This window comes from Chrysemys picta, chromosome 11, assembly GCF_011386835.1.
Source record: "Chrysemys picta bellii isolate R12L10 chromosome 11, ASM1138683v2, whole genome shotgun sequence".
Taxonomy (NCBI): domain Eukaryota; kingdom Metazoa; phylum Chordata; order Testudines; family Emydidae; genus Chrysemys; species Chrysemys picta.
This window is the reverse complement of record NC_088801.1, coordinates 39,295,254-39,357,837: the sequence shown is the minus strand read 5'-3', so window position 1 is coordinate 39,357,837 and position 62,584 is coordinate 39,295,254. Positions and strand designations below refer to the sequence as shown.

Sequence of the window (62,584 nt, the reverse complement as noted above, 5' to 3'; positions counted from 1 at the left end):
TGAACCCCTGAGGTCAGTATCACTGCAGTAGAGCAAAGACCTGCATTAGTTAGCTCAAGAGTCAGGGGTCCAGATCCTCAGGTGGTGTAAATTGGCATAGCCCATTAGATAACAATGGAGTTGTGCTAATTTACATCTGCTGAAAAAATGCTCCAGTGTTTCCCGGTTGGCTTGCTTTTGTTCTCAGAATATGTAGTCTCAAGCCTGCATTCAGGCCTCTTCAGGCTGTGATTTTGTTATATCATAAACTAGAGGTGCCCAAGAAGTGGGGTGTGACCCCCCTTTGGGGTGGGCAGAGGAACATTTGGGGGGCACGGTGGGGCCCAGGTCAGCCCCCCCATGGGACGGAGGGAGCGCCACCCAGCCCCACTCTGCACCCAGCTATGGCCCCAGCTCCTGATCCTGCACCCAGCCCCTGACCGTGGCCTAGCCGGGGCTCTGCTCCTGGTCCTGGCCCTGGTCCTGCGCCCCAGCTGCCGCCTGAGCCTTGGCCCCCTTACCCTGTCCACCCCCCTACCCCCCCGGAACCATGGCCCCAGCCCCGGCTCTGGGGAGCCATGGATAGGGTAAGGGGGGGCGTGCAACCCTGAAAAGTTTGGGGATCACGGTCATAAACTAAGCAGGTTAGTACATGACAGATATGTCTCCAAGGAAAACTCAGATTGCTGCAAGAAGCAGTGTTGATTATTCAATAGCTTGTCTGTTCTGTGAGTCAGTACTGAACCATTGACCTAGAATACGTTTAGGGGGAATTAGAAAAGGTGTCTTGTGTCCTGGCTGCTACTAATTGTTAAAGAGGTATTATTTATAAGAGTAAGGGTGATACCATTCAAGGGAGAATATAAATGCTTCTCAGTGAAACTGGCAGAGGAGATTTCATGATATGCAAGAAAAGGGGCTGCACCTGCCTTTCAGTGATGAGAATGTGAAGGCGACAATAATGAACTTCCACAAACTGTCTGTGTTTGAATTTCATTGCTAAGGGCAATATGTCTTCTGAAAACTGTGTGTGCCTGAAAACAGGAATGTACTAGATTTTAATTTTATTTCTTTAATGTTATATATTTTGATATTTTCTGCTTCTTTTTTCTCTGTATTTTGATATTAGTTAAGTCATTTTAAAATGTTTTGTAAGATTTTGAAATATTTGCAAATTCTTTCAAAAGACAGGTTACAGGAATCAAATAAATTCATATATAAGATTCTATGCAGAGAAAAACATATTAATCCTTAGCAATGAGAATCCAAAGAAGAGATTGTCATATGGACAGGTTAAAAAAATCATGATGAATTTGGCTCATTGATTTTTATTAATGAATCCTTAAATTCTTTAACACTGGGTCATATTTCTTAGTATAGAGGATAGTTATTGTACTTAATGAAGCCCAGTTTTTAAAATTAGTTTTACATTTAAAAATAGTATATATAATATTTATTAGCATTAAAATCCCTATCTTTCTTCTTTCTCCACAACCACTTCTGCTGATTAGTTTTTAAAATAATTTTATTTGGGGCAAATTGGCAATGGTGTACAAACATGTACAGAATGTTAATTCAGATACAGTGCAGATCCAGCACCAGCATAAATCCATCATTTCCTTACCTCATCCCACTATTCCCAAAGTAAAGCTGCTTAACAGGGCATCTGAGAATTCCTTTTGAATAGGGCAAATGCTGGCTGGCATTGAGCCAGCATAGCTATCTCTAAGCTTCTTCTGTTGTTGTAGCATCTTGTACTACAGGGATCCCCAGCTGTGTAATAGCCTCTGTCTCCAAGCCTGTGTATATTAGATTGAAGCTGCTCTAATTTATGATGGGAATACAGTTGGCCCTGTCTACTCCCGGGACTGGGGAAATATAGAGGTGCCTTTTAGCTTCCTTTGTCCAACCCACACCTCACCTCCTATGCCTAGCACAGCTGGGCCAGACCTGGGGATCTGGGCTGATGACTCTACAGCTGTTTGGGAATATTCTTTATCTATAGTCACCTTGCAGGAATATTTTTTTAGTCAAGCTTTTATTGTATTTTCAGGAATAATAAATCCTGTTGTCTCTTTTCTTTGAGCCATTGTAAACCTGGTTCAGATTTTGCTAATTAAAGTAAGCATTTTAATTGTCTCGTTCTCCTTGCATTTCAGGAAAACTTCTCAAATACAGGTTGGGAACTCTGTGACGTGCATGAACTGACAGGCAAGTCTTTTCTCATAATGTGATAGTATTACTTTTCTGTTATCTTTATTATTGTTCTAGCCTGTGTTTTTTCCCTTTGGAAGATTTCCTACACCATTAACACAGGGTTTTCCCCCTGTTATTTCCCCTGCTTGATACACATATTTTTCTCTTAGTATCAAAATAAGGTGATGGTGAATTATGAGTCCCCTGAGAGATGAGTACACTTTTGCAATCTGATAACCTTTGGCACAAAACACATATACTGGTGAATGGGCCAGCACTTAAGAGTGATTCACAACTGAGCATTATAGAAAATAGAGGTTCAAAAATTCAAGGTAAGTTCCTTTTCCTCAGTGTGGTCTATGTACTATGCTCTCATTTTTTCCTATTATGTGGTTAAGAAGAGGGGAGATAATGAAGGCTTCTTAAAGGTCCCTATAATGGACCCAAACCTGGGCTAGTTATAATGGTTTAAAAAGATAGAATGAAAACACAGCCAAAAGATCAGCACACAAAGAACCATTTCCAGATATACTACAGGCTGTAATAGAGTCTGTTCTCAATTTGTGCATCTAACTCCCATTAACCCTTACAGGGATTATGTGTATGCACCAAGGGCAGAGTATGCCTGAATGTTTGTTAGAAGATGCTATAGGAGTTCCTTATAAATTTATTATATACATTTTGTTAATTAAAATAATTAATAGGATAAGTTTGGAGAGATGAAGCATCGCATTTTTCAGTCACGTATTTAATTTTTTACATTTGTTTTTAACTTGTAGGATAAAATATGCTCTTTGCTGAGATTTTGTGAAGATTAATAATAGTTTGTTCAGTCCTTTGCAATTATAAGTACTTAGTGTTATTAGCAGTATTATTTACCATAATGTAGCAATTGCCAGTTACTAACATGCAAAATGTTTTATGACTTCAGAAAAAAACAAAGATTACATAAAAGAAAATAATCTTAAAGCTACAAACCAGGGAACTATATATAGGTTTCTAATCCTAGGTAGATTTAAAGCCTTTCTGGTTATAGAAAAAGTTGAGTATGCTGATGACAAGTAATAAACATGACAAAGAGCAATAAAATATAAGGATATAATAATAATTCTTTGCATTTATACATTGCCTTTCATCTGAGAATCTCAGAATCATAGAAGTGCAGGGCTGGAGGCAGGGCCGGAGCAACCCATTAGGCAACCTAGGCTGTTGCCTAGGGCGCTAACATTTGGGGGGTTGTGACCGCGGCGGCCGGATCTTCGGCCGCCCCAGTCGTCGATGGTATTTTGGGGGCGGGACCTTCCGCCGCCTCTGTCGGGGGCGGTATTTCGGGGGCGCTCCTGGCTGGAGGCACCTTGAGCAATCATTGCGTCCAGTCCCCTGTGCTAAGGCAGGACTGAGTAAATCTAGGCCATCACTGACAGGTGTTTGTCCAACCTGTTCGTAAAAACCTCTAATGATGGGGATCCCACAACCTCCCTTGGAAGTATACTCCAAAGTTTAACAAACCTTATAGTTAGAAAGTTTTTCCTAATATCTAACCTAAATCTCCCTTGCTACAAATTAAGGTCATTACTTCTTGTCATACCTTCAGTGGACATGGAGGACAATTGATCACAGTCCTCTTTATAAGAGCTGTTAATGTATTTGAAGACTGTTACCAAGTCCCCTGTCAGTTCTCTTTTCTCAAAACATGCCCAGGTTTTTTAACTTTTCCCCATGGGTCAGTTTTTTGTTGTTCTCCTCTGGAGCCTCTCCAATTTGTCCAAATCTTTCCTAAAGTGGTGCCCAGAATTAGACACAGTACTCCATCTGAGGCCTCACCAGTGACAAGTAGAGTGGGACAGTTACCCCCTGTGTCTTTTAAAAAAATTCATGTTAATACAACTCACAATAATATTGCCCTTTTTCACAACTGCAGCACATTGTTGACTTGTATTCAATTTGTGACCCTCTATAATCCCCAGATCCTTTTCAGCAGTACTACCACCTAGCCAGTTATTCCCCATCTTGTTGTGCATTTGATTTTTGACTTCCTAAGTGAAGTACTTCACACTTATCTTTATTGAATTTCATCTTTTCGAATTCAGACCAATTCTCCAATTTGTCAAGGTTGTGTTGAATTCTAATCCTGTCCTCCAAAGTACTTGCAATCCCTCCCAGTTTGGCAGAATCTGCAGATTTTATAAGCATAATCTCCAATCTATTATTCAAGTCATTTATGAAAATATCAACTAGAACTGGAGCTAATAGTGTAAATGAAAATATAATCTGGCCCTTTATTGAGGATTCTGAAAGAGCCTTGCCAATGTGATGGACAAAGTCCTGAAATATGATGTGCAGTTAAACTACAGAGAAAATGTGTAAACAACAATATTGCATTCAATCATACATTTTTCTTACTTGCCTTAAAACTGAAACAAATCCCTCATTTAAAATAAGTAGCAAGGCTATAAGTAGTTGAAAAATGCAGTTCTGCCATTGTCAGAAAAACCTACACTCCTGGCTCTTGCCTACAGAAGGTAGGGTGACCAGATAGCAAATGTGAAAAATCGGGACAGGGCGTGGGGGATAATAGGATCCTATATAAGAAAAAGACCCCAAAATCGGGACTGTCCCTATAAAATCGGGACATCTGGTTACCCTAACAGAAGATCTGTCCAGAGTGGGAAGACAGAAGTAAAAGCTGGCTATTTACTACAACAAAACAGGCCCTAAAGCTCACAGAAACAGGTCCAAAAGTGGGTGGAGATATCTGCACAGGGCAGAGACATGACATCAGGGAGATGCACTAATTCACAGTATCTCCCAGGCAACCTCTGCTGTCAGAGTTCTTATGTCCCCTTAGCCAGAACTTCAAACTGTCCTTTTCTGGTTGGATAGTTGTGTGAGAATGGTATCAATATGGTGAACTCCCCAACAGCGCTGTTGGCACAGTTGCCTCCATGGGTACAAAGAGGGATGTAATCAAGCTCTTTATCTTTTTGGGATGTATAACAAACAGTTGTAGATGCCATTCATCAACTCAACTCATTGTGCAAAAATTGGGTGACTGTCAATGAAGGATGTTGTAAGTTAACCATATTTTGATTTGTTTCTGAATCAGCTGTTTTTTTGTAGCATTTCTCCGAATTTGACGTCAACCTTTGAAAGTTAAATGTAAAACCAATATGTCTTCATAGGATTTTAGTCCTTTATCTGGAAATATTTTCCTAACTTTTTATAATATAAAGGGAAGAATAATACATGTTATAGACAGGAAATATGTATTTGAACAGGTAGTCAATCTCCCTGCTAGTTACTGCTGGTGCTAGCTGAAGTGGGACCTAAGCAGCAATAATTTTGACCACCCCAACACATATTAATAATTACTTGGGGGCCCCCTTGAGCTGCTCGGGGCCCTAAGCAATTGCTTAATCTGCTTATGCCTAGCACTGGCTCTGCTATTTGTGCAGAACAGTTGTTCACTCTAGTTTTAGAAGTCCTAAACCATAGGGCTATCACCACTTCCCCTGCGAGACTTTACACAGACTATGTCTGTGAACCACTCTGAATTACTCTTATCTAATCAAATCTGTTCGATAAATGTTTTGGTATATCTTTTCTCATAAAGTACTCTGGTCTTTAAAAGTGGTTTGGTTTAGGAATAAAATTATTTTAGAGCAAAAGTCTCACATTTTTATGTCCTAACAATCTGGTTTGAGTCATAGGGTGTTTCATTTTATAGTCTTGATTGTTTTAGTCTGTATTGGGATGCAAAAAAGCAATAAATAAAATGTTAAAAAATTGAAAAAGGCCTTCTTTTATGCTTCTAATACAATGGAATACATGTGTTAAATTGTGTGGAATTAAATGAGTTTATATCCATCCTTTAACATGGGATTTTAAGACTCAAGAAAATCATAAGACAATGAAAAGCACACATCACATGATGTTAGAAATTTAAACAAATACTTCTTTTAGTTTTTAAAAAGCTGAGAGAAGTATGCAATTTCCTGCAAGGAAGGTATATTTTGCTGCTATGTATGTGTAGAAGTTGATACTCTACTGCTGGCAAATTTTTATCCAATAAATGCTTTTAACCATAAGGGTAATCTCCACAGGTCTCAATGGTTCTTAGTGTTCAATTTCCTGTGGAGTCAAATCTGTCCTTTCTGTCAGTCATAAGTTATGTCAGTTATAAGATGTGTAGCCTGTTTGTCTTATGGAATCGCAGTTTGTGTTTGTGTTTTCTTGTTTGAGTTATTACTGGAGCAGAAGTACTAGTATAAAAGAAATGTTAAAGATATGCCTTCAAAGATGTTCCTTTCTCACAGGGGACTGCCCACTAGCCTGTCACTAGAGAGGAATGTACTATTACTTCAACATGTGTGATGTAGTACATCTAGAGTTAGCACAGCAGATCATGTAAATCTGAAGGGATTGATGGTGATAGTGGGCCTAATTCTCATTCTTGAAACTACAAACCTAAAATTAGACACACATAAAAATATTTCTATCAGGTAGTGGGCTGAATCTCATTCTTAAAACTACAGCTTCACCCTTTACACCCACTTCAAGGTCCCTTTACTCTACTGGAGAGATGTAGAGCAGTCGTAATGTAAATGAGAATCAGGCCTACTGTACGCCACTAGCACCTGGACCCACAAGAGGGCTCTTCAAGGCTGAGAAGAGGTGGAACATTGCTGCAGAGGTGGCTGAGCCCATATCTACATTGAATGGTGGAGATCAGCACTCAGAGGTCCCTTTCATGTGTGAATCTGGGAGAGTACAATGTGGAGCAGTATTTTGAGGTTATGTTTTGTGATTCACATTGGCACAGGAAGAAAAGGAGAGAAGAAATGATAAAGAAATTACTCTGGTGTTTAAGGAGACTTCAGCATAGCTCATTATTAAATTGTCTGTCCAGGGTATGAATCATTCCCAGAAAGTAAATAATTTAGGATGCTTTGAGTTTTAGTGCAGCCATCTGAATTGAGAATTTGACTATATTCCCATTGCAGTCATATCAATTCTCAGTTTTCTCAGAACAGAAAGCCATCATTAGAGATGGACAAACTTAAGAAACCTTGCTTTACTGAGCTATCGCATAAAATCCCTACAATTAGCAAAATCAGAATCATGTTGAACAGCCTTGAGGTAGCAGCCCAGTGTTACTACCACTCAACTTGAATATGTACCTTGATGCTAGGTATCAGAATACTGATGGATTGCTATGTAGGTCTTCAAGGAGAGCTCCCATAATAATAGCCTGAGTACAAGGCTTTGGTTGCAAATGTATTTTGCCCCATGGAAAACAAGGCACCAAATTCTGTCCTGGCATAAATGGAGTCAACTCCTGCTGGCTTCAATGGAAATTATGCCTGCTCACACCTAGGCTGAATTTGCCCCAAGGTTTAAGAAAATGGAAGAAGTGCAAACAAATATTCTAAGTTAATCAGAAATGAAATACATTTGTTCTGTAACGATATACATGACCTGTAATGATATGGTTCACCTTTAGTCCAAATTAACTGTTTTTACAGTAAATTATGGTAAAATTGAGGTTAAAAGTGACCTAAGTATAGGTGAAGAGCTGCCCTACATCCATTATGTTGTTTATATTGCTCTTTTCATTCCAGGGACGTCATCTGTTTGACCTTTAGTGTTTTTAATTATATATTTTATGAGTGCATTTGCAGAAAGGGGGAGGTGGTCTTTATACATTATTTTATTCACGATGAAGACTTCATGTTTTAGGGTATCTCTACAATACCAGTCTTACCGGGCACAGCTGTGATGCTGCAGCTATACTTGCTAGAGCGATGAAAGGGGCTTTTCCACCACAGTGGTAAATCCATCCCTCCAAGAGGTGGTAGCTGAGTCGATGGAAGAATTCTTCCATTCAACTAGTGGTGTCTACTCCGGGGCTTATAAGGGCATCACATCTTAACTGTGCCTCTCACACCCACGAGTAATGTAGCTAGGTCATCCTAAATTTAGATATAGACTGGCCTTAGTGAACTTTCAGCACAGCTTTTGTCCTTTGGGTGTAATCTAAGCATACAGCATGATAAAAATTGATAGGTTTTACATAAGAGACTGTAGCAAGGCGGTCTGGTTCCCTGCCACCCTGGAGAGAGACGAGCCCCTCCGGACGCCAAAGTGGGCAGACCCAGTGGAGCTTGTGCCTGCCACCCAGAGGTCAGGGTGCAGGACAGGAAGTACAAAAGCCCAACCCCAGAGCTCACTAGTGGCCCGGCTGCCGGAGAAGCCAGATGCCTGTGGCCTAGCTCCCGGTTGGGAGACTCCTGCAGTTTGCGGCCGACCCGAGGATGGGCCAGACACTGACCAGACCCCGGAGAAGCTGTTAAGCCTGCCTGTGGCAAGTTACCCAGAGGAGCTGCCAAGCCTACCGCTCGCCGGGTACCCAGAGGAGCCCCTGGTGCTTGATTCCTTGGAAGACTCTGTCCAGAAGCAGGTACCTCTAGAGGGGGAGGTAGGAAGTAGCCCAGGGGCAGCCAACCCTAGTCTGGCTGCAGCACACCCAGAGCCGATGTCAGTGTGTTGCGGTCAGGATGTTGCGGTCTGCTGCTGCTAGGGCCCCGGGCTGGGACACAGTGGAGTGGGTGGGCCTGCGTCCCCCCTGCCACCCAACGTGCAGGTGGCAGTCTGCCCCTCTCCCAGGTTCTTCGGAGCCAGGACCTAGGCCTCCTGAACTTATTTGTCTACTCAGCCCCTGCCTGAACTTATTTGTCTGCTCAGCCCCTGCTTTTCCACCACAGTGGTAAATCCATCCCTCCAAGAGGTGGTAGCTGAGTCGATGGAAGAATTCTTCCATTCAACTAGTGGTGTCTACTCCGGGGCTTATAAGGGCATCACATCTGATGGCCTGCCTGAGGGCCTGAGCCACAGACTCTCTACTGCCTGCCCTGACCCAGGGCCTGGGCTTGCATATTGAACTGTTTGCTCAACCCCTGCCTGAGGGCCTGAGCTGGTGACTGTTTGCCGCACAGTCAGGCTAATTCCCCGACTCACCTGACCTAAGTAGTGAGGTGATCTGGTTCCCTGCCGCCCCGGATGGGGGATGAACCCTGGCCGAACCCCCTACACGTGGTGGAGAATGCGGGCACCATGATCCCCCGATCCTTGTAAGACGGGATCCCTGGAGCAGTTCGTCCATATACTCCCATCGCCAGGGAGGGCTTGGGTCCTCCGCCATCAGCCTACGACGTTAACTGCTGCCATCACACTGATGGAGGATTTCCTCGCAGCTGAAGCACCGGTGGGACCGATCATTCAAGCTGCCCCACCAGGACCGGAGCGCCCTAACCCAGAGAAAAAGCGGTCCACCCGGATTGAGCCACGAAATCCGTCATGGGGCCTGGAGCCCCGACCTTCCGAGGTCCCAGTTCGACAGGCCCCGGCACCTCGACCCAATCCCCGAGGGACTAACCGAAGCCTTCCTAGGGGCCAGGCGGGAACACTGTCCTGGCCTGGGCGCTCGGACCTTGGCCCCTGTTTATCCTGTGGGAAATATGGCCATTTACAGTGGGACTGCACCGAGATAGATTGCAGCTTTGGCTAGGTCTGCACGGGAGAAGCCCGCGCCCGACACCCACAGGCTGCCAAGATTACGGTGCCGGTGGTTGTCGGGGATTGCCCAATCTTGGCCCTAATTGACTCAGGCTGTGGCCAGACCTTGGTTTGTCAAAGCCCAGGCCTCCAGGCTGACCCACGCCTGGGACGATCCACCTCCAGTGCATTCACGGCAACATACGACCCTACCCCAATGCCCAAGTCTGGCTGACCATGGATGGGGTCACGCGATCGATGGTGGTCGGCCTGGCTCCTCGGCTCGTCTACCCGGTGATCCTGGGGTGGGACTGGCCAGACTTCCCGGAAGTCCTCCGCTCAAAGGCCGATGAGTGTCCCGCAGTTACCCCAGTACTGGAATGGGGCCTCCCTGATACCCACGCAGAGCGGGGGGGGGAGGGGGGGAGGCACCAGACCCCAACTGACCGGAAGAAGAACCCATGAACCCCCCTCCAGAAGCTGCTGCTGAGCCCCTGCTTCACACTGACTTTTGTCGTGACCAAAGGGCAGATCCCACCCTCAGTCACGCTTACGAGCGACGAGCCACGGTCGATGGGGCCGTAATTGACCCGCACCGGGCGAAGCAGTGGCCACATTTTGAACTGCGGCAGGATCGGCTCTATCGGGTAGAACGGGACCTGCGCACTGGAGAACCCCAGAGCCAACTACTCGTGCCTCGATGTCACCGGCGGGCAGCAATGACGCCCATGACATCCCGGCTGCCGGGCACTTGGGCCACGAAAAGACTCTAGCCCGGATACTGACACGCTTCTTCTGGCCCGGCGTGCATCAGGAAGTAAGGGACTATTGTAACTCCTGTCCAGAGTGCCAGCTAGCCGCACCCCCGCGGCACTTAAGGCCCCGTTGGTCCCCATGCTCATTGTCGAAATGCCCTTCGAGCGTGTGGCCATGGACCTGGTGGGGCCCCTCCCAAAAAGCACCACTGGATTTCAGTATGTATTGGTCCTAGTAGATTATGCTACCCATTTCCTGGAGGCAGTACCACTGCGGAGCATCACCACCCAAACCATTGCGGGCGAGCTCATGAAGCTCTTTGCTTGTGTAGCCTGCCCCGGGAGATCCTTGCTGACCAAGGCACCAACTTTACCTCCCAACTGCTGCGGCAGGTGTGTGGGCTCCTGGGGCTCAAGCAGTTGCACACCTCTATCTACCATCCACAAACCGACGGTTTGGTTGAACGGTTTAACCGTACTCTAAAAGACATGTTGCGCAAATTCCCCCCAGAAGAAGTACGCCAATGGGACCAGCTACTCCCGCCTTTGCTTCTGGTGATCCGGGAGGTGTCCCAGTTCTCGACGAAGTTTTCCCCCTTTGAGTTGTTGTATGGCCACCGCCCACAGGGGCTCCTGGACCTGATGCTTGAAGCCTGGGAACAAGCTCCATCACCAACCCAGGGCCTCTTGAAGTACGTCCTCCAGCTCCAGGAACGCCTCACTCAGGCCGGTGTGCTCACCCGGGAAAACTTAAGGGCCGCCCAGGAGGCTCAAGCACAAACTTATAACCGAGACATGCAGAGCCGTGATTTTAAACCTGGGGACTGGGTCCTGCTTCTCCTGCCCTCGAGCGAGTCAAAGCTACTGGCCCGCTGGCAGGGCCCCTACGAGGTAGTCTGGAAGGTGGTACCCGTCACCTATGAGGTCAGCCAACCGGACCGATGTAAGAAAACCCAGCGATACCATGTCAACCTCCTGAAGCCCTGGCAGGAGCGCAAGGGCTTGTTAATTACCCCCTACCCGCTGGAGCCAGAACAGGGCCCCCATGCTGCCCTGACCCAGGACACCAAAGGGCCCCAGCTCGCGGAGACCCTCACAGATGAACAATGCAAACAAATCTGGTGCCTCCTGCAGGCATTCCCACGGACCTTCACCGGCCTGCCGGGCTACACAACCCTGGTCTATCATACCATTCAGACAGAACCTGGGGTAGTTATCCGAGAAGTGACAGGTCCTTGCCGCACTGAATGCGGCAGAGCGTCGAGGAAGAGGTACAAGCCATGCTAGAGCTGGGCATAATTGAACCCTCACAGAGTGAGTGGCATAGCCCAATAGTGCTAGTACCCAAGCCCGATGGGACGCGGCGCTTCTGCATCGACTTCAGACATGTCAGCGCTATTTCTAAATTTGACGCGTATCCGATGCCTCACGTAGATGAGCTGCTTGGCCTGTTAGGGGAGGCTTGCTTCCTCACCACATTTGACCTCAGCAAGGGCTACTGACAGATCCCCCTTGACCCCGCTTCAAGGGAGAAGACCGCATTCGCCACCCCAACAGGTCTGTACCAATTCACCCGGATGCCCTTTGGCCTCCATGGGGCCCTAGCCACATTTCAGCGGCTGATGGATAGTGTCTTCCAACCCCATTGAGACTATGCGGCCGCCTACTTGGATGATGTGGTCATCTACAGCCGCCACTGGGAAGATCACTTGGTACGGGTAGCTGCACTCCTGAGATCCCTGTGGCCCACTGGGTTGACAGTCCACCCCAAAAAATGCCGCATTGGGTGGCAAGAGACTACTTATCTGGGCTAAACCATAGGGAATGGACAAGTGAAGCTCCTCATGGGAAAGGTCCAGGCTCTGGTGGCCTGCCCGCCTCCCACCACAAAGCATCAGGTGCGACAGTTCTTGGGGCTCGCTGGCTATTATTGGAGTTTCATTCCCCATTTTGAATCTGTCGCCGCCCCTTTGACCGGCCTTTTAAGCAAGGACAGCCCTCGACGTGTAGTTTGGACCCAGGAATGCGAAGACGCCTTTAACGAACTCAAAACGAGTCGCTGCCGTGAACCGGTCCTCTACAGCCCAAATTTCAACCGAGACTTCATCCTCCAGACAGATGCCTCGGAGGTAGGACTGGGCGCTGTCCTGTCCCAAGAAATAGATGGGGAAGACCATCCGGTCTTATATATCAGCCCGAAATTGTTTCCACGGGAGAAGAACTACACGGTGGTAGAGAAGGAGGCCCTTGCAGTGAAATGGGCTTGTGACGCCCTACGTTACTCCTTCTTGGAGCCCAGTTCACCTTAGTCACTGACCACACCCCGCTTCAGTGGCTGAACAAAATGAAAGATAATAATATGAGAATACAGCGTTGGTACCTGGCGCTACAGCCCTATGCCTTTACGGTTTGCCATAGGGCAGGCAAGGACCACGCTAATGCTGATGCAGCAGCAGATTGTCTGCCACTGCTAGGGCCCCAGGCTGTGACACAATGGAGTGGGTGGGCCTGCGTCCCCCTGCCACCCAACGTGCGGGTGGCAGTCTCCCCCATCCCAGGTCCTTCGGAGCCAGGGCCTAGGCCTCCTGAACTTATTTGTCTACTCAGCCCTGCCTGAGGGCCTGAGCTACAGACTCTCTACTGCCCCGCCCTGACCCAGGGCCTGGGCCTGTTCTAAAACTGTTTGCTCAGCCCCTGTCTGAGGGCCTGAGCTACTGACTGTTTGCCGCACAGCCAGGCTAATTCCCCAACTCACCTGACCTAAGTAGCGAGGCGGTCTGGTTCCCCACCGCCCTGGAGGGGGGACGAGCGCCGGCCGAACCCCCTACAGAGACATTATTTATAATTTTTTTAAAGTAATTTTCATTGTGTTTTTTGAGTGAATGGTGTAGTTAAGGAGCCCTCTTCTGGTAAAAAACAAATTAACAGTTGTCTGTTTCAATTGCCTGAAATCTAACAAGTATGGGGGAGCTTTGTTTGAGTTTTAGTTAATAGTATATCTGGGACAACAGATATTAATGGATGAGGAAAATCCATGAATTCCAAGGAAGTAGAATCTCTTAAAAGAATTCCCTAGAATCAAACAGTGTTTTTTTTTTTAATGCTTGCTTGCCTATCTGTAGGGGTTTGTGTGAATTTTTAGTATGTAGAACCCATGTAGAACAGGGGCCATGGATATTAAATCAAAACTGTTATAACCATGTAGTCAGAAGTTGAGAGAATTTTTCTTTTTGTTAGCTCTGCATGCTGGTACTAGCAAAATCTAGCACAAAGTTTAAGATGTATATGTAGGATCAAAATCTAGCTAAAGCTGTGGGTTTTCCGGCTACTGAGGTGTGCAATATTTAAATAGCTCTTCCCTCTAATTTTAGGAGAAATTTTCCTCCATTTCCACTCCAAATGAAACAATTGCATACTGTAGCTGTTCTTCACCCTAGTGATGAGGAAAGAATTGCCACATATGTAAACCTACAGACCATAGATACAAGGGCAGATTTTGGTCAGTTATTGTGATGTATTTGTAATCATTAATGTTTTAATCCAAGGTAAGGGTGTAACAAAAATGGAGTTATACAATTAAGTAATTATTATTATTATTTTATTATTATATTCTGTTCTTTGGTAAATTGAATGTTTTTTTAAAACTCACTTTCATGGGAGGGAAATTGGTTTTGTGGTTAGTACACAGAACAGAAAATCAGAAGAACTGGATTATTTCCCCATATCTAGCACATATATCCTGTTTCCTTTTTTGGGGCAAGTGAGTTAGGACCCGATCCGCCTCACATTGATGTCAAAGGGAGTTTCTGTGGGAGCAGAATCAGGGTCCTTATTCTCTCTAGGTCTCAGTTTTCCTTAAAATGGGGATGATAATACTATTTTACAAGTGAGGCTAAATTCATTAATATGGTAAAACATGTTGAGCTCTTTGAATGGAAGGCACTATATACAGTAAGTGTAAAACATTATTGTTGTTAAAATTGGATCCATTCTGTGTACAGTATAAGAGCTTTTCTTAACAGAGAAATCAGTATATTAATAATACTTTATATGTACATAACTTTCTATTCAAGGATCCCAGCCCACAGCATTTTTAGTAAACTAATGGAGTAAGCTTTATAACACCCCTGTGAGGTAAGTATGACAAGTATTAGCCCCAGTATTATAGATGGGACAGCTTAGGCACAGAGGTCTTAGACAATTTGACCAAGGTCAAAGCACCACTCAAGAGATAGAGCCAGAAGTAGAATCCAACACACAGGTTCCATGGTCTAACCACAAGGCCACATTATCTCTCATAATTAAAAATAATACTTAGAAGTAAACCTTTTAAATGACTGAAATTTGTCATGTCTTCTATGGCTAAAAGGTTACCTCTTTCAAGATGGAAATGTTCAGTGGACCTTTAGTTTAAACTCATAAAATCTGCTAAAGCAAATTTCAAACATTTCCATTAAGAAGGCAAATTACTTCTCTTAGGAAAGGATCAAATGCATCAGATAGAGTGGGTATGCTATGTTAATGATAGGAGGTGGGGCAGTGAGGGTAGAAGAATTGATGGGACACTTACAGTTCAAGGAATTCAGTGCTTTTCATTTATGCTAGAAAAAATGTAAATGATGTCACCTTCTCCTCCCGGTGCAAAGTTATCAGGCAGACATCACTAAATGCATCATATATCTGACATTAAAATGACTAGAAGGTTATTTCCTTCTATTTCTTTCCTCTTGGAAATCTTTCAAGATTTTATTATAGATAAAAAAAAAACCTGCATAATGCTGCAGGAAACAAAGCTTTGGCTAGAGTCTTACTACTGGATTATTGCCATTCTATCTCAATGCTGATTGAAATCCAGGATATTTGTATCAAAGCCATAATGAGATACTGGCAAATATCTTTCTGCCCCACTGGAAATGTAATCTTTCTGTTGAACGTTTTGTCTTGGTGAATTTCATCTGCAACAGGAATAGGCATTTTGCATTTGAATCAAGTAGGTCACTGCTTTGGATCAGATGATGTGGTATATACTCTACTCACCTTTAGATTAAATTGATCCTTTACTGTGTTGAGTATAAGACAGTGAATTTTTAGAAGAAATTATCTTATTGTTTCATCTAAATGAATTTCGAGTAATAGTGCTATTACCCCTATTTGAATTGTGCATATAACTATAAAATGACTGCCAATTGCAGTGCAGCTATTCCCTCTATAACCAATTACTCCTTGATATTAGTACATTTTAAATACTCAGTTGACTTCTTTAATAGAAAAAATATAATCAGATACTTTCCATGTAATTGTATAGTTCATAAAATTTTCCTCAGTTCTGCACCAGTAAATGTATGGTCCAATAAATAATTATTCAGAATATTGAACCTTTTAAAAACAATGTGTACAATTCATGCACAGCATCCTGCTCATCTTACTCTCAGAAATAGTCTCATTGACTTAAATAAGAGAAGCACCATGTAAGCCCACAATATAGAAAGTTACCCCTTGTGATCTGAGTGGGTAGGCAAAAATGTGGGGCCTAGTAGGTTATTCCACTTGGGAGGAGAAATTGGTGACAGTCGGGTTTTTTTTTTGGATGCAGTTTTGTTTATTTACAAAGAATGTATAAAGTCTGTGTCTCTGAATGCAGAAAGAATCAAATAACATGAAACAGCTTTTATTGCTTGTAGCACCAAGAACACTTTTCAGCCTGACCCTGACCCAAAAAACTCTCCCCAGGTTTCTTCCAGGGTCAGCCACTGTGTTTGTAGCAGCTCCTTCAGGTGCACACATGCGTTCTCTCTCTCTTTCACTCTCGGTCTTTCCTTGTTTTTATTTTTTTATTTTTTTTGGTCTGTTCAGCCTTCACACATACATACTCCACGTCACACGCCCTTCCTGCCACCCAAAGCAAAACACAGGAAAAGCTCCTTTTATCTTAGGTAAGTTCATGTACTCCTTTTGCCTAGGGTTACTGCATTGCAATTTCCCAAGCAGAGGACACTGGCAAGGGGAGAGGTAGGGAGAGTTGGAGGGGAAGTGTACAGTTGGGGGGTGCTGGAGGGCAGTGTGTGTATTTGGAAGGGGTAGTGGGGGTTGCGGAGGGGTGTGTGTGTGTACTGGGAGGAAGTATTTGGGGTGCTTGAAGGGGTATTGGGGGGGCTGGAGGTGGTACCTATGGCCTCACACTTGAGGTGGTGGGGGCGGTATTGTGCTCTCTGTTACGATAGCACAGGCTGGCACAGACCCAGGACGCAGCACTAGCCTGTCAGTCAGAACCTCCCTGTGGGCCTCTCCCCCTCCCAAGGGCGGGGAGCCTGGGCCTTGCCCTGGCCCTGTCACCTCTCCCAACCCTGTCACCCCTCCTGGCCGGGCTCTGAGGCCCCGTGGCGGCAGGCAGACCAGCCAAGAGACTCTTGGCAGCTTTGCTTACCTGGTGGGCTGGGCCAGGGCGGGTGGGATCCAGCAGCTGCCAATGCAGTGGAAGGTCAATCAGTGTATGGAAATGGGGGTTCTTTCTGAGCTGCAATGTCTGCTCCTCAAGGAAAAATCCCAGACATTTCCTCTTATTTCAAAAATCTGCCCAGACGGAGATTGGCGGACCAAAAAAGAGGTCATGTCTGGGAAAACCTGGATATATGGTAACCCTGCATTTGGCTTATGCTTACAGTTATGTTAATTGAAGGGTGAGTTTACACCTATCAATCTCAATGGGGTTTTAACTCAACCCATAACAAGGTTTCACCCAGCTCATAACACCAAAGTGCATCAACAAACTGTAAAATTGCCAGTAAACTTACTTTTTTTTTGATACTATAAGATAAATTCTACTGTGTGTATATATATATATATATATATATATATATATATAGATCAACATTTTGTCATCTTTTGTTAAGATATGAAAATATGCGTTTAGCATTTTGGCTTCACAAAAAAAAAAGATGTGTAGATTTTTTGGTATAAATGCAAAGTGGTTGTGCATGTAGACTGGGATTTTCAAAGGGGCCTAAGGCAGTTATGTGCCCAACTCCCCTTGAACTCAGTGGGATTTGGGTGTCTAACTCCCTTAGATTACTTTGATAAATATCAGTGATGACATATATGATTATAATTATATTTGCGTACACATATTATGTTCAATACCTCTCCTTTTGAAGTCAGTAGTTTTCCTCCCAAAATAAGCAAATCAGAGCAGGATTGGGTGCATTGATCACATTATTTTCAATTTTAATATATGGAATAGTAATCTTACAACTGCATTTGGTAATTTAGGGTCCAGTCTTGCTCCCTCTGATATTATTAGCATAACTGCCATTGTCTTCAATAGAAGCAGGATCAAGCTAATAAAGGGGATATTAACAAGGGAACAAATAGCAGTTAGGGGCCTAGATTTGATCCTGCTCCATTGAAATCAATGGGAGTTTCACCATTAATTTAAAAGAAAACAGGATCAAGCCCCTAACTCCCATTGAAAGTCAATGGGAATTGTGTGCCTCACTATCATTTGTGCATTTGAAAATCTCCCACTAAATAAATATAGATAAATTAATCTTTTTGATATTAGAGCTTATTTTATTAAAATAAATGCTATAAATTCATGTAGAATATAGATTTCTTGTTATAGCAAAATAACATCACATCTAGCATTGGAAAATCATTTTCTTTTGTTTGTTGAAACATCTCTGGCCTTATGGAATTTTGATGTGATCTTTTTGCATTTGAATTGTTTCTGTACTATAAGGCATAGTGCTAGTGCTAGAAGGCTGAGAGATGTGAAAGTACTATGTTATGAATGTGGCTGCATTGGACTGAAATACATTTTAAAATAGATATTTGACATAGGTGCTGTAGTGATTGAAAATTCTGGTGTAATGTCTGTTAAGAAAATGTTGGTACTGTTTTAAATGAGAATTCTTTAATCCACACTGAATTTAGATTTGCTTGAAATTTGTCAGCGTAATCAGGGGATACTAAAAATAGAATTTTGAATGGAAAATAAACAACTCTCATAGTAAAAGTTGGATGGAATTGCAAAGTCTGATCTGGATAGTCATTTTGAGTCCCCCACCACCCAAAATTAAAGTATATAGTGGACCAGATATTCAGCTGTGGCTGAGGAGTACATAGTACAAGTTGGGATGTGGGATGATGGAAGGGTGGCATAAAGCTCACTTTTGCACTTCTCAAATCCTGGACTAACTCTGTGCCAGTCCAGTCTTGGCCCCATGGGGCCAAAATAGTATCTTGAGTCAGCAGGGTACAGAAATGCTTCCTTTGCTCCAGTGACACCTCCAGCACTGAGAGCAGGGAGTGAGTGGCCTAGTCTCCAGGGCCAGATTCTGCTGGCACACCTGAGAATCTGGATAATTTAATTGCATTATTTGCTGAATAGGATATCACATTGGCCATATGATCATTGTGACATACCACTGTACAATCCAGACTAATGAGCTGCTGTGTCACCCTTGCCCTGCAACCTTGGCTGCCTTACAATGCCTTGCTGAAGTAACTCCCACCTGGACCACTCACAAACAGCCTTCCAGCATGCATGTCACACAAAGTGTCTGTGTGTAACTGCAGCCTGCTAGCCATACTTGGGTTACACTTGGCTCTCACCAGCCTTGGTTATATTGCAGGGTGACCCTAGCGTAGCCCTAATCTCAGATTTTCCTCCCAGAAACGTATGTCTTGTTCTGCCCAGCCCTCTGCTGTACAATAAAATCATTTGAGTCCGATATTCCTCTAAGGGAATAATATGAACATAACTTGCCACCCCAAATAAAGTTACCCAGGCACTTCAATTTAAACACACTGCATTAAATAAAACAATAAAACAAGTTTATTAACTGCAAAGAGATTTAAAGTGAGTTCAAATAATGAGGCATAAAAGTCTGAAATGGTTACAAGAAAAATAAAGATAAGGCATTTACTATTCCCCAATGTAACAAACTATATCAGATTCAAGCAAAGTTTCTCACCGTATGCTTTCAGCAATCTTACCCTATGGGTCAGGACCGCATTCTCCCAGAGTTCAACAAATGCTTCCTTTTTTTGCTTCAGGTACCGTGAATATGATTGGCAGAGGATGAGGGGGGTGGCTTGGGTATTTGTCCCTCCCTTTTTACTGTTTCAGTCCCCCTCTTGAAAAACATTTCCAGCTGGGCACCAGGACACAAAAAGTCTATGGAGAAGGATGTTCCCTGCTGCTTTTTCCTCCCCTGTTTGAGCTTTCTTTGTTTCCCTTCCTGCTTGATGACTCTGTTTACTGCTTAAATGCAAATTAAGCCAAGTAGGCATTCCTTTGTTTAGGACAGACTTATTTGTCGATTTCTGTTTGGGCTGGGCTGTGAGGTTTGGAACACTTGTTAATAACACTATACAGGGATATCTTCTAACTTCACATACATGAGACATGACCAGTAATGACCAGTAAATTATGAGTTTTCAAATGATACCTCACAAGGCATAGTTTGTACAAAAATTATTTCAGTAGCGTGTAAGGAGTGAATACATACACCTCCAGCACTGACAGCAGGGAGTGAGTGGCACAGACTCCAGGGCCAGATTTTGCTGGCATACCTGAGAATCTAAATAATTAAATTACATTATTTGCTGAATATTATATCACATTGGCCATATGATCTTATAATGTTGATATAACAACATAGGTGATCATATAATTATATATTGTATTATGATGCAGAGTATTGTCTGCTCTTGGAATTTTAATTTGGTAGGGTTTAACTTTTATGCATGTAATATCAGAATGTTTCATTGATAGTTTTCTGAGGAAGTTTATATTTACCAAAAAAGTCAAAATAGCATTTTATTAACATTATTTAATAAGCACAGACAATACACACACAATCCAGCCAGTCTTTGCATCAAATGGCTTACAATTTAAACAAGACAGACACAAAGTGGACAGGATGCACAAGAAAGATCAGAAAAGAGAATAACTCTTTTTGGTTTTTTTTAAATGGTGCATGGTTGTTCGTTACTAATTCTAATTGACTCATTTTTTTGTGGTAAAAAAGAAAAAACACAAGAAAAAAAACAAAATTGAAAAGAAAAATAAGAGAATAATACATTTAGTAAAAACACATCCGTGTATATTTGATTGACCCACAAAAGCTACCAAATATGTTCTTTTAAAACTTTTTAAAAAATGTAGGCAGAGAACAAGTATGAGAAGTATCAGTCCACAGAAAATTGTTTTGGAAAGTTATTTTAAGCCACTGAAAATGGGGCTGTAAAATGAAAGTGCCATTTCAACCATATAACTGTAATAAAATCAGTCAATGCATAAATGCATTCTGGCAAGAATAAATAAAAATTGCAAAGTCTCATGTGAACAGTGCAGAATTCAGAAAGGTATCCAAGTGAAAAAATGTCAAATGAAGGATTATCCTTATTTGTGAGGAATCCAGTCCAGCAAGAGATTGAACTGGGGACATCTGCATCTAATATCAGTAGCACTAAAAGAGAATCTGTAGTTTCTGTCAGCTGTAGTCCTAGCTGAGATCTGTGAAATATACTGTGATGCACAAAAAACACTTTCTTCAGATTTCTTGTTTATTTCGAGGTCTTCCATCAGAGTACTAACTAGATCCTGCCTTTCTGAGCTTTAAAAACCATGGGCCAGATTCGTTGAGATGCTGTATTGGACAGAAAGGAAGGGTCTGATTTTCTAAATGTTATGGAAGAAAAAGAAGCACAATTTGATGATAATCTAATTGGGCCAGGGGAAGGAGAGGATTAAGAGTGTCTGAGATTTCACCAAGTTTGAAGACCTGCGGTGGTAGTGATGTTAACAGGAAAGGGGGGAGTTGAAAAGTTTTAAGAGAAATAATGTCCATATTTAGCTTGAGTAGGCAGCAAGCCATCCTGCAAATGATGGAGATCCTCAGGTATGTGGGAGTGGATGTCAAGAGACAGGACAGGAATGAAAGAGAGATTTGAGACCTGAGCACTGCCATGGTAGTTGAAGCTAAGAAAGTGAGGTTATCCAGGGATAAAGTGTACAAAGAGAAAAGAGAGTCCTAAACTTTCATGAGCATGGTGTAGCAGGAGGAGAAAGAACTGCCCAAGGTAACACTGAAAATATTGTAGATGGATGTGCTTACTTAGTTCTTTGGGTCATGGATAGGGCTCTGTGTCTGTCATGGAGTCTTTCAGCGACTTCCGTGACTTCTGCAGCAGCCAGTGTGGCTGACCCCAGGGCTGCCCAAGCATAGGTGCTGACTTCGGGGGTGCTCAAGCCCCTGCCCCAGCTCGCCTCCTGCCTGAGTGCGTCGCATATCCGCTTTTTCTCCCTAGCTCCCAGTGCTTGCCACCACAAAACAGCTGTTTTGCACGGCAAGCGCTGGGGAAGAGGGGGAACGCGGCGTGCTTGGGGAAGAGGCGGGGCCGGGGCAGGGATTTGGGGGAGGGGTCCAATAGGGGCAGGGAGGTGGCTGAGTTGGGGCAGGGACTTTGGGGAAGGGGTTGTTTCCATAACCTGGGAATTATAACAGCAGATATTGCAGCTACATGCAACTGGGAAATATATAAGGAAGAAGGAAGGGGGAGTGATCATTTCTCTATACTTATTACTTTTCAAGGGCAAGGTAAGGTTGAAGGTAATAGAAAATTACCCACCTGGAATTTTAAGAAAGCTAACTGGGAGTTATTTGCAAGTAACTGTACTGAATTTGTGACTAATTGTGTGAGTGATGACTTAGAGAATTTCGATTATAATGTAAGAAAGGGATTGATAGCAACAGCTATTGTAGCCATATCTAGAATATTGAAGTCCCCCAAACCTAAAATCTCATTTCCATGATGGAATAAGCAGTGCAAAATGGCAGTTTAAAAAAAGGAACAAAACAAAAAAAGCAAAAATACAATGAATAGTGAGGATCTAATGAAGTATAAAAGATCTAAGGCAATAGCAAAAGAATTATTAAAAAAATCAAAGAAAGAAAGTTGGAGGTGGTACTGTGGGTGAATAAATAAAGATATCAAGAAATATACAGGCAAATTAGAAGAATGAATGGAATGCAGCCACATCCCAGGTCTTATTGGTACTGACAACATAGTTAGAAGCTCTGATAATGAGAGAGCAGAAATTTTAACAGAAACCTTCTGGGGGTGAGTAGCGATGAAAATCAAAGCGAAGTTTTCCACCAGATTAAAAGACAGTTCATTGAAGAGAGTCATGATCTATTATGTAGTTGGCGTAAACATGAAGATACTATACTGTATGAATGGTTTTGTATGCGGGAACTTGAGAAAGCTATTGAAAGCAGCAAGAATACATTCCCAGGTAAAGATAATGTATGTATCATAATGTTTAAATATCTCTGAGACAGCAGTTTGAGGGTTCTCTTGGAATTATATAACACTATGGGGGAAAAGGAGTGATACCAGTAAGGTAGAAACATTCAGTAATTCCAGTATGAAAACCAAGCAAACTATCCACTGCAGAGGATGCCTGTATACCAATTGCCCTTATGTCCTGTCTGGGTAAAATTATGGAAAGAATGGTGAATGAAAAATTGGTTGTCTGTTTGGAAAACAGTGACATTATAGATAAAGTGCAGAGTGGTTTTAGGAGAAGAAGATGCAACAATCACATTGTTAAATTAGAAACTGAAATATAAATAATATATGAACATTCCAATAGGTTCAGTTGCTTAAGTTTAAAAAAAAAACCCAAAATGAAAAAAAAAACAGGATTCAAGCTGAGGTGTAAGTCTCTAGTTTGAGTAGAAGTGAGCCAAGGAAGTTGTGGTTTTGGATCTAGGTATAGGCTAGAATTTTGAGATTCTTGTTCAAGGGCAAATCAGGGCTATTTGACAACACCAAAATCTTGCAAACTGTTCTTGCAAGATTTCAGCCCTAAATGGCATTTCTATCTTGAACACTGGAAGTCTTTCAAGATAACTGCTCTTATGAGATTTCTGCCAGCTTGGACTGAGAATCTCCAGACAATGGCTGCTTTTGCATAACTTTGGCTGCATCTGAACTGAAGCTGAAAAATAAACTCCTTCCAAAACAATACAGTTGGATTCATATCTGGGAATTAACATCTAGTCTCCTGAACTCTGACATTTGAAGGGGGTTTGCTCTAATATTCCAATTTTTTGAGGCCGGCTCCATGTTTAAGCAAGTTATATTGATGAAGTGCTAACATGGATTTGAAATGATCACTTGAAGTTGTTTTGTAATTTCTATGCTAAACATTTTAGCATGGAAATGTAACTACACATCGTGTTATACTGTTGTCAGTGAAACAGTCATTCTTTTGTGATAACTTCCAAAAAGTACCTTAGCAATCAAAATGCTGGAAGTAGTTACACAGTCAATTATTAGACCTCTGCTTTGTATGTATATATGAATATTAATTATTGCTGTAAAAATGAACAAGTAATCACATGAGATTCAGGATCAGGAAGTGAACTTCAAGACTATTTCTCTAAAAGTGACACTGATTTTGGGTCCCTCAATTTTTGGGCGACCATCATGAGATATTTTGGTTTTGATTTTCAGATAGAATGACCACATTGACTTAACATGTAGTTGTGGGTGCTCAACACTTCTGTAAATCAGACCCAGCATGTCTCAAATTAGGTACTCAAAAACTTAGACACCCAGAATCACCCGCCACTTTGAAAATTGTCATTCAAAGGCAAAACTTCCATTGATTTCATTGGCCGTTTAGACTAGGTACAGACTGTAGGATCAGGTTTTTCTAACACTCTGGAACCCACAGGACCTACTTTGTGGTTGTTTGTCAGTTATCTGAAACAGCAATTAATTTCGTTGTATAGGGATGTATAGGAAAATAATATATCTGTCTTTGTTTTGTCTAATTATACCAAGTATGTAAAAACACCAGAATGTAACTTGATCCACAGTATAAACAGTGTCAGCTGTGACCATCTTTTGTAAATTGTATTGGATTTTTTTTACTTCTTATTAGGAGTTTCTCCTGCAAGATGGTTGCATATGGCAGACTTGGTCATAACCAGGGCTGGCTCCAGGGTTTTGGCCGCCCCAAGCAGCCCCCCCCCCCCCAAAAAAAGCCGTGATCGCGATCTGCGACATCAATTCAGCGGGAGGTCCTTTGCTCCCAGCGGGAGTGAGGGACCGTCTACCGAATTGCCGCTGAATACCTGGACGTGCTGCCCCTCTCCGGTGCGGCCGCCCCAAGCACCTGCTTGCCAGGCTGGTGCCTGGAGCCGGCCTTGGTCATAACATATCATACGTATCATAATAGCAGAAAAGCAATAATATAATTTTATATATTGTGGGCACAGTGCTGCAGTTCCTTCTTAGGCAAAATGCCCACACGCAAAGTAAGTTCTTATCTAACTCACTCTTTCCTAGTCTTGTCATTGCTTAGGCCAGAAAAGTGCACTAGTTTAACTAAATTGGTTTTAAAGTGGTTTAGTTGAGCTGGTGCAGACACTTACTATAGATTCACTTCAACTGATTTAATGAGAAAAGGTGGGTGAGGTAATACCTTTTATTGGACCAACTGAACTTTAAGTCAGTGAATTACTTTTGTGTGTGGACAAGACTGGAGCTTCTAGATGAACCAGACCCTTTGGTGGACAATCCATTTAAAGCAGAAGTACAGAATTATGCAAAAGAGTTCAGAAAAGACAGGAATAAGTGCTTTTGGCAGCCTTTACTGAAAAATACTGACATGAAACTTGTAACAGGAGCTAAGAAATGTAAATATAAGTTCAAGAGGAAGAAAACTAGTTAGTTAAGCCTTTTGGAATCAAATCTTATGTGATTTGATTATATATCAAGTGAAGAAATTGCTTGTTTAGACTACATGTATTTCCAGTAAAATGGTAATGAGTCACAGCACATCATTTCCAGTGCTTTCGGACCCAATGAAACATATATAAGGGTTTTCATGTTATTTTTGTTTTCTATAACAAATGGCTGGATGTGGGTAACGTAATAGATGTTGAGTAATGATGTGTGAATGAGAGATCATCTCAGCAGAGATACAGTAGATCCCCATTTATCTGATCTAATTGGGACTGGGGTCAGATTAGATAACCAAATTTTTGGATAATCCAGAGAAAGTGCGAGGCTGCAGCACCATCTAGCGGTCACAGGAGAGGTGGCCTGCTTTTGGACCTGTGAGCACTGGTGGTTTGGTTAATATGGAGAGCCCGATAAAGGGGATTCTACTGTATTTGTATTTCTGCCTGGGGAATCACATGCAGGCATTTTTACTTTCATTATAGTCACTTATGGACCAATCCTGGAAGCCCTCTAGGCATAAAACTCCCATTCAACTCAATAGCAATTCCAAACATAGGGGCCTAATCCAATGTCAACTGAAGTCAGGACACATAATAGCCTTTTCACCAGGCACTGCTGTCTTCCTCACAGCTTTCCAGAAGCACATTCCACTGACATTCTGCAGTTTCTCAGGCTAAAGTTAAATCTCTCCTTCCACTTGTACAAGCGTCCACTGTAAGGCTTCATAAGCCAAGGAAGCAGAAAGTAAATTGCATCTCCCAGAATGAATGGAGGAGTCTTAATTCCATGAATGTCCACGATGTTCTGAGGAGCAAAAGTTCCCTTGCTAACTCCAGCAAACAGGCATGATTTTCTAACCATAGTTGCATCATGGACCTTTCCAGACCACAGCACATTACTACTGATTAGTCTTCCACAGTGATCAAGCATGCCTTGCAGCTCCATGGAGAAATACCCCTCCTTTTGATAAAGTCTCTGTGGCCTGATTTGGGGGCATAGAATAGGTGTATGTGTCCCATTAATAGTTCTTATATGGTTTGGGAACCCCAGGCCATCAATAACCTCCTGTGCATTGCCAAGCTTTATGAAATGGCACAGTAGCACCCTCCTCATAGCATTGCAGACCTCCTGACAACAGCCCTGACAGTTGTTCTGCCAACACCAAACTGGTTAATTACTGACCAATAGAAATCAGACATGGTGAGCTTCCAGATGGTGATGGCAACACGTTTCTTCACACAGAAGGGTACTCTCATGTTAGTCTTCTGCTGTTGCAGATCTGGGATGAGCTCTGCATAGATTTTTAGGAAAGTTGCTTTTATCATTTTGAAGTTCTGCCATCACTGCTGGCCATCTCTGGTCTGCATCATTATCCTCTCTCATCAGTAACTGCTAGTTGGCTGAGCACAGAAGCAGCACCCAACTGGGTACAGATGTTCCTGATACATGCTCTGTGAAAGTAACTGCTCAGTTTCATCCTCCTGCTTCTCCTCACCCTGTAGCCGTATTGCCACAAAGTCAACATCCCTATGAAACTGTAGAGCCAAACCCATTGCCTACATGACTCAAAATTCACATGCATCATCCTCTTCATATGAATGATTACCATGATTACCATGATCGCAGTCCTCAACTCTGGGTCCTCCATGCTGCCCGATACCAGCTGGAAAATGGGACCAGCAAAATGAACGAATGGCAGGAGAGGAATCATGGGACTGTTAGTTTGACGCCAAGTCTTAGTATTCCTGGAGTTTACAGTATGCATCAGATGTATCATGTGAAAAAACATAGAACAGAGAGCAGAGTAATGGACCAGGGCACCATGAGATATCTGCCCAGAATGAAGAGCAGTAAATTTGATCTAAGGCAGAACTGTGTGGACACTATGATTAACAATTAAAGTACACTGTAATAAGTGCTGTGGAGGCACTTCTTCTGTTCACTACAGTTAAATCGCTGAATTTTAGAGCAAACAAATTACATCGCTGTAATATCCCCATGTAGACATGGCTTAACTTTTATACTATTATTTTCTTCTGTCTTGACTTATAGGTTAAGTTACAGCAAACTAATACCACTTTATTCCTGAGTGAGAGCATGCACAAATGGGTTTAACCCGCTGTAATTTATGTGCATTGACTTACCCTGTTAGTTGATTTCCCTTAAGTTTCCGGAGTGTCCACGTGTAGACATGCCCTCAAAATCAAACACAACTAAGAGCATGTTAGCTGCATTCTATTCCTTCTTGTGTAGCAATAGAATTTTTTACTGACTTCCAATTACAGGACGAATTGGTTTTACCTGTGCAAACTTATTGATGGCAGTCTACTTATAAGAAGAGTCACTGATGGCTGACTTGAAGACATAGGGTTGCATAGGTGTCAATGATGGCCTAATTAATCCTGCCAACCTTTATTACAGGTATTAATGCATGAGAATGAAAGAACCCAATTTGACTTTGAGCTTGCAGGGTTGGCAGTTAGAAATTTTTTTTTACTTGTACAATGAGTACATTGGATACATAAGTCTTTGAGACAGACAATATATATGGAACCCCACACTGCCATTTTGTAGAGCCAGAATAAAATTGCACTTCAGTATGATTTAAAAAAAATAGCCTTTATTGATTAGAACAGATACTGAAATCCAGATCCTATTATATGTCTTATAAATTTTGACACTGAACCTGAATGTCCACAGGCAAAAAAAATATTTTTAAAAAATTACTCTGATGCCTTTTTCACAGTGACCTTAATATCTGTCCCTTTTCTTTGTGATACTTCAAGAGAGAAAATAAATCTGTTCAATCTTGTTCTCCTTAATTTGTATGATAACTAGCACTTAATTATAGGTATACAAATATGATGTCTGTAGTGATTATAATTAATAGGGACAATGCATCCTGTAACTTGCATGGGTAAAGTTCAAGGGTCAGATTCCTTCACTGCTTGCACCTAAAATTCCCATTGATGTCAGCGGGAGCTCTGGATGTGAAAGATATATTGGATTGGGTTCCCGGGCATTACTGGCCACATATTGGATGAAAGGAGAGAACATGAACTGGGCAGAGAATTGCTGTTGGATGACACAAGAGCCCTTGCTAGACCCGTTGCCATGGACAATATGCTGGTGTACTCAGTAATGGAGTACAGGATTCTGAACACAGTTCCTCCTTCCATGTGTGTCATTTATTTGGGAATGTTAAGAGGCTAAATGCCAAAATCCTGACTCCATTGTAGTTGGTGGCAAAATACCCACTGACTTCAGTGGAGAAAGGTTTTCATAATGTGTATATCACTCAGTAATCCAGGGCCTTATGTTCTAGAAATATATTCAATCTGTATAGGGATGACATTTCTGGACAATTTATATAATAGCTATCAATCAACCGGATCCTATAATAGAAATAAAGTTTCTCTGCTTCCTTCTAGGAAGAAAGTAGAACACTTTAAATATCAAAGGAGGGTTATTAGGTAGGCATTGTCACAGTTGCTTATGTAATTGGAGGTGCTATTTTAAACATCCAGTTTTATATTTAATAGATTAAGAAAAGATGTTATAACACATCCAGCTAAGATAAAAGTATCTTAAGTGTGTCCACCAATTTTGCACTCTCAACAAGCGATAGGCATAGATGCTAACATTTAGATATCTTAGATTATAGACTCTCTGGGACAGTGACTGTATTTTTATTGTATGTGTATATAGTGCTTAGCACATTAGGGTCCAAGTCCCATTATCTCTAGTTGCTACCACAATAGAAATACTTAATGATATTATCTGACTGCCTGATTTCTGAGTACACTTCTGTTGCTAGCCATCTAGATACTAGCATTTGCATCTGCAGTTATATGAGTCCACAGAATCAGAAGCTGTTTTTCAAAAGCAGCCTGTAGAGTGTGTTACCTTCCTTTTCCAAAATAGCTAGCAGCAGCTACAGCCGAGAGCACAGACAGTCCTCTCACCTCTCCCCAAATACAGGTCTGTGGTTGAAGGAAATCTTGTGGCTTTGTTTAGGCCTTACAAGAGCAGGATTCTTTTTATTTCTGGGGGTTTTTTGGGTGGGGGGGAGGGGAAGAGTGAGGGGGGGGGATCTTTTGTTCTAAAAGATGTCTGAACTTCGCCCAGATGGGCGTAGTTCCATGCTTGACTCGGTGCTGCTCTTTTGTAGGCATAAAAAATTAAAATTCTGTAATATAGAGATCTAAAATTAATTTTTAATTATGTCTGTTTAAACATTACTATGCTTAGGCAGTAATCAAGCTAGCATTGCAAAATATTAATACAGCAAGAGAATAAAAGCTAAGTGAAAGCATTTATTGCTTTTCAAATGTTTATACCATTTAAAGAGGAAAAAAATGTGGAAAACTTCTTCTTGTGTCTAATGACTTTTCAGGCTCCAAAGTACACAAGGGAGCTGAATCCATTCCAGGGAAAAACCTCAGGAATGCAAACATTTCACTAAATACAAAACAGTCCTGTTTTGACTTTCAAAAATTGTGTTATTGCAACATCCCTAAATTACCAAAAAGCTGGAAGTCTTCTACATCCAAAAGTTGTGATGTGGGCCAATGGAAATATTTTACTTAAAGTGTAGAGAAAAGCTAGTTATACTGTTTCAGCAAAGTCTAGGAGCATAATGTGATGTGTAAGCAGAAAAAAGAGCGACACATTTCCCCACAGTCAAGGAGCTAGAGGAGTAAATTCTGTCCTCAGTTATACCAGTGTAAGTCTGGAGTAACTCCCTTGATTTCAGGCTCAGAATTTGACCCTTTATATTTTTGTATTACATAATTAGAAAAGCTTCAAGTACAGAAGTATCCAAAAAGAAATAGCTATATTGAACTCCAAAGTGAAAGATTAATTTCAGAGTGTATTAGGCCGAGTTTGTACATGACTTATAGCCCATGCAAGTAGTTACTAGGTACCAGTGTCCTGCTAAGTAGCAGGTTTATCAGTTCTCAGTAGTTGTTGGATGAGTGTCATGCTTTTAAGATATGTTCAGGTCACTGGAAATCTGTTCTGTTTCTGTCTTTTTTCTTTGGTTGAGCATGTTGCCACTCAGTATCCTGCTAGAGAGCTTTTGTAGGCTGAGTTTTCGTGAACTGGTATTAGCTAAAGACTCTTTATCTCATCATGACCATCATCATGGCAAATCCTGAAGGGATGTAACCTTCTTGAAGACTGAGTGCTACCCAGATCAGTCTCTAGTTAGGTCCTTAATATGAGCTGCCTGGATATTCAGTCAGTGTCCATCATAGAATATTAGGCTTGGAAGAGACCTCAGGAGGTCATCTAGTTCAATCCCCTGCTCAAAGCAGGACCAACACCAACTAAATCATCCCATCATCATTGGTGATCTTATCATACTACCAAAGTTTTTGGCACCCATATAATTACCAACTATATGAGCTCATACAAAATGAGCTACAGGAATAAAGGGAAACAAGAAGACTTTTTATCAATACATTAGAAGGAAGAGGAAGACCAAAGACAGGGTAGGCCCACTGCTTAGTGAAGAGGGAGAAACAGTAACAGGAAACTTGGAAATGCCAGAGATGCTTAATGACTTCTTTGTTTCGGTCTTCACCGAGAAGTCTGAAGGAATGCCTAACATAGTGAATGCTAATGGGAAGGGGGTAGGTTTAGCAGATAAAATAAAAAAAGAACAAGTTAAAAATCACTTAGAAAAGTTAGATACCTGCAAGTCACCAGGGCCTGATGAAATGCATCCTAGAATACTCAAGGAGCTAATAGAGGAGGTATCTGAGCCTCTAGCTATTATCTTTGGAAAATCATGGGAGACGGTAGAGATTCCAGAAGACTGGAAAAGGGCAAATATACTGCCCATCTATAAAAGGGGAAATAAAAACAACCCAGGAAACTACAGACCAGTTGGTGTAACTTCTGTGCTAGGGAAGATAATGGAGCAAGTAATTAAGGAAATCATCTGCAAACACTTGGAAGGTGCTAAGGTGATAGGGAACAGCCAGCATGGATTTGTAAAGAACAAATCATGTCAGACCAATCTGATAGCTTTCTTTGATAGGATAACGAGTCTTGTGGATAAGGGAGAAGCTGTGGATGTGGTATACCTAGACTTTAGTAAGGCATTTGATACGGTCTCGCATGATATTCTTATCGATAAACTAGGCAAATACAATTTAGATGGGGCTACTATAAGGTGGGTGCATAACTGGCTGGATAACCGTACTCAGAGAGTTGTTATTAATGGTTCCCAATCCGGCTGGAAAGGCATAACGAGTGGGGTTCCGCAGGGGTCTGTTTTGGGACCGGCTCTGTTCAATATCTTCATTAACGACTTAGATATTGGCATAGAAAGTACGCTTATTAAGTTTGCGGATGATACCAAACTGGGAGGGATTGCAACTGATTTGGAGGACAGGGTCATAATTCAAAATGATCTGGACAAACTGGAGAAATGGTCTGAGTTAAACAGGATAAAGTTTAACAAAGACAAATGCAAAGTGCTCCACTTAGGAAGAAAAAATCAGTTTCACACATACAGAATTGGAAGAGACTGTCTAGGAAGGAGTACGGCAGAAAGGGATCTAGAGGTTATAGTGGACCACAAACTAAATATGAGTCAACAGTGTGATGCTGAGATGTATTAACAGGTGTGTTGTGAGAAAGACACGAGAAGTAATTCTTCCGCTCTACTCTGCGCTGGTAAGGCCTCAACTGGAGTATTGTGTCCAGTTCTGGGCACCGCATTTCAAGAAAGATGTGGAGAAATTGGAGAGGGTCCAGAGAAGAGCAACAAGAATGATTAAAGGTCTTGAGAACATGACCTATGAAGGAAGGCTGAAAGAATTGGGTTTGTTTAGTTTGGAAAAGAGAAGACTGAGAGGGGACATGATAACAGTTTTCAGGTATCTAAAAGGGTGTCATAAGGAGGAGGGAGAAAACTTGTTCACCTTAGCCTCTAAGGATAGAACAAAAAGCAATGGGCTTAAACTGCAACAAGGGAGGTCTAGGTTGGACATTAGGAAAAAGTTCCTAACTGTCAGGGTGGTTAAACACTGGAATAAATTGCCTAGGGAGATTGTGGAATCTCCATCTCTGGAGATATTTAAGAGTAAGTTAGATAAATGTCTATCAGGGATGGTCTAGACAGTATTTGGTCCTGCCATGCGGGCAGGGGACTGGACTCGATGACCTCTCGAGGTCCTAGAATCTATGAATATAGCAGCATTTTTTGGTCTTCCATTCTAATATGTCGGTATCAAGAAAACTGCCAAAACCTCAGCAGTGCTGATGGAGATGGTTTGTAGGTTTGGCTAGGGATATTATTACTGATCTTGTTCTGCTACTTATAAGGAGCAGCTGATGAAGGTGATCAGACTTGAGAATGTCACTTTGGTGCTCTTCAGTCTTCCTCAGCCTCCATGTTTCACTGCTGTACAATAGAGTTGATATAACTGTGGTTCTTTTCATCTACAGATTCACAGTAAGCTTGATGTCAACGTATCCACAGAGGTCGCTAGAGGCCCCAGAATGTGGCAACGGCTTCTGCTATGCAAGCATCCACATCTTTAGACATCCTCCAGCACTTGTCTGTAACACTTCCCAAGCATAAGATGGATGCATAACTAGTTGGAAAAGAGTAGTTATCAATGGTTAGCTGTCAGACTGGGAGGAAGTATCTAGTGGGGTCCTACTGTGGTCTGCCCTGGGTCTAGTACTATTCAATATTTTCATTAATTATTTGGATAATGGAGTGGAGAGTATGCTTATAAAATTTGCGGATGGCACCAAGCTGGGAGACGTTGTAAGCGCTTTAGAGGACAAGATTAGAATTCAAACCAACCTTGAAAAATTAGAAAATTGGTCTGAAATCAAGACAATGATATTCAATAAAGATAAGTGCAAACTACTTCACTCAGGAAGGAAAAATCAAATGCACAACTACAAAACGGGGAATAATTGCTTAGGTGGTAGTACGACTGAAAAATTTCTGGGAGTTATGGATCACAAATTGAATATGAGTCAATGATCTGATGCAGTTGTGTGGCTCATATGTAAGACTTTGGAGGTAATTTTCCCACCCTACATGGCATGGGTGAGGCCTTAGCTAGAGTATTATATGCATTTCTGGCCACCGTGGTGCCCAGAACGATGGACAAATTGGAGAGGAGAGCAACAAAAATGAGAAAAGGTTTCAAAAACCTGACCTATGAGGAAAGATTTAAAAAAAAGCTGAGAATGTTTAGTCTTGAGAAAAGAAGACGGGGTGGGGTGGGGGGACGACCTGATAACAGTCTTCAAATATGTTAATGGCTGTTACAAAGAGGATTGTGATCACTTGTTCACCATGTCCCATAAAGGTAGGACAAGAAGTAATGGGCTTCATTTGCAACAAGGGAGATTTAGGTTAGGTATTAGGAAAAACTTTCTAACTATAAACCACTAAATTCAGTGCCTTGCATGGTGACAGGTTTCAGAATGGTAGCCGTGTTAGTCTGTATCAGCTATAACATGGCTACCTTTCTAACTATAAAGAAAGTTAAGTAATGAAATAGCCTAACAAAGGATGTTGTGGAATCCCCATTGTCTAAACTGTTCTTACAAATCTCCAACAAACACCCACCCACCAGGGATGGCCTAGGTTTACTTGTTCTTGCTTCAGCACAGGAGGCTGGACTAGATGACCTCTTGATTATCAGGACCGGCTTTAGGCACCAGCTTGGGCAGTTGCGCTCTCGGAGCTTTTTTTTTTTTTTAGGGGGGGGGGGGAACCTAGAGCCGGCCCTGCCCTAGATTTCTAAGATTCTATTTGACAGTTGCCACCTGCTTGATATCATGTCCAGACAGGTTAATACTGTGCTGGTTGTAATCTAAAACTGGAGGCTGCTTGATGGTAATGGCTAGGGACAGTTTATCTACTTTCATTTAAACTTTGGTTGAAAAAGTTTCCTAATACTTGCCTAATAGCAGTGCACAGAGGGAGTGTCTGCTATTCTTCCCTGTATGCTTCCTTTACTTTCCTGTCCCAAAGCTAGCCTACTGCTGCCCAGTTTATTGTGGGATTATTAAATTATTGGGATACTCCAAAATGATACTTATCCCAGAGAGCAACAGTCACTGCAGACATGGCCTGTGCAGTCACCTTTCACCACTTCATTGTCCAGAAGTTATCTACCTGTACAAGTAGTGCAACACACCACAGAGAGTGCAATTGCAAGTCATTTTCATAGCAAAGCTTTTCAACCAGAACCCATTGAAATGCCACAGTGTTCAGATGGCTGGTCCTTTGAGGATATCTGTACCTTTGCCTTTAAGCTGAGGAGCATATCAAGGCAAAGTTGACAACTACCAAAGCAACGCCAACATGTATTAATGTCTGACTTAGCAGCTGTTTACACACTGTTGCAAGGGGGGAAGGATGTGAGACATGCAAAAAACCAACCAACCAACCAACCAAAACAACCAAGGGTCACAATAGCATGTCTGCATTGCCTGTTACTATATATCCATTCTACCAGTTTATGGATAGAATCCTCAGTAAAGATCCAGACGTCCAACCTGGCAGTAGATAATGCCAGAGCTCATAGGAGAGCCTTGTCTGGGTGAAGAAGAGAGCCAGAAGGAGAAAGATGAGAATAAGATAGATCCTACCAGCCAGGAACTGTTTGCCGAGGGGGCAACAGAGGCCCCAGAAGATGATCTGACTTTGTGAGAGGATGACCATACTCAGCAGTTAAACAATCAATGTATATAGTACCAATTGATTTCTTGAATGTAGACAAGAGCTACAGTGTTGGTGAGCTGGAAGACAAGGCTCAGAGGGGAGGAAGGAGGTACCTGTACCATAATACACTCCGATTTGCCTTACACTTCTCTCACCAACACCATGGCTGAAACAACATGCTATTATGCCATAGAGGGTACCCTAACAATATATATCAGTTTATATTTTGTTGTCAGGTTGCTAGCTACAGGCAGTTCATTTTGCAACTGGAGTCTGACAGTGAATTGCTCAGCTGTATTAATTAATGGGGTGGCAGACACACACACACGCACTTATATATGCCAACTATTCCCTTTTCACTGGGACTGCGCTTTTTTTTTTTTTAAACAGCACTGGTGTTTGCTTCACTAGCCAAACTGCTGGATGTGTGTGTTTTAATGTGTCTCATCATTATATGTTGCTGTGTGGCGTGGAGGTAGGAAGCTGATGACTTAGTGCTGTCTCTTTTCTTCTTGACATAGCAGCTCTGATCCATTACAGAGTGGATCTAAAAACTGACTGAGATAGAGAAGGGAAGAGATGTCAGCAACTGGCCTCCTGCCTCTCTGCAGGTGTCCTGGTGATGCAGTCATGTGTATATATGAAAGTGACCACAAGGAGGAAATGGAGGCAATAGAGTGCCCATCTACCCCTGAAAATCAGCACTGTCCCTATTACAAAAATCAGTTTTGTGATAAGTATCAGAGGGGTAGCCGTGTTAGTCTGAATCTGTAAAAAGCAATAGAGGGTCCTGTGGCACCTTTAAGACTAACAGAAGTATTGGGAGCATAAGCTTTTGTGGGTAAGAACCCACGGTCTGAAGAAGTGAGATTCTTACCCACGAAAGCTTATGCTCCCAATACTTCTGTTAGTCTCAAAGGTGCCACAGGACCCTCTGTTGCAGTTTTGTGATAGTTTTTGTAAATGTGTAACGGCTACAAGAAGGAGCCATTGGTCAGATGAGACAGAGAAATTATTGACACTAGCTGAGTCAATTGATCTCCCATGACTAGGCCTGCTACATGTTGATCCCCTGCCAGGTGTTCTGAGCAACACCCTCTAGCCAAGCCCTTTAAACAAATCATTCCCCCTTTGGACAGAGTCAGATGTATGTGGTATCAGGTGAGTTCTGTAGTGCAGGAGGGAGAAGTGAGCACCTTTTTTCTTCCTCACCCTTCCAGGCACACCTTTTTGAGGCCCCTCAGCCCTATGTAATCTATTTACATTACAGAGATGATTAAAAGGGAACTTAATCATGGCCTGTAAGTACCTACATGGGGAGAAGAACTGATAGAAGAGCGTTCTTTAAGTTAGCAGACAAAAGTATAAGATCCAGTGGCTGAAAGCTGAAGCTAGACAAATTCAGAATAGAAATAAAGTAAAATTTGACAGTAAGGGTACTTGACCATAGTAATAATGTAGATAGGAATATTATACTTCGAGTTTTAAAATCAAGACTGATTTCTTAATAAAATATACACTGTTGCTCAAACAGAAGTTATGAGCTTGATGCAGGAATTACTAGGTGAAATTCTATGGTCTGTGTTATGCAGGATCAGACTAGTGATCATAATGGTCCTTTCTAGCCTTGGAGTCTATGAACATCTCCTCCTAAAACAGGTGTCCTGGTTTTTCCACTTTGAAAATCTGAGCACTCAGCAGGGGAGGAGGAGGAGGCGAGAGATGTGAGGATTGCCCATTTTTCCCCAGGCTCTGATCCCCCATCTCATGATGTCCTGGAGGGAAGAGGGGAGACAGGACAAAGGGAAAGTGAGAAATAAAGGAGAGTTTGAGAGAGAGGGGAGAAGCCCCAAGTCTTCCCAGTTCCAAAAGGGAGAATTCCGAAACTCCCACTCTGAGAAAACAAGAGATATCTCCTAAAGATACTACTGTAGGGAACAAGCCTGCCCCATGTGTCTAAACAAGCTGGTAGATGTCATTAGGCTTCCCCTAGATAGAAAACCACAGGCATAAGGGAGTCTGTTAGGGGAGGGAGGATCATCCAGTCTTGTGAGAAAGGGCCTCCATGTGGTCAGATAAGCATACAAATACCAGCCTAAAGCTCCCCACTAGCTTTTCCTGGCTGTTCTCCTACTCTAATAACCACTTATTTCCAGGTCTGCTCTCCCTAAATAAAGTCTCTCTTCTGACTCAATGCAGGCTAGCCTTATCACTACTAGCAGGCCTGGTTCTTAGTCACATATTCTCCTGCCATGTGACCTTGTACTCATTGCCTCCAACCTGGGGAGATGGACTAAACCTGTCACAGAAAACGTTGAGTTCCAACCCCCTTAAAGGGTAGCTCACCCTGTGAGAGATCCTAACAGCATATTAGAAAAAAAAAACATACAGCAGGACAGAGGGACATTTTGTATATGATTTTAATTTTAAAAATGTGTTTCTTATTAAAGATATCATGTGCAATCCATCGGATATGGAAAATAAATCACAGAAGAACAAGGAATAAAACAGTACAATATGTAAGAATTTAGATGACACCACAAACCACTGCGGCTCTTGTAGATTTACCATAATGTTGTTGATATATGTATATAAATAGCTCACTTGTACTTGTATCATATTCTCTCTTTCCATACTTCAGAATGTTAGAAAACTACCTAAAACTGTATTACTAGAAAAATTGTTTGAATATATAATACTGTCTTAAAGAACAAGGCTTTTGATTATCTGGTCTAATCTATTGAATTTTGGATTCAAAATATTTTTCTGGCTATAGAGTCCATCTTAGTGTAAAAGATATAGAATATGTCCCTCAAACCTCATGCTAATAATTTTTAGTCATTTACATCAATAATTTGAGGTCGAACCCATTTTGATAAAGATAGACTGTATAGCCTATATGCAAAATACAGTGAAAGACAGAGACTTCAATTTGTTCCCTTTACAGATTTGTTGCTTTGAAATAGAAGGATGGCAAGTTTTCTGAACCATCAACTGTTATTCTTTCATAGAATCATAGAACTGGAAGGGAGCTCGAGAGGTCATCTAGTCCAGTCACCTGCACTCATGGCAGAACTAATTATCTAGACCATTCCTGACAGGTGTTTGTCTAAACTGCTCTTAAAAATCTCCAATGATGGAGATTCTACAGCCTCTCTAGGCAATTTATTCCAGTGTTTAACCACTCTGACAGGAAGTTTTTTCTAATGTCCAACTTAAACCTCCCTTGCTGCAATTTAACCCCATTGCTTCTTGTCTTATGCGCAGAGGTTAAGAAAAACAATTTTTCTTCCTCCTCCTTGTAACAACCTTTTACATACTTGAAAACTATTATCATGTCCAATCTTCTCTTTTCCAAACTAAACAAGCCCAATTTTTTCAATCTTCCCTCATAGGTCATGTTTTCTAGACCTTTCATCATTTTTGTTGCTGCTCTTCTCTGGACTCTCTCCAATTTGTCCACATCCTTCCTGAAATGTGACGCCCAGAACTGGACACAATACTCCAGTTGAGGCCTAACTGAGCAAAGTAGAGCAGAAGAATTACTTCGCGTGTCTTGCTTACAACACTCCTGCTAATACATCCCAGAATGATGTTCGCTTTTTTTTTGCAACAGCATTATACTGTTGACTCATATTTAGTTTGTGGTCCACTATGACCCCCAGATCCCTTTCCGCAGTACTCCTTCCTATGCAGTTAGTTCCCATTTTGTATGTGTGCAACTGATTGTTCCTTCCTAAGTGGAGTATTTTGCATTTGTCCTTATTGAATTTCATCCTATTTACTTCAGACCATTTCTCCAGTTTGTCCAGATCATTTTGAATTTTAATCCTATCCTCCAGAGCACTTGCAACCCCTCCCAGTTTGGTATCGTCCGCAAAGTTTATGTGTATTCTGTATGCCATTATCTAAATCATTGATGAAGATATTGAACAGAACCAGACCCAGACCTGATCCCTGTGGGACCCCACTCATTATGCCCTTCCAGCATGACTGTGAACCACTGATAACTACTCGCTGGGAATGGTTTTCCAACTGTTTTGCACCGGCCTTATAGTAGCTCCACATAGGTTGCATTTCCCTAGTTTATTTATGAGAAGGTCATGTGGGACAGTATCAAAAGCTTTACTAAAATCAAGATATACCACGCTTGTTACCCTGTCAAAGAAAGCTATCAGGTTGGTTTGACACAATTTGTTTTTGACAAATCTATGCTGACTGTAACTTATCATCTTATTATCTTCTAGATGTTTGCAAACTGATTGCTTAATTATTTGCTCCATTATCTTTCCGGGTATAGAATTTAAGCTGACTGGTCTGTAATTCCCTGGGTTGTCCTTATTTCCCTTTTTATAGATGGGCACTACATTACCCTTTTCCAGTCTTCTGGAATCTCTCCTGTCTTCCGTGAGTTCTCAAAGATAATCGCTAATGGCTCAGATATCTCCTCAGTCAGCTCCTGGAGTATTTTAGGATGCATTTCATCAGGCCCTGGTGACTTGAAGACATCTAATTTGTCCAAGTAATTTTTAACTTGTTCTTTCCCTATTTTAGCCTCTTCTGATCCTACCTCATTTTCACTGGCATTCACTATGTCCAATCATCACCAACCTTCTTGGTGAAAACCGAAACAAAGAAATCATTAATCACCTCTGCCATTTCCACATTTTCTGTTATTTCCTCCCCTCCCTCTTATTGAGTAACAGGCCTACCCTGTCCTTTGTCTTCCTCTTGCTTCTAATGTATTTGTAGAATGTTTTCTTGTTACCCTTTGAATGTACGTTACCTTGGTTTTTTTTAAATCACTAGAATATTTGAAAGTTTTTAGTGACTAGAAATCTTAGGAGAAAAGTGGAACAGTTTGAGAGGATATTTTTGGGGTGTCCCCCCCTGCTCCCCCCCCCCCCAATGGCTGCCTGATGCTTTCATGTGAAAGATTCCTGCTGATTTGACTTTTCATTCTTCTGCGTGACGGATGCCAAGATTTACATGATTGCTATGGGGAGCAACTGGGTTTAGCATGAGGAAGAATAACTGCTTTCCCCCTAGGGAGAGACAAAAAGGAAATGAGAGAGTGAGGCACATAGGCAATATTATCTGGAGCTATATTTCTGTTCAATTATTTTATTCAGCCTCTATTTTGGATTCTGCTGCAACCAATAAAAGTCAGGACAGCTGTTGGCCTGGAGCCAAGGTCTGAGATTAGCAAAGAAACTGTGTATTTTAGCATAACTCCATTTGTACCAGTTGCCAGTCCATAATGGAAGTGACATAGTGTTTTTATTTAAAGCCAACCATGTTGCATTGTGTAATGTATGTATAAATAAGAGCCTGCCATTAGAATTTGCCAGATGGAGCTTTGGCTTGCATGCAGGGTTCTTCATCGAAGAGAAAAGAGTCACTGTAGAACTGTGCATCATTACAGTCATTTTAGCAATTTGTTGTTGTGCATACGGTCTTTTTTGTGTTTTTAGATTTTGGATTACATGCTCTGTGTGATGTTTAATCATGTACAGTTAGCCTTCAGGCTATTGTTTGTGGCTTACCTTACAGTACCTATGGAAAATATAAAGAATATTGAGATGCAGAAATATATTTACAGTGCAGTGTTCCTCAGTGAGAGGATCTTCTTGGGTGAGGAGAGGCTACACACTAAGGAAAACAGATGGAGTGAGCACGGGGGAGTTTGAACTATGTGTTAGTTTAGCATTGAGGGGGGGAGTAGACTTCTAAATGTAAATAGATGATTAAAGTAAATAATTAGAGGTTTTTCTCTAAGTGATTAAATAGAGCCAGGGCTGGCTCCAGGCACCAGCCGACCAAGCACATGCTTGGGGCGGCACCTTGGAAGGGGTGGCCAATCTTGTGGTGGCGGGGGGCGCTCGGGGTTTTTTGTTTTTTTGTTTTTGTTTCAGCGGGGCTGCACGGGGTGGCGGGGGCTTTGGCAGTGTGGCGCTGGGGGAGCGGGGGTTGGCACAGCGCTCGGGCGCTTGGGCAGCCCGGCGGGGCACTTGGGGGGGTGGGGGTTTCGGCAGCCTGGCCTGGCCCGGTGCGGGCGCGGCGCTCGGGGGTTTCGGTGGCCCGGGCTGGCCCGGCGTGGCGCTTGGGGGGCGGGGGTTTCGGCGGCGCGGCGCTCTGGGTGGGGGGGGTTCGGGGGCCTGGTCCAGCACGGTGCTGGCGGGGGGGTGTTACGGCGGGGCGGCGCTCTTTTTTTTTGCCTGGGGCGGCAAAAAAGTTAGTCGGCCCTGAATAGAGCACATAAAAACTTTACTCTAACTATACTCAGAGTTTAAACCTAGTCTAACTAAGGTGATAGAACACCTATTGCACACTGACCAGGGTGGGCATTACCCAGTTTAGACTCAGAGTTTAAGACCAGAAGAGTCTTAAACGAATCATCTACTATGACTTCCTGTATATCACAAGCTAACACCCAGAATTAGATTAAAGTATTACAGCTACAGTTGCCAACTTTCATGCAGTAAATAAGCATCCCAACTTTCACAATAAGCCAAAAATTAAGCTAATCCCATTTCAAAACAAGGTCAAACCAAGCCAATCCCTAAGACCCCCAACACTCTGTTAGTGGTTCTCAAAGCCAGTCTGCTGCTTGTTCAGGGAAAGCCCCTGGCGGGCCGGGCCGGTTTGTTTACCGGCCGCGTCCACAGGTTCGGCTGATCGCGGCCCCCACTGGCCGTGGTTCGCCGCTCCAGACCAATGGGGGCTGCAGGAAGCGGCGCGGGCCGAGGTATGTGCTGGCCGCAGCGTCCCACCACCCCTATTGGCCTGGAGCTGCGAACCGCGGCCAGTGGGGGCCACGAGCAGAAAGCCGAAGAGACCAACAGTTGATCTGGTGGAGAGCTGCAGACCTGCCACTTTGAACAAAGAGCTGCAAGCCATGCTCGGTAGGATCACCCCGCCCTCCAAGAGCACTGTTGATTAGGGTGACCAGATGTCCCATTTTTAAAGGGACAGTCCCATTTTTGGGGACTTTTCTTATATAGGCGCCTATTATCCCCCACCCCCGTCCTGTTTTTTCACAGTTGCTGGTCACCCTACCGTTGATACTTCCGAGGAGCCTGAGTTACAGGCCCCTGCTATGAACAGCAAGGAGGAGGAGGTGGATGAGGAAGAGAAGGAGGAGTATGAGGCACAGGTGACCAGGGGATCCAGCTCTGCAGTGAGCCAAGACATGTTTGACTCCACTGTAGTCAGCCAATCCTGACAGTCAAGCATGAGAGATATTATGCAGGAAGAAGCAGTGAGATTTAGACATGGTCTGGATGTGAGGAACTAAAGAAAGGGCTGAATCAAAGATAAACCCTACATAAGAGAGTGTGTGTTAATGGTCTGTGTGACTGAGTGTTAAAATTGGTTTCAAAATTGCTTATGTAAACTTCGCTAGTGATTTCCATGCTCTTTGGTGTTTGTGGACTTTTTGCAGATATGCTTAATGGTATGTTATCTTTTGAATTGCATTTAGCAGCCTTAACAATAATGTCACTTCATTTTGGTTGTTATTTAATATAACTTATGGTTTTCTTCAACTCCCATAGAGGTCAAGGACAAAACTGCCTTTGAATTCATTGAGAGCTAGATATGTCCCTTGAGGCTCACCTCTAATTGCTGACCATGTGAGTACCACTGTAGGTAAGGGTCGCAGGTCCTAGTCCTTATATTGTATAAACTCTTTGGCACAGGGTCATTGTCTTTTTATATTATCTGTGAAGAGAGACACACGCGGTGTTATAAAAGCAGGAATCATTTGTGCAATTTTACTTGTTTTGTAAATGTGCTGCATCAAGTTAGTGGATATCATCCAATTTATTTGTGTCAATATTGTGTCAATAAAAGGTCCCTAACATTTGAAGTTTCAGAATATTAAGCACCAAACAAGGCAATGAACCTGCAAAAACTTGTGCATGTGTTTACATTTACACACGTGAGTAGTTTCATCAACTGTGGAACTACTCACAAAAGTATAATAACTGTAAAACAATCACTGAAGCCAGATCTTACTATTATTGACTTCAGTAGTACTACTCATTTTCATTAAGTTAAGCCTCTGTGTAAGTCGTTGCAGTATCATGGCTTAATATTGTACTTTAAAATAACAGTAAACCATAAAAGCAAGGAGGTTCTTAGATAAGGGTGAAATATATCATAGATACTCCCAGTCTAACTAGTGGTTTTTTTTTTTTTTTAGTATGTCCTCTTGTGATTTGTTGTTGGAAGCAGTGAACAAAAATATTTTGGTCTTAAAAGATCCTCTCCAGTATAATTTGTACTGCCTCAAAATTTCAGTATATTACATCTGTAGCCATTGAATATTACAAAAAGGGAAAATCCTGACTTACCTGTGAATTTTCATCTAGGGTTCTCCATGTCAAACAGCTTCATAGTGCAACATTCCCAGTCTTCATGGCAACGGAAGACAGACCAAATCTGTGCTCTCACACTGCCTTTAGGGCTACCATTCAGAAAGAACTCTCCAGAAGCTAAAAAATATTGCCTTTATAAAAGTGCTATTCAACTCAAACCATTTGCAGCAGAGCTGGGATTTGAGGAGAGAGGAACACTCTCTTCCCTTTTCAAACTACTTAACAAGTGAGCAATAGTCAGATAAAACTCTGGATATAATGCAGTCTTCTGAGGGAGGGTCATACTGTCGGACATGGAGGGTCTGAGAAAGGAAAAATTCTGTCTTGTGAATTTTCATTCTCAGTTCCCTCCATGTCAGACAATCTTCATGATAGAACGTAGAAAACAGTACGTTATCCCTAGGGCGAGAGAAGAATTGAAAAGGAACTTGTGGATTACTGAGTCCCCTTGTTCTGTACCACCCTTCAACCAAATGCTGTATCAGCAGGAGTGAGGATGTCCACGCTAAAGTATCTGAGAAAGAGTGTATGGCAGTGGTTCTCAAACTTTTGTATTGGTGACCCTTTTCACATAGCAAGCCTCTGAGTGCGACCCCCCCCTTATACATTAAAAACACATTTTAATATATTTAATACCATTATAAATGCTGGATGTGAAGTGGGGTTGGGGGTGGGAAGGCTGACAGTTCATGACCCTCCATCTAATAACCTCGTGACCCCCTGAGGGGTCCTGACCCCCAGTTTGAGAACCCCTGGTGTATGGAATATATTGTAGGCAGAAATGTCCCTAGCTATTTTGCTGGCCAGGACAGAAAATGTTTTCAGTGCCCACACCCCATGAGTAGCCAAGCAATCCCTCTGCTGGCCCACTCCTAGACCCAGCCCTGACTATAGGAGCTGTGCAGACCACCTCAGAAGGTGAGAGATCACGCCACCCACAAAATTGCTGCTCTTTTCACTGATACAGAGTAATGAGAGGATTTGTACCTGAGGCTTTGACTCCCTCTGCTATATTCACCTGTAGGCTCTATTCACATCTAACTTACACATTTCCACAACCTTAGGATGTTTGGATTTAGTCACTAGGGCAACAATACCACTGCTACCATAGGAGGAAGATCATGGAGACTTTGGGGATGGAGGCCTGATTAGTTCACTGTGGGAATAAGAGTCCCATGCCTATACGAGAGGGAGGGTATCTTTGGTGTGTGTGGGGGGAAACCTTCCCCGTTTCCATTATTCTCACTGGCACATGGACAAGGTCCACTCTGAGGCAGTTGAGCATGTGAGTGAGGTCCATGTCAAGACAGTTTAGCAGGCTACATGGAAAACTGGCTCCCTGCCAGGGTGTGGGAAAATCGATACTGAGACAGGTGAGCAGGGTGCATGGAAGTGCTAAATAAAAGCTCGTAACTCTCTCTGGAGGAATTTCTGCAGAGGAAACTCTTTTCTGCTATGCCTCTCCCAAGCAGGAAGATACCAAAAGATATTTTTTCACACCAATCTACAGGATAATTTTGTTATACTTTATAAGATTGTCTGACAGTAGTTTCCTATTATTCATGTACATGTGATTATGGGATAAAATTTTTTTTAAATCACTTACATGACTTATGAGCCTAATTCCCAAAGACTTTCAGTGAAATTAAGGCTCCTAAGTATTTACGCGACTTTGAAAAATGGGATTTAGGCAGTTTGTAAAAGATTACCCATAGTCATTTGTCCTAAAATCTCTCAGTAAAACTGCAAATAAAGACTTCTTTAGTTTAGGCCAAACTGAACAGGATATCTGGTGGCCATTATTTTGGGGGCAAGGTAACTTTGCCTAAATGCCAGGTTAGAAGGAGGCAGTGCTACAGAACAGCTGGCAAAGATCACTATTCGGGGGGGGTAATAGTCTTATAGAATATAACAGCTTTATGGCCATATTCTTTTCTCGAGTATGTCTGTACAACTTCCACTGAAATCATTAGGTGGTGAATATGCAAAATTTCTCCCTTATTTTACCGTGATTATAATCAAATCTTTTAATGTTGTACCGTGCATAATATTCAGCATGAAACTTACAGAGAATATTTACATCTTCAGTTACTGAATTTTCTTCGCACTCTTCACTATAACAATATATTTTATACACTGTAATTAAAACCCAAATTTGAATTCGTACCAAATTCAAATGCTTGAGATTTAGTATCAGAATACACCTCTACACTAAGTAGTATTGCAAGCTTCAAAAATACTTTTTATTGACATACAAAAAAGAGTAAGGAAATATACATTGTAATAAAACATTTTTCTTTTCCTCTACAAATAAGCACTGCAAATGATAAAACATTCAGTTGCTTCATTTCCTTATAAATAGGCTGAAATAGAGTAAAGAAATCTTATGAAATAGAAAATATTTTGGTAATATTCTTTTACCATCTCACTAAAATCCCAGGTTATAATTTTCATGTACAGTGTTAATCCTTATTTACATATCATATGCAATCGTCTTCATTACCCTGTGGCAGAGAAATGTACATGTAATTATTGTACATTCAGCTATTTGGTTTTATTCAACTCCATTTTAGCTTAAAAATCATTGCCACCACTTTAAATATTCAAAATAGAAATTATTTTTAAATCTAATTTTCAATAATTTATGCTGTCTGTTGCTGGCATTCACTCAGGAGAGTGAATTTAGTTCTCAGTTTCCTTTTGTTCGGTTGCATTCATGAGGAACAAAATGCTGTCATGTCTCAATGCCCAGTACTGTAGGAAAGCATTTAAATACATTAAAAGTTATCCTGTTTTCATTCAATTTTTACTTGTTTATTTTAGGTTTTGTAGCCTTCCCCACTCCCTATTTATATATATTTTTACACAAATCCAAAGTTGGTGTCTAAGCTCTGTGACAGTCTCCCTTTAAAAGCCTAATAGTTTAGAGGGACATTTTCAAACCCACAGTTAGGCATCCAGTTGAAAGTTAGTGGGAGCTGTGGTCCTAACTCCCATTTGTGCCTTTGAAAATGACCCTCAGATTGCTACAAGACTTGAACTTGTTTTTGCACATCACATTTTAGTAGAGGTAATACAAGTTACAAATTTACAACATTTCAAACAGAGCAAGAATATATGCAGTTTATTTATCTGATGTAAGATTTAACGTCTGTGATGCATATGTCTTGACAAATTGCTCTGAGAAATACCCTATTATACCTTATGATGAAAGGTAAGTAACCTGCTCCACATACAGTGTAATAATTTAAATTAGGATGTGAAATTTCCATTGCCTTTTAGGAATTAATTAATTTAAAAGGTGAACATTTTTTCTTCAGTCCTTAAAGCAGCTTTATTTTAAAGATATTTTTCCAGGAAGGAATTAAAAGAAGCATTTTTGAATTGGGATAGAAATGTTATTTTATTATCAGTTTAGAATGAAAGATTGTATAATGTATTTCATAGGAAGGGAAAAAAGTGATACTGCCCTTTTAAACAGTATCATTACAACTAATTTCAAGTTGATCTTAGTATAGGTAGCAAATAGAAAATAAAAGGCATAGTGACTAGAATAACTCAAGTTATACTGTTAGCAGAATGCAGAACTTTTCACCTATAAGTTTCTGGTTCCACCATAGCCCAAGTTAAGTGATTAAATAGTTACTGTACTATGTCCCGTGTGAAATTAATCTATTCCAGGCCAATTCCTGGACAGGTGTCCATATTGCACACAAAACACCCACATTTATTAGCAGTCTCAGCAGCGCATGAAGGATTAAATGGATATTAAAAATGTATTTCATATCTCCACAGGTGGTTGAGACACAATAGTTGGCAAGTTTGTAGACATTTAAACTACTGTTTCCTGTGCTGTACCTGTTCTATAGATAAACAGAGGAATCCAATTTCCAGAGTTGTTAAGATGGCACCTTTTATAAACACTAAAGCATCTTTGTTGTTTTTTGTTTTGTTTTGTTAAGGGCCTTATTCAGGTATCAGGTGCTCACTGAGTCAATCTTTCAAAAAACACTGTAGATTGATCAGATTATGAAAAAATCACAGGAAAAAACACAGTGCAATTTATCACATTGTATAAATTACGGTGACCCTTCCTTTCTAATGTGTAACTTGTACAGCCATACGAGGATGCAGTAACTTCAAGGACATATAAATTGGTCACAGTGAACTTTGACAAATGCTCTAATTTTCCTCACTTTTCCTCTCATCTTAACAAACATTACCATAAATGCAGAGTGCCTTCTTGATTTTAGACTCAGACTACAGAGGGATTCTTAGTGAATCCAGATTGTCTTGGGAAATATAGACACACCTAGTGTACACTTTAAAAAGCGGAAGCAGCAGTCCTCTCTTTTACAAAGAGTGGGACTGGAGGTCTGATCAGGCAATGGGAAGAAAGTATTTTCCATTCTCATATCTGAATTCTACATTAAAATGTGTAGAAGTTTTTGATCTCCTAAAGGCAGATGTCAATAATATGTTTTTTTTAAAACAATGTGTGTAGAAATCTTTTTCTAAGCAATTATATTAAGATCAAGCACACAGCTCTGTCAGACATATATGTAAGTGATACAGAAACCTAGGATATAACCTTTTTTTTTACCAAAACAGAACTGTAGAGAAATTTTCCTAAGAATTAATATACTAGCTTTTCTTGTATTGTACTCAACTGATTCAATGTTATTACAAACCCAAGCTCGTGACCCAAGGTACTTTATTATCTCAAAGGAGACCTAAAATAACAATAAGTAATCAAAACTATGTATGTCAATGCATCACTTTGAGCTAGAAAGATTAAAATATTTGTGGGATCCTAATGTGTTTAAATATATGTGAGAAGCTGATAAATAAATCAAAATGAAAATAGTCTTCAGAAGAAATAGAAAGTGGTGTAGTGCCCAAAGCTCTAGTCCAGAGCTCTTTGCAACATGAATAGTGGTAAACATGAAGTAGTTATGCCACTTGTCAAAATGATTTTAGGTCTAGACACTAGTATTACAAAAGTAAATTTGGCAACCCATACAAGCAGATTGCAAGAGAAAGGCTAATCACTTTGGACACTTGAAATCACATAAAGCCATCCACTATAATTATTTTTCTATTAGAGTAGTTTTCCATTCTTCTAGAATTATGTAAGTAAGTAAAAGCAATGTCTATTTATTATATCTGAGAGAGATTTTAGATAAAAGTAATGCATTAATACTGATTGTCAAAAGGAGCTATAGAAGTGCAAAGCACTTTTACAAATGTTAAATTAATTGCCTAAGTTAAGCATTACATAAATCTTCAATTTACAAATGAAGAAAGTAAGAAAGAGGTTATAAGATTGGAGTGAGCCAGTGGCAGAGATGGGAACAGAATCCATGTGTATGTCTACACTGTAATTAAAAACCTGCCGCCAGCTGTCTACACCACAATTAAACAGCCCCTTACCCCAAACCCCATAATCCCAAATCAGCTGGCACAGACTAACCACTGGTTTCTAACTGAAGTGTAGACATAGACCATATGTCCTGATTTCTACTCGTGCTTAAACCATTAGACACTGCTTTCCTCATCTTACTCTTCCAGATTAAAACGGGGGGGAAAAAGGACTTCAAAATATTAGCTTATAAGATACAACCATAAAGGACAATACTGTACTGGTTCCAGAGGCAAAGGGAAAGGATTCGATGACCCAATACATAGTTTTTGTAATTCTATTAATGATGTGAATGCAAAAACTGCATACATTTCAAGACAGGTCAAATGCTGCCGTTAGATGTTTACTTGTAGCTCCCATGGATTTCAGTAGCAATCACGTGTATCCAAGGGTGAATGCTGGCTATAAATCTATACATATACTAGAGCTGGTTTAAAACCAATTCAAAATGTGGATGAACTCTCATTTAAAAAAAAAAATGGAAAAAGCTGGTCAAAAACACCATGACATTTTAGTGAAAATTTCAACAAAAATTCTGTTTAATTTCTTTCCTAATTTCAAAATTTTTGGCCAAAAATGTTTATAGTGTGATTCTGAAAATTCTGAGTGACCTCAATTCTCATGGACTTCAGTGGGAATTGAGAATGCTCATAAGATTGAGAATCAGGCCCCTAAGAAAGTGGAACAATATTATAAAACAGCATAGGCATGTGCTAATGGATAAATTCTGCACTCTGCTGTGCATATACAACTCTCATTCGTGCCCATTCACAGCATAACTCAGGGCAGCATTTCGTCCCAGTCATAATAACTGGCTAAAGAAACTAGTAAACTGCATAGAAACAACCGATACATTAAGATGTGATGTAGAAATTATTTTCCCATTAGATACTTTTTTAAACTCCGTCCTTATTCCAAACATACATTTTTTTTTTAAAAGGCACAAATCTCAACATGTTTTTTCATTCCAGTCCTCAGTTCTTTTAAACAGAGGTACAATAAGGAATGTCATGACAAATGTGGGTCTTGTTGAATTTTAGAGACCTTTTCAGCTCATACTAGTTGTGCAGAAAAATTGAACTGCATTAAGCAAGCCTGATAGAAATTCCCTGTTTAAATGCCAAATGTAATCAATAGCTGGATAGGAATAGCTTTTTTTATAATGTAAGACTACATCAATTTTGTGTACTCCCTTTACATGGTAGACCGTTGGCCTACCTCATCAAGTTTGAGGTTTCGTTTTCTGGCTGCTGCTTCACTATTGAACTCCACATCAGATTTATCTGTATTGCTGCAGTCTGTCATAGTGGATTCCTCTTCTGTACCTTCAGGTGTCCCTCCATTTGGTTGCTGAATTTTAGAATTCTGTTCTGGTGGGCGCTTCCAGTGGGGTCTTGTTGCCATCCACAAAATAAGAGCACCAAAGGTTACAATCAAAAGACCGAGAGTGTTGACAAAAATCGCCTCTGGCGGAGATGTGCTATATGCAGGAGTTTTCCTTTGAGGGAAAAAATAAATAAAAAGAACTGGTTTAAGGACAATCATCTTAAAGTTGCCTAAAAAAAAGACGACTATTCATGTTATTAAAAATAAACAATGGATCAATACTAGAATACATTGTTGTATGCAAACTTGATGATAGTTTTCAGTGGTTGAATTTAATGAGCAAACAAGTGGAAGAGTAAAATTATGAAATATAGTACTTACAGAGCAAAAATAAGTTTCTCTGTGAATCCCATGAGAGCTGTTGCAATCACTGTTGCAAAGATGAGGAGGCCAGAATAAATATGTATTGGCATGAGAGATGCTCGAAGAGAAACTGGAGCAAAGGGCAGCAGAAAGACAGCAAAACCTAAGACAAGCTAAACACAGAATACAGATTCAGCATTAAAACTGTGAAAGAAATCTGCACTTTTAAATGAAAATTGAAACCACAATAAAAGGTTCATTTTTAAAGTGGCTAAGGTCTGAACCTAATTGGACTAGGAATATATTTTTAAGTATGTTGCCCTATAGTATTAAATCCAAAGACAATATTGTGCTATACCTAAGAAACAGTCCATGAAATGGATTATAAATAAACCAGTCTTTTACCACTGTCCAAACTAAGTGGAAATGGTAAAAAGTAACCAAACTGCATAGTGAAACACACCATTTTAAATTACATAAGAATGGCCATACTGGGTCAGACCAAAGATCCATCTAGCCCAGTATCCTGTCTTCCGACAGTAAAGCTTTCATTTTCAATAAACTATGGCAATAATACTGTATGGAGTGAAAATTATTTTGATTTTAACAGTATCCTCTTTAATTTTGCTTTCTCCCCCCTCCCACAACTTCACAGATTCATTCATCAGTTAAGGCCAGAAGTGACCACTTAATCAACTAGTCTGATCTGTATAAGACAGGCCATAGAATTTCACCTGGATGCCCCTGTATTGAGGCAAGTAACTTAAGTTTGACTAAAGCATATCTTCCAGAAAGGCATCAAGTCTTGATTTGAAGACATCAAGAGATGGCAAATCCACCATTTTGCTCTGTAGTTTGTTCAGTGGTTAATCCCACTCACTGTTAAAAATGTGCATCTTATTTCTAATTTAAATTTGTCCTGCTTTATCTTCCAGCCATCGGCTATTGTTATGCCTTTCTCTGCTAGCCCTGGTCTACCCTGGGGGGGGAGGGGAAGGAATCGATTTAAGTTACGCAACTTCAGCTTTCCCTGCATAAGCGGCGGAACAAGTTGGGGAACCACTGCCCTAGATTAAAGAGCCCTCTTATTTTCTCCCTGTGAAGAAGTCACCTCTCAGTTTTCTTTCTGATAAACTAAATACGATGAGCTCTTTAATCTCTCATTTTAAGGCATTTTTTCTAGCCCTCAAATATTTTTTATGGCTTTTCTCTGCACCTTCTCCAGTTTTTCAACATCCTTTTTAAAATGCAGTCACCAGAATTGGATGCAGTATTCCAGTATCAGTCTCACCAACAGTGTATACAAAGGTAAAATCACCTCCCTACTCACTATTCCCCTGTTTCTATATATAAGGATCGCATTAGCCTTTTTTGCGCCAGCAGTGGGAGGTCATGTTGAGTTACTTATCCATTAAGACCCCTAAGTCCTTTTCAGAGTCCCTGTTTTCCAGGATAGAGCCCCCATTCTCTAGGGATGGCCTGCATTCTTTGCTATTCCTAGATAGATTACCTTTCACTTCACTGTATTCAAATACATTTTGTCCAGATAAGGCAGGTTACAGTACCATATCCATAGGAACTGAGTATCTTCTAGCTACAGTACTGTATATGAGCATAGTCTCAGGAATTCTACTGAAATATAATTATTCAGACTATTAATTTGTAAAAATGTATTTTATCACATTAAAACTTTTTTCTTTAGGCACTACTACTTCGCTACAGAAATGTCGAACGGTGGGCAATGGTGGAATGTCCATTAATGAGAGTAATACTTTTTATATGTCAATAGGCCCCTCATAAGCCAGTAATTGTTGCTCCTTTAGTCAGCAATAGACAGTATGCTGAACAGCGATGCAAAATTCTCCCCCTTTGCAGTATCAACACACTGACTCCACGGGATTCCCTGCTCTTGCCAGCCTGGGGAGTGAGGGACAAAGCTCAGGAGTGGCCATTTTCTGTGTTTCCTCTTGACCACTAGGTAACCAAGGCCTCTTTTTATTGTACAGGCTTCAGCTCAAAATGCAGAATCACTAAACTGAAGGTAGAGAAAATGACTCATATTAAACTTGTAGGGTACATCTACACAACAAGCAAGGGATGTGATTTCCAGGTCGTGTACACATACTCGTGCTAGCTCTAATCTGAGCTAATACACTAAAAATAGTAGTGCAGCCATGATAGCACAGGCTAGCTTCCCTGAGTACAAACCCACTTGAACCCCTTGAGTACATACTTAGGACGACTAGCCCTCGCCACTTCTGCCGTTGCCCATGCTATCGTGGTGATACTACTATTTTTACATCAAAGTAAAATGAACAAATTACATTTTGTGATACAGTATCCTTGACATTTTTTAATTGTTTGTGTGTTTATTTGCACATTTGCAAAATTCAGTAAATCAAAATAGGTCTCCCAGTAGTTAATGTAAATTAGTGAGGTTCTACTGTACTTTAATTAATTATAGAACACATTCTTCAGTTTTATATCTTATTTATAAATACTGTAGTTAAATTCTGACCTGCAGAGTATAAAATATAACAGCAGTCAGTCCAATCCAGCTGTGCAGACTGTACATGTTGGGAATGTTCTTGGCATTGTGGAAATCAAAAACAGCTACCAGAGAAACAATTGCAAGAATCATTGCTATGGTATTTAACCCAGCATGGATGAATTTAATCAGGAGTTTGCTGCATTTCCAGGTCCAGGGCAATCTGTACACAATAATGGCTGAGGAGGGAATAAAAGCAAGATTTAATAGTAAATCTCTTTTCTATAAGGATTTTGATAATCATGCATAATTCAAATCATTCCAATGTAAACTACAGAACAGGAAAAACTTTAGAGGAGTCAGATTTTTTTCCTCCCACTTCACAGTGTTAAATGTAATCTCATTAGTTCCCAACACGCAATTCAGGCCACAGTATAACCTCTAGGGAGAAACTTTCTTCTAACTTTTTCGTAGAAGTTTTGACTAAGCAGGTTAAAAACTAACAGCAAACAAATGTTAGGCCCCACTCCTGAAGCCTGATCTGTGTGGGATCCTATGGGGCACATGGGTCCACTTTTACTGATAAAATTGCAGGATTGGGGCCTAATTCATTTATTCATGGGATCATATACTGGAAAAATTTATTCAGATGCTTTTACTCACTTTAAATAGCGCCTTACTCCACAAGTGGCTCCGTTGCCCCAATGAGACTATGTATGGAGTAAGATGCTGCTCAGTGAGAGTGAGGGAATCAAAATCTGGCCCTTAAAACCTAAGGGATTCAGCAAAACTTAATCTTGTATCAATATAGTTTTTAGTATATGCATATTGCAAAAGAATGCTAGCAAATTGTACATTTTGTCTAAGTCTGAAAGTATTGCTGTCCTATCAGTTACTGATTTTTAGTTACCACATGCCCCTTCCTGAGAAAATTTGTGGAATGAATCGCTGTGCAATTATTACTAATTCAGAATCCACTATATGTACACAAGTCATGTCTTTTTTTACACTGACCCCTTTTACACAGCTGTCGACCCTTAAACTATATTATTTACAGAAAGGAGAGGCTGCATCTGACTCTGGATTGCAGAAGAAATAGCATCAGAGGGGTAGCCGTGTTAGTCTGAATCTGTAAAAAGCAACAGAGGGTCCTGTGGCACCTTTGAGACTAACAGAAATAGCATTATCTTAACTGCTCACCAATAAGAAAAAAGCCAGATTATAAACACGGGTCCCTCCCTTCCAAGGAAATATCAATGAAGGGAAGAAAAGCAATTGAATGAAGAGAGGCAGAAATTTATCACTTTAATGTAAAAAAATCCAAAAATCATTTAATGGTTGGAGGGGACAGTCCCTTCACAATAAACAAAGCAACGGTTTCTTAACAATGAGCTAATTGATAAAATCCTCATTTAATTTTTCTGGCTGCAGACTGGCATTCAGATGTGTTAGGATCAAGCTGAGAATATAAATTAACTATGCTGAAAACAAAAGAATGAGAGTATTCCTAGCTATATGAAATGTTCCCACTCTGAGGAAGCATGAATGCATTATTATGTACACCATGGGGGGGGGGAGTGTATTTCTTTACTTTTCCCCAGTAATATAAGGATAAAATCACTACTTAGCAAAAGAAACGACACTCATGCTTTCAGTTCACTACTGCGCTATAATCTTAGCATTATTAATTAAATTATATATGATAGGAATCCTGAAAGGAAATATATATTGTGTTTGTTTGGATGAATAATAATGAATGGCAAATTGCTTTTAAGGCCCTATTTATGCATTTGGATTTTTATTTGGGTACAGTGCATGCCAGAAATTACAGAATTTCACTACACAATTCACAAAGAGAACTCTGTTCACAAATGGAATGTCCTTGAATATGAGCAGGTCTTAGATCAATGTAAATTTCTACATCCTATGGGAAACATAACAGGAATGAAAAAATCCTGTTAATATAACTGTGCATACAGCATTTAGATATTTTATGGGGTTTTGTTCAAGAATGGGATACAAGTAAAAGCATGCAATATTCAAACTCAAAAAAGATGGCAGCCTCATTTTCAAGATAGCTTGGCAGGAGTCAAACCACATGACATAGCAAAGATTGCTACAGTTCAGCATGTCAGTCTCATGATTACTGTCTAACAAGAAGGAAAATGCCTTGCCATGTCCTACTATGAATGAAGCTAAGCAGGGCCATCCAGAGGATTCAGGGGGCCTGGGGCAAAGCAATTTTGGGGGCCCCTTCCATAAAAAAAGTTGCAATATTATAGAATACTATATTCTCGTGGGGGCCCCTATGGGGCCCGGGGCCTGGGGCAAATTGCCCCACTTGCCCCCCCCCCCCCCCCCCCCCCCCCCCGGGTGGCCCTGAAGCTAAGTAGCATAATCATAAACAACTTCTTGAAGATTTTCATGTAATTATTCCCAAAGTTTTCTGAAAATAATGTGGGCATAATTTTGCCCTCTGATACACAAATGGAATTTCTATTATTAATGAGTATCTGAGGGCAGAATTTGGAACCTTATATTTTACAAACTAATAAATAATATTTAAAAAGTTGAGAAATATACATTTCCCATTACATTTGAAAATGTTTTATTTCAAATTAAAAATGACTAAGAGTTACAAAGTTTTAAGCCAGTTCCAGAATATTACTCCTTAACTCTGGAGAGTTATTGGCTAATTTAAGGATAGTTGGATTTTATTTAGGATAGGAGACTATTAAAGTTGTTGTTACCTATAAACACAATCTTTATTCACACATTCAGAGGACAGGAGCTTTGAGGTATCCCCATGAACTAAATGATAAACAACTGAAAGAGTTTACATTTCTTATGATCTTTAATTCACATGTAGAGCTGAGGGAATAATTGATTTTTTGGTTTGGGGGCCAAACCAGAAAAAAATTGGTTAGTTTCAAACCAAAATGGATTTTTTCGGTTTCTTGACAAAATGAAAAATCAAACCAAAAAAAAAAAAATTGTTTCAGATAAAAAACACCCAAAACAATGAAGAAAAATAAAAACAAAACAACTTGTTGGTGGAGGGGAGACTTCATTTAGTTTTTGGGGTGTTTTTCAATTCACAATGTTTTTATTGTTTGGTTCCTGATGTTTTTCACTTTTCAAGCCCAATAACTATAATTACATTTTGAAATTTAAAGTCCAAACGTTTTATTTCAAAATGATCAAAACCAACTGTTTGACTTTTTCAGAAAAAAAAATCCATTTTATATTGGCTGAAACTAGTCACCAAATTTTACCTGAATTCACAAATAGTTTTGGTGCCCTGAAAAATGCATTTTGGGGTCATATTTTGTATTCACCAAAAGAATTTTGCCCAGCTCTACTCATGTGGTAGTTGTTGACTGGAACTAGGTGATCATAGCTCGTAACTTAAAGCATGCAGCTTCTCTCTGGCAGCAACAGTGGGTCAAGGTTGGCATCATTGATGACCCAGGTATTTCAAGGGAAGCAAGGAGCGTGTGGCATCAGGTGTTGCTCTGGCCTCAAGAGACAGCACTTTCTTTCCATATAATCTTAAATTTTATAGGGTAGGTTTCCCTTTTTTCTGTATCAAAGACCACCTTTGTTGCTTCAGGGCCAATTAAGTATATCCAGGTATTCTGGATAAAGTAACTGTAATTCTAGTGGGCATTTTTTAAGCCATTTTCATCATATGGAAAATCCTATCTGAATGTCCCTGGCTGTACAAGATCAGACTGGTGCAACCTCTGCTTTGAGTTCCAGCATGAGGTACACACTCAGCAAGAATTATCTCTTGATAAAAATAACTAATAGCTTTATCAACAATCCCACATCCATCACATCCCCTCATTTTCAGCCCTTCTTAAAATATTTTGGAATGCACTTCAGTTCCTCAATTCTCTGGTGGTAAAATAGTTCATAACTTTCCTACTAAATGCTAACCTAAGCATAAGATGCTTTTTCAATTAATAAAAATAATTTCATTTACCATTAAACTCTTAAAGTTTATAGAGGCCCAACTTAAGATAGGACTTATAATACTTCACAGAGCTGACACTGTAAATAAACTGGGAAGATTTATTCCATCGTCCCCATTGATGAACACTGGCTTGCATACCTTTCTAGATCTTCCTGAGATTCCTTCATAAATAAGAAAGTTAGAAACTTGGTTGGCACAAATAGATCGTGAAAGATGTAATGCATTTTCTATCATCTTTTTATTAAACTTTCAGAATTGAATTATAAGGGCAAAAATTCCACTGGGTTTTGGATAAATTGTGGGAATGGATATTTATGTGTCCAAGAGTTTAGCAACTATTCAGACATGCTAAGGTTCCTTGGTCACCCATTTTGGCATGATCCTAATTTACTGTAGTATTTCTTCTTGTAAAGGCAACTTCGAGAAAAAGTTTGGGTTCCACTATAGTTGCTTATTTGTGTCTCTTCGTGGGAGTGCCATAGGAGTTGCTAGACTATGTTTGAGGCCCAGTTGTTATGGCCTCCATAACTGCACTTGAATGGGTAATTATTTGCTTCCATTTTACAGTGACAAATGGGAATTTTGCAGGTGCAACACAGATGTATTCAAAGTTTTGTGAAACTGAAGAATTCCAGTGAAAATGTTGCCCTTAAAACTCAGATGATTAAGGGCTCACCATCCCTTCCACTCCCATGAAGTGGAGGAACCTAAATTATTATAAAAATAATCATATACTGGCACCATGCCCATCACTGTAGTAACTAGGGGGCAGTTCAAGGTGGACATAAAAAAGCGAGGGGATACCGCTTTGAGGCATTCTCCAATCCTGCACAATCCTCCATCAAAAAGATACTGAAACAGTGACAAGTATTTCTAAAAACTGCTATGAACTTATTTTATTTATTAAGAAAATTAATAATTTCATTAATATTTAATTTAGCTACATTAAATATGTGTGCTAATTTCTGAAACTGCTCATCCTCGTACACGTTGTAGTGTCAAAACTCATCTTGTGGTAGAGCTGGTGCCGTGCAATAAAGATTTTTTATCTCTGTGTAGGGGCCCATGCACCTTTTTCTTTCACAGCTCATTTACTATGTCTGTTCTCCAGTTATGCTTAGTCTTGCGTCACTTACAAAAACAGCAAAACAACCAGCTTTCTCCCTTTTTCCTGCACTGAATTTAGATTTTCTCAGTCATTTTACAAGTCTACTTCTCAACCACTGTCCATGCTTCTTTTTCATACCTCACTCTTCTGCTTTTCCATAACTTTCCATCCCCTCTGTTTCCTTCTCACCCTTAAATAACCGCATGTGCTCATTCTATTCTCAGCTTGTGATGATCTGGTTACCCATTCATATCCCACAGTTACATTTAATTTGAGATTCCATTCTAATACAATATTAATTACTTTGAAATTTTACTTCTTTTCACAGTATGTGAACAAAAGGTTGCCCTATTTTAAGGCCTGATCCAATTCCAAATCCCTTTGAAGTCAATGACAGTCTTTCAATTGACTTCAGTGAATTTTAGATCAGGTCCATAATCTTGTTGTTTATGTTCTTAATCTTGTATTAATCCCAACTTCTTGCACAATCTTCTTTTCATTCTCCACATTTGCTTTTCCTGTTATTTGACAATATAACTGTACTCAGAGTTTAATATTACACATAATTCTTTTACCAATGACTTCTTTTTACACTTATTTCTTTTGAGCTGTGATGACCTTTTATTTACTTTTTAAAAAATCCCCTGTGCAAATATTTCTTTAAATAAAACCTTTGGTCACAGCAAAAGGGCATACCAAATCTCGGGGTGGTGGGGGAAAGGTCTGTAGAGAGAGACTTGTCTACTTTCTGCAAAAATAAATTCCCCTGCTTGTAAATAAAAGTTGTTAGTTTGATGCAGACTGATTAAGGGCCTTGTAACAGAGTCCTTGGTGGTTCCTCCCTCAGGGGGTGGGGGAACCTGACCAAGCCCAGTTATCTACACCGGGTGGTCACAACACCAGACCCACTTCCATACTATTTGCAGGTGGTGGTCTGCCCTTTGTGGGCCTCTTTAAGTCTCTCTGGTTGGGAGATCAAAATGGAAGTCACAAATCCCCATGCCTTCAGGGATACTTTCCCCGTGAGATCCATGGGTACATGTACTCTCAGGGGTACCCAGAGGTCTTCCAGGGGATACATCAACTCATCTAGTTATTTGCCTAGTTTTACAACAGGCTACAGAAAAAGCACTAGCGAAGTCAGTACAAACTAAAATTTCATGCAGTGACTTGTTTATACTGCTCTAAGTACTATACACTGAAATGTAAGTACAATATTTATATTACAATTGACTTATTTTATAATTATATGGTAAAATGAGAGAGCAATTTTTCGGCAATAGTGTGCTGTGACACTTCTGTATTTTTATGTCTGATTTTGTAAGCAAATAGTTTTTAAGTGAGGTGAAACCTGGGGGTACCCAGACAAATCAGACTCCTGAAAGGGGTGCAGTAGTCTGGAAAAGTTGAGAGCCACTGGCCTAGGGAAATCCTGCTCTTTCCCCCATGCTGACTGCAGTTTCCTCCCTTTTGGCCTTCCTCCATAATGTGTATGATTGACAGAGCCAGAAGGGTGGGACTAGTTCTACCACAAGGGCCTCTCTGGCCTCTTCCTCACCCGTGATGATCTATAGGGGGGAGGGATAGCTCAGTGGTTTGAGCATTGGCCTGCTAAACCCAGGGTTGTGAGTTCAATCCTTGAGGGGGCCCACTTAGGGATCCAGGGCAAAATCAGTACTTGGTCCTGCCAGTGAAGGCAGGGGGCTGGACTCAATGACCTTTCAAGGTCCCTTCCAGTTCTAGGAGATAGGATATCTCCATTAATTTAAAAAAAAAACAAAAAACTATTCACCCTGTCATAGGTCTGAGCCATCTCCTACTGAATTCAATAGGAGTTTTATCATTAGAAGTGTAATCAGATCCTAAAACTGCACTTCATGTGATCTACTGAACCTATTAGAAATGGACAAAAAAGAAATATTTGTACTTTAAGCTACCAAACTGGGACTACTTCCCCACTGAAGGAATGAGTTTCAGATTTTATTTTTAAAACCACAACTCTCTGTCCCAACCAAAACTAAAAGGCCACCCACACCCTTATGTTTTGATTTTAAATCTGAGGCTCTGTCTAGATTGAAAAGTTACATCAGCCTAGCTGTGTTGGTCAGGGCTAACAACCCCCACTGTAGAGTGCTTCCATCAATGTAGATAAAGTGGTTTGGGTAGGTGGTGTTGCCACTCTGAAAGAAAAATTTCTTCCATCTGTGTAGGTTGTATCTACACTAGGGGGCACAGCTGACATAGATAGCCCCCTAGTGTAGATGCAGCCTGACTTTACCGCTGCAGGAATGTGCTTGCAGCCATTTCCTATGAAATATCGAGATGTTCTGGACTAGTGAGCTTACTGGATGAATCTGGAACATCATTCAGCAGTGAACCAAACAAAAACTTTGGTTTAAAGTAGTCAAAACTAACCTTCTAAATTAACCACTACTGCAAAAAGTGTGTGGGGGGGAAGACCCCGATTTACATTTATACTGAAGTTTTTTGCAAACAAAAGGACTAGAAATGATTCCCTGCCCACCCCCCAAAAAGTTTAAATGCTGAACAAAAAGAAAAAAGTGGTAAAATAATCTGGTATTTTACTTTTTTTCTCCCCTGCACTGCACCTGGACATTGTTAATGTAGGACTTGATTCTGCTCCTATTGAAGCCAACAAGAATTTTGCCAGATTGCAGTGGGAGCAGATTCTTGGAACCTCGTCTATTATTCTTCTATGTCCATTTCCTCTATCATTCTATCCCTTTTATTTCCACCCAACACTTAACATTTTCTGATGCAGTCTAATACCTTTATTTTTGCACTTTTTATTCTTAATTTGGACCAAATCATAGACATAATAGAATAATGTCACTGTTATTCCACTCATCCAGAGCTTTCCTACTATTTTCTCTATTGTTTAAAGCCTAATAAGAGAATTGAAAGTTTTCCTCTTCTCCCCCATATTCCATAAAGATACAATTGTGCACCATATTATGTCTTCATTCGTTGTTTCTGGGGAGCTAGCAAACATTCGAAGTAATAAAATTTAAGTCACAGTCCAAAATGGAAAGTAACTATTAGCCTATTCTGAACAACCTTTGCATTTAGAACAAAGATGCCAGGGACTAATTTCGGTACAGATGTTTAACAGGAAGCGCTTGAAAGTTTGAAGACTACGCAACCAAAAACAGAGTTATTGAAAACAGCTTCCTCTCCGTCCTGGCCATTTCACAATAGTTAGGGTGCCGCGTTAAAATTAAATAAAACAAGAAGTGGAAGCCTGATGGGGCGATTTACACTAAAGCCAGGCTTACTGATTGCTTTCTAAATGGCATTTATGATACTGCAGTTTGCTCTGGCTAAGGCAGCACTTCCCTGGGCATGGTTTCAGTGGTGCAGAACCTCCCTTCTCTTTTCTGATTTGCTTGTTCACGGGGCTTCAGAGACCCAAACACAGCAGGAGGAAGAGGAGCAGAGTAACGCGTTAGCCCTGACATTTAATTCCACAACTTGCATAAGTGCTGCACAATGCCTGCCTGCTGCCTGCTGCAAACGCAGCGTTACTCACAGCGCAAAGAAATGCCAGGCCAGGGTAGATAAGTGGCCCCAGAGCAAAACACACCCAGCAACTCGAGCGAATTACGAAAGACCCGTTGTCCCCTCTCTGGAGGGGCTGGGCGCTCACTATAGAGAACGCGACTCTCTAGTTGACTCTATTTGTCAACAATAACAATGTCAACACGAGTCTATTCGCTGGCCTGTCCCAGCAGGTCCGCACAGTCCCACCAGCCCCAGGCTCCCCTCCTCTCCCCACAGCCCCAGGCACTCCCTGTCCCTCCTGCTCCCAGCCCCTTACGCTTCCTCTCCCGGATCCCCCCGAGCCCTCGCGGCGCTCCCCGCGTCCTATTGTGCAGGCGCCCCTCACGCACCAATCCCCTGGATGAAGATGAAGCCGGTGATGATGAGGACCGGGTGCCAGTTGAACTCCGCCGAGCCCCCGTCCCAGCTGAGCCCCTCCCGGTAATGAAAGACCCAGACGAGGGCGAAGAGCACGGCGAGGAAGCCGAGCAGCAGCGCCGAGACCAGCAGCACGAGAAAGAGCCAGTAGCCCTCCATGTTCCGAGCCCCGCACGCACTCCGCGGCGCAGCTAATCCCCCGTCGGGCCGCGCAGCCGGGCCGGAGCGCCAGGGGGAGAGGAAGGGGGCTGAGTCGCTGCCAGTGCCGAGGGAGGCACCCACGCATCCCCTCCCTGAGAGAGGCACACACCCCTTCCCTCCCCGACTGGATGTGTGGCTCTCAGCAGTTCAGCAAGTCATTAGCGTGGCAAGGCAAACACGTCTTGTCCAAGATGTGCTCCTCTGGTGGCTGACAGAGTTAGTTACCGTTTGCCCCACCTAGGGGTTTAGCCTTGTGTTTGGGGAATGGGTTATTATCCCTCTTTCATTTGGGTCCGTGTCTGGGCTGGTAGGTTGCCATCACTGGCTCTCTCCTTCCCCCAGCTTTTCTGCCTTCCTTTTTGATGAAAAGTCTCATCATGTTTAAGATTTTGAGGAAACACTTTTCTCTCAATCC

The 62,584-nt window shown here is 41.2% G+C and overlaps 1 protein-coding gene and 1 long non-coding RNA gene across 3 annotated transcripts; one reads left to right on the top strand and one right to left on the bottom strand.

Moving 5' to 3' along the window:
* Positions 1–29,141: 29,141 nt before the first annotated feature.
* On the top strand, positions 29,142–51,329 carry LOC112061795 (uncharacterized). 2 transcript variants are annotated; one of them, XR_002890383.3, is made up of 3 exons: positions 29,142–29,231; positions 42,519–42,596; positions 51,110–51,329. It is a non-coding gene; the product is annotated as an uncharacterized LOC112061795 (long non-coding RNA). The 2 variants fall into 2 exon arrangements; XR_010591311.1 differs by lacking the exon at positions 29,142–29,231 and adding an exon at positions 39,366–39,484.
* LOC101935351 (plasma membrane ascorbate-dependent reductase CYBRD1) lies at positions 45,565–62,382 on the bottom strand. Its single transcript, XM_005290453.5, has 4 exons — positions 61,941–62,382; positions 52,973–53,181; positions 50,473–50,627; positions 45,565–50,263 (listed from the first exon to the last, which is right to left on the bottom strand). The coding sequence occupies exons 1-4, from the start codon at positions 62,125–62,127 to the stop codon at positions 49,960–49,962; spliced, it is 855 nt and encodes a 284-aa protein (XP_005290510.1). The 5' UTR covers positions 62,128–62,382; the 3' UTR covers positions 45,565–49,959.
* Between the last annotated feature and the right edge of the window lie 202 nt (positions 62,383–62,584).

What these genes read in the sequence shown, in the direction of transcription:
- LOC101935351 (XM_005290453.5), bottom strand. Translation starts at nt 62,127, where the DNA reads ATGGAGGGCTACTGGCTCTTTCTCGTGCTGCTGGTCTCGGCGCTGCTG. An exon ending in TTATATTTTATACTCTGCAG is followed by an intron (nt 50,628 to 52,972) that starts GTCAGAATTTAA and finishes TTCTGTGTTTAG; the next exon opens with CTTGTCTTAGGTTTTGCTGT. An exon ending in GAGAAACTTATTTTTGCTCT is followed by an intron (nt 50,264 to 50,472) that starts GTAAGTACTATA and finishes TTTCCCTCAAAG; the next exon opens with GAAAACTCCTGCATATAGCA.